Source organism: Pinus tabuliformis, chromosome 7 (assembly GCF_031772625.1).
Source record: "Pinus tabuliformis cultivar Carrire ecotype Pingquan chromosome 7, CPIR1, whole genome shotgun sequence".
Classification (NCBI taxonomy): Eukaryota; Viridiplantae; Streptophyta; class Pinopsida; order Pinales; family Pinaceae; genus Pinus; species Pinus tabuliformis.
The window spans coordinates 1,849,574,031-1,849,646,119 of record NC_142293.1 but is presented as its reverse complement, the minus strand read 5'-3'; positions in this window follow the sequence as shown (position 1 = coordinate 1,849,646,119).

Below are 72,089 nucleotides of genomic sequence, written 5' to 3'. Positions count from 1 at the left end.
AGCTATATTCTTATCACTTCAAGCCTATGCTTCATTTCACTGGAAAGCTATCTCTTGATTTTCCTTTCTATTTGTTTCGTAGCCTAGGCAAAATGTGTGACAAGGTTCAGTTGAAGAAGGAAGCCTGTGAGACCTCACTGTTTCATCATGGCTTAGTCAAATTGATCATTTTGCATGAGCTCTAGAAAATACATAGGGAATGGTCCATGTTCATGTTTTTTTCCAGCTTCAAGAATGAAACTGGTCTCAGTCCTCAGGCTACGAAGAGTTCTCCACCAGCAGTTAGTCATTGTGCAGAAACAAGATCCAGGAGATTCGTGAAATTGAAGGCTAGGAAATAGGTAAAGGAGCCCACCAGACCACTAGTAATCCAAGACACACCCCAACAGTCACAGAAAGAGAAAGCTCAAATCAAAGAGGGTGTACATGAGCAATCTACAGGTGAAGCAGTCTAGAGAGGAATAACCAGGAACCAGTTAGCTAAAGAAAAAGGCAAGACAGTGGTTACTGACGAAAGCCCGGTTTCAAAGGGAAGTTTGAATGACTTGCTTCAAGATATTGATATTGAAGAATCTCCTCTGGTTCGAGCAGACTTGATAGAATCAGGTAAAGACAAAACCAAAAGGGCCAAAGCCTCTAAAAAGCTCAAATTTGATGATCAGGTTTCTAAATTTGCCTTTAAGCCAAGAATACTTGTGACGAGCTGTTCAAAAGAGGTACAAGAGGCGCTACGAGAAGCCAATGAAATAGAGGAGGTAGCAAAAACTCACGAACGACCTGTGACTTCATCAGAAACATCATATTAGCTGCATAAAAATGATAGAGGTAAGGTAGTTATCTCTCAAGAGGAATGTAGTGTTGAAGAGTTGAAAAAGAAATTGAAGTTAGAAAATATTGAAATTGCCAAATTAAGAGAAACCTCAAGGAAACATGTAATAAAGGAAGCAAAATACATCAGGAAAGTCAATACAAAACTGAGAGCTGGGATCAGAATTATGAAGAGGCAAATCGAAGATCTGAAGATACAACTAAGCCAGCATTAAGGACATCCTTAGCTAAAGGAAATCCCATAGCAAGTAAGGCTAAGTCCTAAATTTTGATAGATTACCTTTTAAAAGCTTACATTGAAGAATGGTGGCTATCTATTTAGTTTTGAACAGCTTCATAACAGTTGGAAAAGTCATTTCAAGAAAAGGAAAGATTAAGAAAGTAAAGTTTTGGCCTTAAACTATGTTTTTGTAATTACACAGCAGTTTCGTAGCGCGCTATGAAACCACTGTACTCTGAAGAATATTGCCGAAAGCGCTAGTAGTACCGAAATTTGTTTGGCTAAATCACCTCTGAACCTGGGTCAGGCCCCAATAAGCCAACAAATGGTTCCATTGCCCTGACCAGGATCTGCATAAGAGATGTCTGATGTTGTGTCACCAGAATTCAACAAAGAAATAAATTGAAGCATTGTTGGACAAAAATATTCACGAGTTCACGGCGCAGGAAAACAGGAATCCACGAATATGAAAGGAATAGTGGTTAGAGCACTACTTGTATATGGAAATCCATGAGTTTTGCTTTGCATCCTTCCCCTCTAAGTTGTACGAGTGGATCATGAAGCTAGCAGATAGTCAAGGAAGGTGCAGGCTCGACAAATCTATTGTGTGGACCCTAGAATTGGTGCGTAGACTAGAAGCGTCAAGAGATAAGATCACACACGCGGTGGACCATTGGCTCGATTGAATTATAGGAGGGTTTACCACCGAATTCATGGTAGACACGTTCGTCAGCTATACTGAGGCGGAACAACACTTCCTCAAATGACTGCGACGTAAGTACATTAAATCTTTGAAAACATGGATTAAAATGCTATTGTGTGAAAAATGGGTTATGCGAATAAATTGATGTTTGGGGCTACGTGAAGTGGGAGGATCTACAAAAACAAAAGAGCGAAGAATTAAAGACTAGTCCCTTGATTTCACCTCTACGAGAAAGCGAGGAAGAGCTCGCGAATGTTTCACCAAGAAGTGTGATCAGTCTAATAAGGCAACGAATTCCATGCATACCACCCCCACCTACACCACCACTAGTTTCACCATCTTCACCCCCATCTCTGCCCACATCACCTCCGCCACCACCAAAATTCAATATGGCGAGCACAATAAAGTTGCTGGTGTTCAAAGGGGTAGGGAGTGAAGATCCAGACCAATTTTGGTTCATTGTAATGGCTGTATGGGAAGCACAAGGAGTCACGGATGATAATATCAAGAAGGAAACACCGGTCAGCGCCTTGCAGGATCGCACATTGATGTGGTACATGAAGCACTCCAATGAAATTCCAAACGTAGGGATCACAAATATCCAAGCTGCACTAAACAAGGAATTTAGCAGGCCAAAATCGAAGACATAGTTGATTATCAAGTTTAAGGGAATCATGATGCTTCCAGGAGAGACCATGTGGGAGCTAGATCAGAGACTGAAGTGTATGATTTGTGAAGCCAACATGACCTTGATGGATGGGTAGCACCGCACATGGTTTTTAGCATCACTAACGCCGCATCTGAGGACCACGCTATCACAGCAGAAGTTATCTACTCAAGTTGAAGCCTTGGAGATTGCAATGAGGTTGCATGAGACCCCAATATAAGATCCTAGCATGGGAGTGCAACAGATCCACACGCAGTTGAAAAATTTGTGTCTTTAGATGCAAAGTTCGAAACAAGATAGGACAACTCAGCCAGAAGCACGCGAGGAGGTATGGTTCATAAAATGCAAGGGCCAGGGGCATGATAAGGACCATTGTCCAGTCTTCACGAACTACCTAGTGGGAGGAGGGCCAATGCCATTGAAGCTAGAGGCACAATCTGGGCCAAGTGCGGCACCTATGTTATGGTGCATGATTTGTTAGATAGGAGGGAAGCATGCTATAGATAGTTGTCATTTGTTACAAAAGTATATGCAGACGTCCCAACACTTATTCTGTAATTTACACAGGTCAGTAGGCCATGATGAGCATACCTACAGAAGTTATGAACTGATGATAGATCGGACCCCTACCTACAGGGTTCAGACTGAAATGCGATCCCTCGATCAAAATGTAGGGATGGCATGCATTGGATTTCAGGGGCGTGGACGAGGTCGAGGTGGAATGGAACCAGGAAGGGGTCACAGACAGCTGATTACAATTGCGGAGGGCCAGCACATTATGCCTGCGATTGCACAAATCTGACAAGAGCATCATGATTATATTGTACCTAGTTTGATCATGAGACAAAGGACTACCCCACACTGATAGCAAGGTTTTACGCGATAAAGGAACACTCCAGCCTCCCCCGACTAAGAATCTGCAAATGATGAGGTCTGAGTTGTGCGAGGAGGACTCGAATGTAAACATCATGCTCCGAAGCAGTATCACAATAGGAGATGACAAAGGTAAGCAGCTGGAAGAGAGTGATTGGGTTCTCAATGCTCCAATAGAGGAACCATAGTTTGATATGGAGTGCACGAAGGAGACATTCATGGAAGCTGAGAAGAGCTTCACGGAGGCCTCCACTTCAGGTAGTAAAGACAAACTAGAACCGGAGATGGACCCATCAATGCTTACTACCTTTTTGGAGACATGCATGAGGCTACTGCGTGACAGCAAGCCTATGAAGGGACTATAAGAACTCATCACTATATGTGCTGGATCAGGGGAACTGCGCATAGTCTGGAAGCTCGAGAAGCACACAACACAAACAAGAAGGGAGATGAGATTGATTGCGCAAATCGGGGAATATGAAATGGATCAAGTGATTCTGTATTTAGGATTAGACACGAACGTAATACCAAGGTAGACATGGGAGTGCATGGGCAGGCCCGCATTGCAATGGTCTCCTATTCAATTGTGAATGGCAAACCAACAAAACATCCTACCGATGGGAAGATTACAGGGAATAACGGTAGATATCAAAGGTGGGATCACACATGCAGATTTCGAAGTGATAGAGATTCTTGATGACAATAATCCCTATCTCGTGCTACTGGGGATAAATTGGGCCACTGACAAGAATGGAGTAATAAACCTAAAAAATCGCAAGATGATTTTTGAGAAAAAGTTCCTACACGTAGTGGTACCTTTAGACCCTGCAGAAGGATCATGATACATAGAGCCAGTGCACAACGACAAGAGTGACGATGATCTAGACTTCATCTACAAGATAACTGATCAGGAATAGGATTAGGTGAATCCTACAACAAATGGCAGGATTTTGTGTGAGCGTGAAAGCTCCTGCACATCATATTCAGATGAGGAAATAGAATGATGGTAGAATCGGTTACACGAGGTAACCACACTCAATTGCAACATGATGATAAAGCCACTACGCTATGTAGCAACAGAGGCAAGGGCTCTACCTGCGTATGATGGGTTGACAGCGGTGGATGAATTCCTGAGAAAATTTGAAATCGAGGTGCCAGAGCAGCAGCAGTTTGACACTCTGAAATGGGCACTGCATGCTACGCCCGCAAGATGGTGAGGTACACATCAAAGAAGTTTTGAGAACTGGTGCGACTGCAGAAGAATGATGCTCATACAGTTTGGAAAGCCTTAGATGTGGATGAAAATTGGCTATGATGCACAAAACATCCTATGCGCCCACCTCTCCATATGGGTACAGGCATATGGTACGCAACCTGCACGAATGCACACCGTCCTCGTGATAAGAACTGGTAGAAATAAGTAGGAGCGAGTAAGATGAGGGCACGAATGACGAATTATGATAAGACCAAGTGTGCCAAATATTATCTTTGGGGAAGCCTTTGACAAGGTGTGTGAAGTGCTAAACACGGTCTAGCATGTGAGATGTATTGACTGGGACCTGTGCGTACCAACGGTTCTATAGGCTTATAGGACCATGTGCAAAACCCTAATCGCGCAAGCACTTCCGACGCTGAAGTATGAAGCAGGGGCTGTAATCCCTATGGAGCATGTGACGCCTAGTTCGCACATAGCGGCACCCATAGATACGACAGTTCGCAAATCCCTGAACGAAGGAATCATGCAGCCGCAAGAAATCAAACACATTGGAATTGAGGAAGAAATCGGACAGGGAAACTTTAGACTCCACGAACTTGAAAATGAAAGGTACGATTAAGGAAGAAAAGTGTGTTGATGGACTTGGAAGTCAAGAAGCTGGAGGATGAGATAAAAGAAGTGTTTCTCATCGAAGAAGCTAGGATGGTAAGGCAAGGTGCGTACGATCATACTGACAAGTTTGAGCACTATCACCGTGAATTGGTTAGTCTACTGCCTTGGATTGGACATCATATCACCAAACATAGTGACCAGGGTAGCGCATTGCAAGTGGTAAAGTGTGTGATACCAACCATAACAATAGATGGTGGGGATTCTCCATGAACCCTAATGAAGGATAGGATGGAGCCCCACATGGGTGATGCGACCACTTGACTAATCGTGGGAAGGACAATCTTACTGCTCCAGGCAGTTGAACGGAAGCGTGAGACTATAAACAATTCTAACCCGGAGCTGCGCGATATTTGGGATGCACAGAGAAGTAGAGAGTCACATGGTCCACGACCGTGCACGGAGGGCTGTGCTGCCACGCAGGTTGGCTGCGAAGTGACTGTTGAAGTCACTATTCATGATGGGATGCTCGACTTGAGGCTAAATGGAGCGGGCAGTGGGAATTTAGTACGTGATTTATGGGCAAGATTTGGGAAAAGTTGCTACCAAGAAAGCATTAATGCACCAGAATTTGGGGGAACAGTCGAATTCGAATTCAAAAGGTGCTATAAAACACACAAGGCTACCCAGCAAGCAACACTTGACCATTTTAGCATTGAAAGATTGAGCAGAGCCCTGGGCATCGAGAGCCGAGTGATAATTGAGACCCTGAATTCATGAGTGACAGATTACAGCAGAGACATAATGACAACAACTAAGGATGGTCTGGGAATTGAAGAGGTAACCACCGACAATGCCACGTAGGCCCTATATATGGAGGATGCTCTCAAAGGTTTTGGGGTTGTAGCAGAGATCCCCAAATCACCACGTACGCCAAGGCCCAAGAAAGATAAACAAGCAATGGACCCCATACGTGTGTCCCCAAGGAACCCACTGCGCAACAAACTATCGATGGCAGAGAAGGGGAAAGCTATCACGATAGAAACAGATGAGGAAGAAGAAGATTTTCAAGCCTTGATCATCGCAGAGGAAGAATACGAAGGCATGGAGGAGGATCTTCAACCTACACTCTCTGCAACAAAACTACCCGTATATGTCCCTCCGCGAAAAGGGAAGACGAAAGTGCTGAAGGAACTGGATGAAACCAAGAGTTCACTCCAGACCACGCTCCTCCTAGATGACATTGTATTTGAAGGCACGCACTTGGGCTGTGTGCCAACCACGAATTTTGAAGATTGGGACCTTGATGACCGCGAGAAGTTCCCTCACCTTAAGACTAGGAACCTCATGAAACATAACACTACAGGGGTGGTGACAACGTTAGAGCCACAGAAGTGGCTGCACGGTGTGGAAAAATTTGGGTTACTGAACTTATTATGGGTGCCACATTTCCACCGCGCGCCCATAACCATTTTCATCATCAGGCAGTTGCTTTTCCTGGTGCATGATGGGTATCTATGGCTGGAGGAGCCTATTCCCAACATGACAGACCTAATTCACCACATTTCTCAGCTCCCCTGCAAAGGAAAGGACACTGCGACCATAGCCGAAGGAAAGGGCAGCGATTTGGCCCTTGCAGAAGCCATGAAGATGAAATACAAGCTAGAGAAGAAGAAGAGGGGCTACACCATCTCCATCATTAAGGACAAAGGGGTATGTGTAGCAACCCAAATCTTGGCCAACAAAGTTATGAGGAAGTGTCGCACCGATGAGGTACTAGTGCCAGTGCTCGCACTGGCCGAGCAGTGCGTAGAGGGGGTCTAGTTCAATTGGTCCAAATTCCTCTATGAGGAATTTTTGAAAATTATCGCGAAGCCCGGGAAAAAGGTAAAACCTTCCAATATGCATGGTTGATGTTATCCATAGTGCTCGTAGCGGGGGAACTAACGGAGGATAGTCAATTCCCCAGCATTGACAGAGAATTACCGAAGGCCGCAAAGTACGCTTTGCTCTGGGCCACAAAGGACGTGAAACGGATACGCAACAAAAAAATCTTCTGGGTACTCATGGAGATGAACATCTGGATATGAATCAACCAAAAGCCACGTCTATCGCCCACGGTGTACAACAGTCTTCATAGTTTTGCAGACTTTAAAGCTGATATGCACAACATTTTTATTAGGGCACATAAGGATCCAGGGAAGTAGTGGATGAAGCTACCTTTTGTTGCCACTGACGATGCCATTTTTACTATCTTGGAGACATGGCCTCTAAAATGGCGTGCCCCAGATCTTGCAGAACTTAAGAGGGCGACAGTGCAGAAGAAGAAGGATGATGCCAAGTTGTGCGTCACATAATTGGCCGAGAAAAGGCAGAAGGACACAACAGCGCCTGAGGTAAGGGTAGTACGCGAAGAGGCACAGAAAGCCATCGAGCAGAAGAAGGCCACAGAAGTAGAAGCAGTAGCATAGGTGGTAGAGGCAGCAGCCACGAAGGCAGATGAGGGCCAACCAACATCCTCGTAGGGGCAGGAGGCAAAGGAAGTAAAAATAGCAAAAGGGAGTGTGGACCCAGGGGCCACTTCCACACAACTAAAGTGCCCACACATAGCAGAACAAGCAGGACCGTGGAAGAAGGTCAAGGCCTTGAAATTGGCCATTGACCCGATCACCTTAACCGAAGGTGATCTGCATGACATCAGTAAAACAGTTCATGATGTCAAAAATGAGGTTCTTCAGGATTTTATGTAGGAGCACCAAATTGTGTTGGGGACCCTTAGAGTGAAGCTGTAGGAGTTATAGCTGTGACCCCCTCAGGTGGGTACCCTTTCGACCCACCTCGCAGCCGGATCCTCGGCAGCAGAGCAGATGCTGCGCGCATGGATGGAAAACACAATAGTGTTGTCGGAAGGGGCCCTTGTCGGAGCAAATGAGATCGATAGATTTTTGGTTAACATGATGAAAGGCCTTGGCCTTAATTTGGTTTTCCTTCCGTGAGAGACACTATATCTGCTACAGGATGGGATAATAGCAGAGCTACGTGCTAGGGAGAGCCGCGCGATGCAAGTTCTCAACGAGAAGAAGATAAACATGTAACAACTCAGCTTGCAGCACTACGAATTAGTGTCGCAGAATCAACAGTTGGTGCAGGTGGTAGACGACGCTTGCTGACACGTCCTGGAGCTAGCCATCCCAGTAGATCTACCAGTAGACGTGCGGATCCACAGGTTGGCAATCGATGTCTGCGAGGCTAGAGAAGAAACGGGCAAGGTTTAGCTGGAGCTAAATCTTCAGATTGTCGAGCTGTGGTTAAAGGCACAACCTTCCACTCCCCCGGATGTCCAAGAATAATGCACTAGTGCTATCACAGTGGGATTGGAAGAAATTTGAGGTGCAGTGCAAGACTATACTGCTTTGTTGGAGTAAGAACTTGAGGTCCTCACAAGTCTGCAGGAGGACCCAAACATCCAGTGCCTAAAGAACCAGGAGCGCGGACTGAGGTCTCACTTGAATTAGTATGGGAGGGTGATAGAACCAGGTTTCTGCACCCTGGAGATGTCTGATGAGTTCAAGTGGCAACTGTTTCACTTGATTTGTTACTTGCGTGATAAGCACGCTTTCTATGGGACTTGAATGGCACACTCGCTTGATTTGTTGCTTATTGCACTTGCTGGGAACACTTGCTAGAGTTGTAGAAATTTCTTTCTTAAACTCTGGAATTGACGCTCGCTTGATGACGATAGCGTTTGAGTGAATGCTCACTTCCCTGATTAGTGTTAGAGTTGAACTTGTTTGGTTGCTTTGATGGTTGCTGCAATGAACTTTACTCTGGCTCGCTCGAAGGTTTGAACTTTGTATTGTTTTGACGCAAATTGCTTGAATGAATACTCACGCTCACTTGCAGGAGATGTGAACTTGGTGCTTGTTTGATTTAGAGTTAAAATTTGTGCATTCACTTGATTCTTCTTAAGGGAAGGGTGTCGAACACTGTCGACAATGCACCCAAAAAAGCTTACAATTATTTTAATGACTCACTACAATGAATTCAATTTGACTCAATTCAAGACTTGGGTGTTGGTTTCAACCAAGAATGCACCCTTACAATCCAATGTAATTTGAGTTTGATTACAAGTTCAATAATGTTGATGTAGACTATGCTCTGAAATGTTGGAGTCTGCAGATTCATGAACTTGATTGTATTGAGTGAATTTGTTTGTTGAGGTAGAATGCCGATGTTGAAAACTTTGATTATTTGTTGTAGTGACGCAAATGCATGTGTTGAGCTTAATTATCCTTCCTTGAAGCTATTTTGTTACAAGTGTTGTGCTTGCTTGCATTGAACTTTATGTGTGTTAAATGAGATCATTTATGTGTCAAAACTAGACACAAATAAAAAAGCAACAACATGAAGCATGCACCATCATCAACACACTCTTCATGTACCTAATATCCACTTATTCAATTTCGAGTGGATCTAGGACACAATCACCACAAAAAATGATATCTTTATTAAACTTTGGAGTACATAATCTTCAACTTCTCAAGCAATGAGAATGTCAAGCTCACAAATGCTTGAAGCAACTTGTCTTCAAAATTGTCTGCACTGACTCAATCTCTCAAAATCTCTCTCAAAATAAAATATTACTTTGGAGTATATGATTGACTTTTCTCTAAAAAAGAATTTACTTATCACTCCAAAAACAAAATATGCCCTTAATATTACATACCACTCTTATCAAGTTTCAACGGTCTTCTTGGCCGTTTTTCCACATAGGCTTTAAACACTTCAAAATGCTCAAAGACATCTATATATTTTTCAGAAAGTAGACAGAGACCTTGCTTGAAAAATCATATATAAGTTAGACAACACCTGCATCGACCCACAAATAGCTGAACTAGTCAAGTTTCACTCTGGTTGTTGGGGACCTTCAATCCCAAAGAGAGACCTTTTCATGCCTAATAAGGCTTCGAAACAATCAAATTGTGAGACTTCCATTCACTTCATCACTAGAAGCAGTCAAAGAGAGGAACTGCCCCGCGATAGTTACTACATTTCTTAGAAGCAACCCCAACCATCACGTTCTGGCATTGTCAGAACCTCATTCGTCCCACATAACAAACTCGTAAGCCTGAAGGTGGCTTCTTTAGTTCTGCTAAGGCAATCTATTTGGGTATCTCAAAATCTTAAAACCCAACAGATATCAAGGCAAGTTGCCTCAACACTAAGTTCATTAATTCAAAAGAAAATTGTTTTAGGAGTGAAAATCTCAAAACCCAGATTATTTGGCAGTGATTGTTTCAATGCCCAGTTCATTAATCCAAAATAACTATTTGGGTTTCCCAAAATGCCAACACTTAATTCAAATCAAGATTTACTGCTCCAAATATCCAAATTCCAAACAAATTATTACCTTAACATTGACTATTTCAAAACCTTCTGCAACTATTTCAAATACCTTTTGAACCAACCAATACAAAACGACCCTCAAATGTCCGAGCAGACCATTTCCATCAGCCACGGATTCAGGAAGAAAACTGCTGTCCCAACGTTAACATAAAAAGTAGTAACATACCAGGTGTAAATAACAACTATGCAACCATTGCATCTTATATTTATAGCTTGAAGGTATCCAACTACTTAATCACAATAATATTACAGGTCCATCTTTGTCGATATCTTGGTTTAATGCATATCAGAAAATAGTGAAAACTAGCTCATACCTCAAAGCAAGAAGAATAAACATCATGGTTTTACTCATGGCCGCTGGTGGACTTCCTTATGACAGGTTCACTGGAGGTAACGGATCGGTGGAGGTAATGGATTCTTCGCTCATGAATCTTTCAGCCACGGCCACGACTACCATATTCTTAAAATTATCAAATCTTGCAGAGATTGTTGCTCGGCATAACATAAAAGATTTGTTTGATAACAACTTCAGGGCTTTCTCGTTCTTTCACTGCGATTGAAACCTAGCAAATCTCAGAAGAGACTGCGTGCTCTCTAAAATACCAAGCAGTCACCACAGATAGTTCGTTACCTCAAACAGTGAAATTTAGCACAAAATCGTGCCACAAAATTCTGCAAGGAAATTCACTGTCTTTTTGTGCACAGAATTTGTCCAGTTTGGGAAATGACCCACGATCAGCAATGGGAACTGCTTTAGCTGATAATGAACTCGGCCAGCTTCAGGAATTAATAAATTCGGCTTTATACAATCTGTGATGGCTCATTCATTGGAGAAGAAATGCGGCCCACGTCCTATACTCTTCGGCTCTTGCACCAGTCTGCAGGGTCGTGTGATGCTGGTTCCCATTCAATGTTCACAGAAATGGGACCTTTGCTCCAGCGCTTTACCACAACGCTCCACAATACTGACAAGGGCTCACTCAACAAAATCGAGCACCCAACCTAATCTCACCGCAGCTCTGATACCACATATTGAAAAATGAAATTAACTCAGACAAATAGATAAAGCACACATAAAAACCAGACACAAAATATTGGCGGAAAAACGTTAAAGCCTCATGCTTCCTCAGGTATTCTCACTCTCATTTTCATTATTAAAATAATTGAATATAGTGTTACAAATTAATAGATGAGAGACATTGTTCTCAAGATAGTGTGTGCTATCTTAGACACCTTTGGTTGAGATAATTTCTCACCAAACACACACCAATATAGGAGTTACCTAAACTAACTCCTATCTTAGAGGAACAACCCAAGAGTTAGGCACAAATTCCTAACTTGTAATATTTAATTTATTTATTTATTTTTGGATTTATTATTGTTTTGTGAGAGAGGATAACATACTTTAACCCCAAAACTGACCCAAGTGACCCCATGCCAACACCCACCTTTATCAAAAGTTGGATTTCACTACCAGAGCTAAAAATTTTGGGATCTTCTTGCCTGAGAAAGCTCGGTTACCTAAGAAGAATCCTCCATATCCTTCCTCCATCTTCCCTGATCAAGCCAAACAAATTATATCCATGATTTCCTATATTTTGGGTTATTATTTTGATCAGTGGGTAGATGAGCCCATTTTAGGTTTCCTCTCCATATTTTCCACAAACAGTAAGCCATCCATTGTATTCAATTTCAGTCAATTCTTGGCTCATAGGATTCATGAGAAATTTATAAAGCTTCCCATAGGGTAGGTGTTTTATTACACATCTATTTTAATATATATGTTCCTTTACTATCAAGTAGATAAGTTCAATTTTGCAATGTAGAAGCTTGATGATGAAAGAAACTAGTAACCAATAATCTTTTGGACATCATTGCTCATGAAAGAACAACAAGAGTTCTCTTACAAGTAGTTCATTGGGGATTTTGTTCACCCATTCATGAACATCCTTAATAGTTCAATATAGCCCAGAATCAGTGAAGAAATCAAGAGAATTTTTCATATAATAGATCATGCCAAGACTGGGGATTAGTATTTATACCAAAACTACACAAAGATCAAGGTTTATGGGTGTGAATTGGCACCATACAGACTCCGTAAATACCTCCCCATGAAGATTTTTTCCCTGGATTATATTATATAGATGTTAAATTCTGATGACATTCATTTTGTAGTGGTCAAGAAGAAATTATAGTTCCGAATAAAGACACAGGTGGGCCCATTCGTATGTAATACCAGGACAACAAATGAAGAAATAGACAAGATGCTTAAAGAAATGAAGTTCAGTCTTCATTTTACATGGTCTTATGACCCTTGTGGCATTATTTAAAAGCTCAGGGTAGAAATTAAGAGCACTCCCTACATCCATACTTCAAGGTGTGAAATAGAGAAGTATGCAAATCAGTTGGAATGGATAGAAAACACCTTGTAGGAAGCTAAAGAATAACTCTTTTCTACTTCCTGTTTGCAGACTCCCAATCCTCAAGAAAAATCAAGTAAAATACAAAGAGACGGAGGATCATCATCGACAATAGGAAGTGAAGCTAAAGAGTTCAAGATCAACTACAGGAAGAGAAAAAAATTGACTCCTAGGACAAATGTGGACAAAGAGACACAAGAGGTGGCTGCCATCATAATCACAAATTCACCACCTACAACCAACATATTTGTAACATCCCCTACTGCACCTTCATCCTCACAGGGTTAGAAGGAAACAAAGCTGGATTCCGAAACTGTATAAGGGGAGAAAGAAAAGACACTTTTTGATAGGTACAAATAAATTAAGCTTAGGAATGAAATTATTAAAAACAATACTTATAATCAGTTTTGGAAGTAGACCTCCAGCTCACAAAGTAGATTGTTATCAGTGTTTGACAGAGAGCACGGAAAAATGCAGATGGCCTTCCTTGTGGCCCAAATTTCATAGCCAAAAACAACAACAGACTACAAGAGCACTACATTTGAGTTCAGGACCAAATACATTCATCCCATTGATCAAATGGAGATGCACAATAAAACTGGTGAAATTATATCTTCTACTTTAACTAACACTACTATGCCATTGTTAAAATTGTAGGTTTCATTTGCTAGAGTTCAATCTTAGTTGAAAATGGAGAAGGTGTCCTCCTTAGAAAAGGATAATATGATCAAGTCATTGGAGGATTTGGTGGTAAAGATAGGATATGATCCCAAATATGTCAATGCTTTAGAGGAGATCATCAAGAAGAAGAATATGGACATTGAAGCCTTGAGAAAGCATCTTAATCTGCCAACCACAGAGGACCCCTTGACCAAGGACACTGAAGAAAATGAGGCACAAAAGGCTGAAATGATGAAGCTAATTATAGAGCAAAACATACAAGTTAGAAAGTTGGTGGTAGAGATGGAGAAGATGCTAAAGGAGAAAGATGAGAGTCAGAATATGGCCATTGTCCCCCTGGATGACATACCCATTTCTTAGCTTCCAACTATAGGAACAACCACTATAGCTACTTCTTCCACTCATACTGCAAGTGTTGAACAGGTGACAAAGACACTGGAGAACATGTCCATCCACTCAAAATAGATCAAGACTTTGCAAGATCAGCTCAAAGATTTAGAAGCAAAAAAGGCCAAAGTTGAAGCCTCTCGTGTTACTAAAATGTAGAAATCATAGAGATTATTGGAGAAGTTGCGAAAGTTAGAAAGGGATACCTCAATTGGTCAGACCTTGGCCCAAGCCAAGGCAGCTATTTAGATGAATATTCTAGATTCTATGAATGAGATTTTTCCATCTATCCAAATCATCTTTGAGAAGAAGGAACTGATAGAAAAATCTACAAAAACCATTTTGCAGGGAAGGGAAAAGCTTGGAGAGATGCCCACAAAAGCCTCTAACATTATCAGATTCTTGAATTCTAAGTCAAAATAGGAGCTTGAAGAATTAGGAATCACTGACAGAACTGCCATTAATTTAGAAGTGAAGAAAGTCTTAACTAAGAGGAACCTTATTGATCAATTGGAATAAAGATGTGGAACATTAGAGCTGCAAGTAAATAGGTTTACTAACAGGATTGAAGTATTGATCCAAAAAGGAATGCCCAACATTTATGTAATAAATGATAAATTGATCACTCAGGAAGAATATGTCTTGAAGATGAAGGAAATGGCCAAAAGAAGTATCAAGTTCAGTGGGATAAAGGGCAGTATGACAACAAGGGCATTTTTAGAAACCATGTCAAATGATTTCTATGTATAGAATGAGGTAAAATGCTTTTTTACAGTGAAGCCAACTTTTTCCAAATACACAAAGGTAGATGAAATTTACCAGAGGGTGATTAAATTGACCTTACCAGATGAAAAGAAATGGGAATAACTGATCGATTTACTAGATTAAAAAGGTAATTCGGGAGCAGTAAGACAACGGTGAGCACATTAGCCAACACAATAGCTATCACATCAATGCAACACAGTTTCAGGTTGACTCAAGAGTCGAATCCACCAAAAGAAAGCCACCTTTCTTTCTATACGTGGCCTAGTTTTCTGCGAGAGATAAATCTTATTGTTTGTAATTAGGCTAATAATACACTATCGGTTTGACAAAGTTTTTTGTAATTATTTTTGTATATATACTTCACAGTTTGAAGTATTAAGGGTTGATTTCTGAATGTAATTTTTTCTACACATTGTAATTTTTCAAAGTACTGGAGCATCAATAATACAAGGACCTTTCACAGGATTCATCTGGTGTACCAAATGGTGATGTTTTCATTCTATTTATTTGTTTGAACACTGTTTTTCTTTCTTTCTTATTCTGAATATCTGAATTACTTAACATAAGCTATGATAAATAGGATTTGTTACTCAGAGCACCTTATTTTGGTTGTTGGTAATTTTCATGTTTTCCACTAAATTCAAATTAAGGAATTCTTAATTTCTCCTTAATTTCTACTGAACCTTACAATTCTACTATTTTACAGTCCATTTAATTTCTGGAAAGATTGAAATAGTGCAACCTAGCTTTTCCTATGAGAACTCCTCTAAAATATGATGCCAAATCCAATTTAATTTGTAGCATCCATTGCCTAATCGAATTATAACACTTAAATCAATCAAATCTTTTAAATCAAAACAACAGTATATTCATAACTATCCTAGAATTCACATAAAACAAAGCTAAATTAAACAGAGAGATCCCTCTATGAAGCTGCCAGGGCTAGATCCCAGCTTCCAAAGTGGTTTTGATGTTGTCCTATGTGTTTACTCCCTCAACCTAAAAAATACAGAATGACAATAGTAGATATGACCTACAATTATATTAAATTTACAAATATGCCAAATAACTGTAAATAATCCAAAGAGGAATATGAGAACAAAATATAGAAGCTTTAAATATTTATTAATATCAAAACCCTTGAGGTAGGGTAACACCATACAACTATTCCTTAATGAAGGAGATCACTCGACGAGCCATGTGATTTTTAATACAATAATACTTGACATATCTCAATGGAGAGTCTTTATCCTCTATTTAGGATTCATACAAACAATACCATGGATAATTACCATGGGTCTCTCAATACCATACAACTAATACAAGGGAATTATCACATTTTTCCCTAACTACTTGTGGTCCCTTGCATAATGTGGGTTAACCACTTTATTTATTAACTATGTTGAAAAATGTAGCAATAAATTCTCGATTTGATTTGCTTTCATTAAATTGAGAAAATTTGAATTTCCACATCAACAGACAACTTGGATGATGCTAACTTGTGTGACATGGCTTGTGTCACCCAATTTATGTAGTAAATTCAAGTTGGAGGAGTTATATTTCAGTTCTACATGTGTGATTTGTCATTTGTAGTAATCAAGGTCAATTATCTCAAGCTGTTTTCAGTTAAACTAATTTCAACATTTGGAGGAACTAGTAGAAGGTCAAATAAGCAGTGGGAATTCAGTTAAGCTCAATGATCATCTAGTTAACTAATCAATCAACCCAAAATAACTATTGCATGGAGAGAATTTGGAGTTACCCAATAGAGGTGGATATTCCAAGGTAGTGTAACATCAGTTATAGACTAGTCTTGTGTGTACAGGTGTTGCATTCAGTTAGATGATCAACCTAAAGGAATCGCAAAATCTAATTGAGGGAATTTCCTAAATAATAGGGGATAATTACTCAAGGGACAATACAATGTAATAGGAGCTCAAGTCGAGGGATAATTTGACTAAGTATTGGTTAGAGGCCTTTAGTGAGTAGAGAGATAAGTTATGCACTTACAGGGTGAGCTCAGTTGAAAAAGAAATTGTAATACACCTCTATTTCATTCGATTAATGCAAGAGGCATTGGGTTTTTTAACAAATTTTGTTCCCCGGACAAAAATACTTGTTGCATGTGTGTTATTTCTTGTTACATGTTTGAAATTTTTGTTCTAAATTGTGAAATATGTCTGTAAAGAAGTAGTGTAGATCTTTGTCTTGTGATTTTGATTAAAACTTGATGAGCAGTTGCAAATCTACAACCTAATTTCTACATGGTATCAAAGATGGATTCACATTAGAGAAAGAAATTCGATGTTGTTTATCATAGGTTTGAATTTGAAGATCAATGTAGCGGGATTTATTTAGAGCTGAGAATATGGCCTTCAATGGACTAATGCTAGAGTATCCCTTGGAAGGATCCTCTAATTTTGTTGCATGAAAGGACTGAATGGAGGCAATATTGGATGACAATGGGTTTTTAGAATACATAAAGACATATGCTGTAAAAAATCAAGCATATGATGCCCAAAACATTTCTCGGTGGAAGAAGGATGTAGCCAAGGAGAGGATAATCATATTGGAGGGAATACAGAATAATATTGTCTCTAATCTCCATGGAAAATAAACTTCATGCACGATGTAGAAAGAACTAACTGAATTTTTCAAGAATAGTAGCAACCATAGAAAGTTGATCCTCAAGGATAAATTTCTAAGTATCAAGATGCAAAAGAATGACACAATTCTATAGTATCTGAGCAATTTTACATAGTGTCATGATGAACTTATAAGGGTCAATGTTAATGTCCCTAAAGAATAATTGGTAACCTTATCCGTTCTAGGCCTTCCTAAGAGCTAGCATAGCTATAAATATTTGGTGAATGGGAGGGAGAAACTACTGAGTTAGGAGTGATTATGGCCTGACTTGGTACAGGACAAAATAAGGAGGAATACCAAAGATGAGACTTCATCCAAGGGTGAGGATGAACAAAAAATTGCATTGGATGGAAAGGAAAAGAAGGGAAAAGGGAAGAAATCCCAATCCGAACTGAAATCCAGTAAAGGGGGCAAGAAGAAATACTTGTCAAAAATTAAATTCTTCCAGTGTCATGAATTCCGAAACTATGCCACAAATTGTCCTCATAAGGAAAGCAATAATACCTGAGGAGGAGCAGTAGGTGAGGCTTTGGCTTCATAGTTGGAGCTTGAATTTATCCTCATTGCATGCATGTACAACACAATGATGGGTAGTGTGTGGTACTTAGAGTCAGGTGCATCTTTCCACACAACGAGAAATAGATATTTTTTTAATGACTTGGAAGAAAAATATTTTCAGATGCACATCTAGATGGGGGATGATGGAAGGTATAGCATGGTAGGGATTGGTATAGTCACATTTCATAGGGATTTTGGCTCGCCCCTCATGCTCAAGGATGTGATGTTCATTCTAGTCCTAAAGAAAAATATCGTCTCTATTGCAGTTTTGGAAAACCGTGGTTATGATGTGATCTTTAGCAAAGGAAAGGAATTTTTCATACACATAGACATGGGGCAAGTGAAGTAGATCAAGGTTTGTGTGAAGAACATGTACAAGCTAGATGTGGATGATTATGCTACATTGAGGACAAAGGAAAAGAAACTACATAGCCACAATGTCGATGAACTTTGGCATAAAATACTTGGCCATTGCATCATCGCACTTTCAAGATCATGAAAAAGATAACCACAGGCCTCCCTCAAGGAGCACCTGATTAGTAGGATGTATGCAAAGGATGTGCTTCGTGGAAGTACACAAATTTGACATTCCATGATCGGGGAGAAAAATCACATGCAGTTGTGGAAAGGATCCACTCTTGTGTCTTGTTATAGACATTTTTGTGCCTTACAGCTCTAAGCATGAAATGTCCATAAACCAAGGGATCCTATGTCCCTAAAAGTGTTGTTCCGACCCCAAGAGGAACAAGGTCAACCAATTACAGCTTCTCCCAGAAGTTCTCCACCAGAAACTGCTCAGAATCAGTCAAATCAGGATCATTTCAGCTGCTCCACTAGCTAGCTGCGTTGCATAGCACCCAAGTACACTAGCTAGGTGCGTTGCAACACACCTAAATGCACTACCAGGGTGTGCTGAGCGGGAAATGACAAATGGCAGTATCATTCCGTGAGGTGGACAGACAATGGAATCTTCCAGAATCTTCCCCAATGACACTTGCCTCACTGAGTTCGACCAAGGATGAGTAAGAGGCTCTCAGTCTCCAAGTGGAAGCAAGAACTGACAGAGAGAAGCCACTAGTCAAATCATAAGCTGACTCATCCACTTTGCATACATCTATATATGGATCCCTCATCCCAGAGATCCAGAGGCTGGAATTTTGTACATTGCAGAGAATTGTTGTTGGTTTTGAGATAGAGATTAGAGTATTTGGTGATTTATGCTTTGTTGGAGGTGAAGAGGGGATTCCTTTGCTGGGGGGTTGATGCTGGATCAGGAATCATCAGTTGTAACTCCTCCTGGATCTTCTTGTTATATCAATAAAACTATTTGAGTTTCTCCTACATGCTTGTGTATCAATGATGTTTTGTTATATTTGCATGTTTAACTTAAATCTGATCCTAAGCTATTTATGAATATAAATCCATGTCTTTGTGTAGTTTTCCTCTTCTGTGATCTTGCAGGAACTTGGTGAAGCTGGGCAAGTAAGGGAGTAGGTAGCTGGAAGCTGTCAAAGAGGAGAGAGATTGGATCAAAGGACTAGCGCAAGACACAGGTTAGTTCATCCTATTCCTCTTCGTTTATAGTTCATAAAGAAGAATACGAAAGTAGTTTTCTCTGTTTGTTTCTAAGGTACTGTCACACCTTAGTAGGATAGGGGCGTTCTGAGTAGACACTTTTCCCGTTAACATGTCTGTGGACCTTTTTTGATAGCCTCCACTACTAGGAACAAATATTTTGTCATTTTTACTAATGAATTCTCACGAAAGTGTTGGATCTTCTTCATGCGGAAGAAGGATGATACATTCTACAAGTTCATAGAATTCAAGGCACTAGTTGAGAAAGAAATGGGCAAGAAGGTGAATTTTTTGAGGAGTTATAATGGAGGTGAGTACATGTTGAATGAATTTAACAAATTTAGTACAAAAGAAGGCATTCGATGAGAGTTGACAGCACCCCACAACCCACACCAGAATGAATAGGATGAGAGAAAGAACCATAGCATTGTGGGAGTAGCGAGGGCGATCTTGCATGATCAATGCCTACCTCTGCATTTGTGGGTCAAGGCATGCAACACAATAGTCTATTTTCAAAACTGGAGTCCTCATCGAATTCTTGGCATGATTACACTGGAGGAGGATTTCTCAGGGAGAAAGCCGGATGTGTCACACTTCAGAATTTTTGGAGCCTCTATTTACTACCATGTCTCCAAATAATCAAGGAAGAAGCTAGAGCTGACAATAAAATTAGGATTATTTATGGTTATATATAACTCCTGACAAATTCCTTGTGTACTTTCCATCCCTCACAATGAAATTTGTGCAAAGGGATCCAAAATATGATGAAGAAAAATCCATGTGATGCTCTCTTGAGAGAGATCTTCATATCCCACTAGAAGAGGAGATTTTATATCCAAAGGAGGAACCTCAAGAAGTTGTGGAGAAGCCACAAGTTGAGGAGCATAGAGTGGAGACAGTCGCTCAAGAAAAATTGTCCAGAGAAAGCAGGAAAAGGACTGGGGAAGGTGAGAAACTTGTGCAGGATGCGAGGGAGAATGTGGGTGCTACTCCAAATCAACACAGCTAGAGAAGGTCACCAGATCACTACACTGGCTACATGGACCTAATGACTAAGCTTGTAGAGACTAATCCATCCTCTTTGGAGGAAGTCATATAGAAACCTATATGGGTTGATGAAATGGTGGAGGAATACGAATCCATTATAAAGAAAAGTGTTTGGGAAGTGATCCCAAGAGTAGTAGATAAAACACTTGTGGGATAAAGATGGATATTAAAGGTAAAGCATGCAATTTATGGAAGCATAGAAAATTACAAGGCCAGATTTGTGGCCAAGAGGTACTATCAAGTTGAGGGGATTGAATATGAGGAGAAATTTTCCCCTGTAGCAAGGTACTCATCCATTAGATCAATTATTTCTCTGGCTACACAAATGGGGTGGAAGATCCACCAGGTGGATGTGAAAACATCATTCCTCAATGGAGTTGTTGAGGAGGACATTTATATCAAGTAACCATAAGGTTTCAAGACTTTTTCTCAAGAGTCTCATGTGTGTAGACTCAAGAGAGCATTGTATAGTCTCATGAAAGAACCCCATGCTTGGTACACTAGGATCGATAATTATCTCACCAGTTCGGGCTTCACCAAAAGTGAAGTGGATGCAAACCTATATCATATCTTGGTAGAAGGTAAATTGTTGATTATTGTCTTATATGTTGATGAATTTATTTTGACTAGCGAGGAGTATCTGATCAGAAATTTCAGGGAGGATATTGGAAAATAGTTTGGAAAGAAGTACATGGGTCTTTGCACTACTTCCTTGTATTGAAAGTATGTCAAGGTGATGGGGAACTATTTGTCTATCAAGGAAAGTATGCCAACAAGTTACTTTAGAGGTTCCACGTGGACAGTTGCAAACCCATAGAGAGACATCTAGTGCCCAAATGGAGGAAAGAGGATACCACTTTCGGTGAGGAAGTGGATGCTACTATTTACCGGCAGTTCGTGGGTTCACTAATGTACCTGAGATGCACTACCTAATTTTTACTATGGTATAGATAGACAGAGGGAGTAAAGCTATGTGGCTTCACATACGCATATTGGGCAAGGAGTCTATCAGACCGAAAGAGTACATCACGTGGAATTTTCAGTGTTGGTTCTGCCAATTTCTTAGCTTAGCAGAAGCATAATACATGTGACACTTAGCTTAGCAGAAGCATAATACATGCCTTCTAGTGAAGAAGCATGTGAGGTGATCTAGATGAGAAAGATACTTGTTGGACTCTTTGTTTAGATGATGGATCCAACTATTATCTATTGTGATAATCAGAGTTGTGTCAAGCTCTACGAAAATATTATTTTTCATGATCGATCCAAGAATATAGATGTCTTGTACCACCATTTATGGGATTGTGTGCAGAGGAAGATAATTTTGTTGCAGTACATTCTGACAGAGGAACAAGATGTGGATATTTTGAAAAAGGCCTTGTCAGTAGGGAAGTTCAAATTCCATAGTGTAACATCCCTGTTGAAAATTCCATGTAATAAAAGTTAAAAACAATAACTACGGTTGATGGGAAACTTATTCCAAGATGAATGTTGGGCAAGACATCCTACGAGGTGTTAATTTGGTTCTTTATGGCTAAGGAAAGTGGCAAAGGAAATGGTTAAGGATTTGGAAAGCAAAAAAGGCATTTTTGGCACATTTATTTATGAAAATAATGGAAATTCAGAGAAAAGGGAGGTGAAAGGTCACAGGCTACATGTGAGGAGGAAAATGAAGGAAAATAATGGAAAATGAAGAAAATAGAGGCGTTATTCATAAAAGTCTTATGAGGATCAGTTGGTAACCTTTTTTCAGTTGAGTTTTTGAGCTCTCTCATTATTATCTCTCTCTCTCCCATTCTCTTGGACACTTAGAGCTTCTTGGAGCACTTTGGAATTGGATCAAGAAAGGAAATGATGGAAAGAGAAAGCAAATATCAAGTAGAGAAAGGAAGGATCAAGAAGCTACAACAAGCTTGATTGCAGGTATCAACTTGCATGTGTATTTTCCTTACTAGATTTTTCATACATGGGATTGCATGTGTTTCTATTTTACCATGGAATGGGTTTTTCTAGGTGTGACAGTATTTTTAGCCTAGCCTTGCCATTTCCGATAGCTTTGATGAGATGGGTTCTCACATACAGTTTATGTGGGATGGATGGATTGGTTTCGAAGCTAAGTGGGGTGGATCCCTAAATTGACAAACATATGGTTTGACTGGTCCCTGAACCAAACTGAGGATAATGAAGCCACTGGCATAGAAACCTCTGAACTGGACTATGGGTTGCAGTAAAGCTAGATTGTGTGCCTTAGTGGGCCTAGAAATCCTTGTCGGTGAATAGATGGAAATACGGTAAAGCCAAGTGGTGGATTTTTTCTCTATTGGGCCTAGTGTTCCCAGGATGGGATGCATGGTAAATCTGGGAGAGTATTTCTCGTTGTAGGTCCTAGTGATCCCTGGATTGGACTGCGGATGCATGGTAAAGCCTAAGAGACTAGGAGGCACTCAAATTCCTCATGGTGTAGGCAGAGAACTCAGGTGGCATCCATGTTGATTGGTGTTTTTGGTGTGTTCTATGAGTCCAACATTCATCCTTGGAATATGGCACAAGGGTGATTGGCTAAACAGAGACTGCGATCAACCAATCTATGGTGGGGTGGAGTGTGGTAGTCCCATCGTCGGTTGGTTCATTGCATTCATTAATGAGAAATTCATTCCCTTGATTTCATGTGTAAATGTATTGACGTATATGTATATTTTGATGGATGATATGTTTATGGTGCTTTTTTTCCTATTATGTTGGTTATATGTATATTTCATGACAACAACTATGTATGGCTCTCAACATGTTTTTACTCGTATATGAATGGATAATGTGTCTATGACCTAATATAGGATAATGCGACAATTGACAAGAGGGAACAATGGTTCATATATATTCTCAAGTAAGTATGAGATCCCTAAAATTAATTTTGTTGTTTACACTTGTAGGTTACATGTTGATGATGTGTTTGATGAAATGCATGTCATGGCTATTAGGGGTTTGGTTATGATCTTATTCAGTTCATTTCCTTTTCATCATAGTTTCCATGTATTTTTATTGATTCTAAACTATCACTCCATTATAGGCAGTCGACTGGGCTCTGCGCCTGGAAAAGTGGCATAAATCCTAGGTTCGCTAGCACAAAACTGGCAATTTTTGTCTCTGGTCACTAGAAGGCAAGCCTGTGAGAGCGACTTTAGGTTTTGGGTCACTCCCTTTACCATAGCATGAGAGCACATATGGCCTAAGAGATATAGAATAGTAGTGGGACCCAGGTATAGGCTATCTGAGTTTCTCAGTTCTCTCCTGATGGTTCTGTTGATGATGTTGGATGACTGTGTGTGATGTTGCCTCGATTCCACTTCCTTAAGGTCAGATAGGAGGTTGAACATGATCACAGTAGCCTCTCGTCTCTTGTTTATCCCGATTGGCATGGTTACTTCGATGGATGTTGGAGGAGTGTATTACAGAGTGGTATCAGAGCATGGTTCAACTCTTGGACCGATGGGTGGTGTGTGTTGGTGATGCATGCATGTCTGTTACATATGTGTCTTTTAGACTTGCATTTCATGTGCTTGTTTCATTGGCCTGATGATTGATTATGGTTATAGTATCGTTATTATGGAGAATTTGATATTCATTTCATGAAATCTATTCATCATGAGTATGTGACTGGTTACATATGGATTATATGTCACTTACATGTTGATTTATGTCACCTACTTACATTCTTGTATGCTAGGTTACATTCTTGAATATTTTTCTTACATGTATTAGTATTGTAGGTTGATTACAAGAATTGATCACTTATGTTCGACTACATGCATTTATGTGTATGTGTATTTGACTAGGAATTGCTTATGCATCTTGTTGATTTCATGTGGAAATGCGTACAATGGAGTAATGGTTGTTGTCATGCATGAGGTCATAACATGCATTGTTGATATGTCCTTTCATTGATGATTGGACCCTAGCTAGAGTGATGCTTGTGTATTCATAAATTTAATTGTGTATGTATATAATGCTATTATGATTATGTTATACATGTATCATGTTGATTTGGTGATCTTGCAAACAAGGTATCCTCCCCAAGCTATACTAATATACATTGGTTTATTCTGATTTAGTTTATCTATCATATTATGCACTGCAGGAAGAAATATAAAATGGCTATCTAGATGGTTGACTACAAAGACTTTCCCTATGAATATGAAGAGTAGTATGGTGTTGGAAATCCTCTTGTTATGGCAGTTACAATGAGAAGCTTAAAGGAAGAGATAAAGAGTTGTAAGGAAGATACTAAAAGGATCATACAAGCACAAGAGTAGCAAGAAGAGGTTAATTCTACACTTCATCCGAGTTTGTTATAATTGCAGGGACAAGGGCCGCTTTGGATCAGCCATGGACATGAGGATGGAACTAATGGGGCATATGGTAGCAGGTGTCCTAGTAGGCACATGTCAGATAGATCTGATACAGTGAGAGATGATAGGTTATTGGGAAATATAGATAGGAGGGGCAATGAATAAAGGTACTATTCTAGTTCTGGTTCTAATAGGCATCATGATCGTCATTGCTGTCATTCTTATAGGAGGAATTATAGGGCATAATTTTTGGATGAATTCAAGAAATAAAAACCACCTACTTTTGATGGAGATGTGAAGAAGCTGGAAGAGGCAAAGGCTTGGATACTTGGGATGAACAAATTATTTGAGTTGCATGAGCACATAGATAATGTGAAGGCCATAATAACTATCTTCAGCTTGGAAGGTAAAGCAGACATCTTTTGGGAAGATGTTAAGTAGGTTAGAGACATCAAGGCAGATGACTTGAGTTGGTGAGAGTTCAAGACACTTTTCAGGAAGAAGTATTTGTCATAGAGGTACTATGACAATAAGGCTAAATAATTATATGATCTAAAGATTGGATCAATGATGGATGAAGAGTATATGACCAATTTTCTGGAGCTATTGAGGTATTTATTGGATATTACCAATGAGAAGGATATAGTTGAGACATTTTTTAGTGGTTTTTCCATTACCATTTAGAGATCAGATTGAGTATGATGAGCCTCGGTCACTTGAGAAATTCATTGAGAAATTGAAGCATTGTTATGAGCAGTCAAATCGTAAGAATGAATCTCAACATGGATGCAAGGGAAAATGAAAAGGTAGAGGTAAATTGCATCCTAAGGGGGCAAGGCCTCAGAATGCATATGGGAAAGAAAATATTGCACTGCAAAAGAAGCTTAATGCAGCTAGACAGGGACATGGGTCACAACAACAACAACAACAACATAGAGGTGAAGGCACTGGTCAATTAGAGTGTTGGACATGTGGTGAGGAACACCTTAGGAGAGATTGTCCACAATATCAAGGTGGAAGGCCTAACATATACAGTGCACAGGAGGCGCAAAATTTTGGGGATGTTGGGTAGAGTATTCCATGTATCTATGCAGCAGTGGACAACAGGCAGGCAAAATACTAGGCATCTATCATTGAGATGTTGTTGGCTTGTTGGGGCCTGACCCACGTTCAAAGATGATTTAGCCAAACAAATCCTGATACTACTAGCCCTTTCGGCAACAGTCCCAGGAGTGCAAACTGAGGTCTCACCTGAAGTAGTATGGGAGGGTGCTAGGACCAGGTTTTCACACCCTAGAGATTTCTGATGATTTCAAGTGGTCCTTGTGTTATAGACATTTTTGGGCACTGCAACCCCAATCATAAATGTCCATAAACCAAGGGATGTTAAGTCACTAAAAGTGTTGTTCCAACCTCTAAAAGAACAAGGTAAACTGATTACATCTTCTCCCAGAAGTTCTCCATGAAAAACTACTCAGAACTAGTCAAAACTGGACTATCTCACCTGCTCCATGGTTAAAGTGTGCTGCATCCCACCTAAATACACACAAGATGTGCGATGCATCTTGAAAAGCCCTTCTATAGGGTGCGATGGGCGAGAGTGGACAAATGGCAGGGTCAATCTGCAAGGTGGAGGATCATGGAATCTTCTAGAAACTTCTCCTGTGACACTTGCCTCTCTGCATTCGCCCAGGGATGAGTAAGAGATCATCAATCTCCAAGTTGAATCAAGAACTATCAAAGAGAGGACACTAATCAAAACTCAAAAGCTGACTCACCCCCCTTGCAAACATCTATATATGGATCCCTCATCCCAGAGATCTAGAGGCTGGAATTTTGTATCTTGTAAGGAAGTGCTACTAGTTTCTTGGTGCAATATCATAGTGTTGGGTGATCTAAGATTTTCATGAGGTGAAGAAGGGCTTTCTTGCTGAGAGGATGATGCTGGGTCAGAACAATTGGTTGTAATCCTCTCTGCTATTTCTTGATTATCAATAAAGCTATTCAATTTTTCCTCCACAGTCTTGTATGATTGATGTTATATGCATTTGTGTGGTCAATGTATATCTGGTCCTATATTATTTATGATAATAGATCAATGTTTTTGGATAGTGTTATGTTACTTTGATTCTACAGGTGCTCTTTGAAGCTGGGTAGATGAGGAAGCGAGTGGCAAAGATCTATCAGAAGGGAGAGGAATCAAGCAAGGAACCAAGCGCAAGATAGAGGTTGGTCTCCTTTATTCCCCTCTTATCTATTTCTCATAAAGGAAAACGAAAGTACTTTTAACTTGTTTGTTTCTAAGTGTTATCACTCAGAACTATAAACATATGTATATAATTCTTTGTCCAAGTTAAATGTCAAAAAGTTGGTGTCAAATGGTTTTTGTCCTATGTTTCTTACTTAGGGTTGAAGTTTGAAAGGTGTTTGATGTAATCATTCTCTAATCCTATTGGTCATCCTCCATCATGATTGCTAAAGCCATGTCTTGTCTTATCCATGTCATCGATCCTTTCCGTAATTTCGCAGCGCAGTCTCATTGGTTACTTTTGCAGCGTAATCATTGTTTAGCCATTTCGTAGCGCATCAGCATCAAGCCGTTTCGCAGCGCATTATGCCAATTCATAACTAACTGCGCTACGAAATCGCAGATTCGTACGTTTTGCAGCGTATATTCCTCAAAGGGTCAAGTCTGTTGATGAGTCACCACTTCCGTCCGTTCATGTCAGTGGGCGTACCTCCCAAACACTCATTAACCATCACTTCACCAATAGATTTGTAGGCATGCACATAAATATTATTCAAATGGTTTTTACCGTGCAAGGATTTTTATGATGATCGTAGATGATGCATAAATGACCAACCTGTGTGATGAGATATTTGAGTTTGCAAGCGAGCCCGAGTTTTTCAAGTGAGCCTGATTACAAGCGAGCCCGTGTTAAAAAGAATTGAATTACCATTTGAGTTGAAGCTGTTGGCCATTCTCTGTGTGAAAATTTCAAAAGCGAAATGGAGAGGAAAGAGCATAGGTCTGGAAAATGTCAGAGAACAGAGCCTGAAGGTTTGGACCTTGCATTAAGAGATGAAGGCGTGAAGAAAGCCTTCAAGGATGTCGGCTGTTGGAATTTCTGTAAGAAGCTGCAGGGTGGCCATGCTCAGGTAACAAAGGATTTTGCTTTAAACTTCACGGGTTTGAATTCTAAAATAGCTATGTTAGAAGTTCAAGTGTCTCCGGAGGTAATTGCTACTGTAACTGAGATTCCAAGAGGGGGGCAAGAATGGTTTAAGAACTTTAAATTTGATATGAACCCCTGCAAAGAGTTTTTAAAAGAGGCATATGTGAATGAAGACCTAACAAAAGCAGTGCCTAGAAACTATGTTAAGGAGCACTATGCCCTTCTTCTCACCTGTATTTAGAAGTACTTAACCTGTGAGGGAAGATACAATAAGGTCTACTCCTATCACTTCAAGTTGCTGTTACATTTTACTGGTAAAGCATCCATAGATATTCCCTTTTACTTGTTTCGCAGTCTAAGCAAAATGTGTGACAAAGTGCAATTAAGGAAGGATGACTGTGAAACATCGTTATTTCACCATGGTTTGGTTAAATTGTTGGTTTTGGATGGTCTTCAAAAAATAGATAAGGATTGGAACTCTTTCATCTTCATGGCTGGTTTCCAGAGTAAAACAGGTCTTACTCCACAGCCGGTTAGAGAAAAAGAAAAATCAGTTGAAGAACCCACAATAGCTGAGCTTCGAAAGGAGGCAAAAGATAAAAAGAAAGCCAAGTCACAGTTGAGAAAATTAGTGAAGCCACTGATCATTAAAGAGCAACCTCAGCCATCATCAAAAGAAGAAGCTAAGCACAAGAAAGTTGTACCTGGACCAAGTGGATCTGAAACAGTGTCAAGAGTTAGGACAAGGAGTCAAATAAGCAAAGAAAAAGGCAAAGCATTGGCTGTTGAGGAAAGCCCGATATCTAAGGCCATCTTGAGTGATTTGCTTGAGGCCATTGAGTTTGAGCAGGTTGAATCGGTGCATATTGAACCAATGCACATTGATTTGACTCAATCATCACCAGAAAGCACTAAGAAATCTAAAGCTTCAAAAATACTGAGGTTTGATGAACCAGGTGATGAATTTATCTTCAAACCAAGAAGACCTGTTACAAGAAAACAAGTAAGGGAAGCTGAGAAACTGCCTAGAGCAGAGGAAGTTGAAAAATTGCCCAGAACAGAGGTAGCAGAGGAATTGTCCAGAACAAAGGAGCCAGAGAAAATTAAGCAAAAAGACAAGAATAGAACAGTCATTATTTCCCAAGGAGGTAAGATTATAGCTATAAAGAACCAGTTGGAGGCAGCAAAAAATGTAATTGCCAAGGTGAAGAGTGCCACTAGGGAGTCTGCAGTCAGGTATGCAAATTATCGAAAAGCTGTTTTGAGAGGAAGTAAAAACCTAGTAAGCCAGGTGGATTCAGTAGCTGATGTTTACACATGGACTGTTCCAGCTCTCAAACAGGCCAAATGCATTAAAAAAATAAACATGCATTTAAGAGCTGAAAACAAAGCCTTGAGGAAGGAGGTTGCAGACTTAAAGGCACAGCTAGGTCAAATAGCTGCTAACTGATGTTGAGAAAGGTGTTGTTCTAAGTTTTGTAAAATTTTGCTTAGTTTCATTATTTTGAGGACATATAGATCTCTGCCGCATTTAAAGAAGGTTTAAAAATTTAAGGGTCCGAGCAGTGAAAATCTCAAGGAATAGATAAACTGTTTAAACAGTTTCGCAGTTTCGTAGCGCGCTACGAAACTGCGAAACTACTGTAGGTGCTGTTTTTAATACAGGCAAACAGTTCGATGGGATAATCAGAAATTTTCAAAGGGAACACCTAAAGTGACATGTAAGAGATCAAAGGAAGCTACCAGGCCATTCAAATGATGACAGGTGTACCTTTGTAAAAGTGTAATGTTTTGGCTCAAGTTAAAGTTTTGATTATAAAGGCACTTTATTACCGGTCATTAGGGTTTGGAAGTAGTTGCATACGAGGAGACTTGGCTGGCACACCTGTCCATCAACGAAGCCTCCAACACATCTGGAAACATGGTGGTGCTCTATATTTTTGGGATATTAAAGAGTTGGAGACACGCTGCTGCATTTTCGAATAAGTGGTGGAAGACTGGAACCGGAAAAACGGGGGTTTTCTCCTAACATCTCTGAACCATCAAAGCATTCAGCATCCAAAGCTAGTATGGGACATTGAATCCTTTTCTCAGCCATCTCGGCCAAACTAAAAGGAGACAGGTGTTAAAGAACAAGAAAGAATCATTCTACGAGGAGGATAGAATTAGAGTTATAGTTAAATTAGGACTCTTTAAAATTCCAGTTTAGCGCTTATTGTATTTAATGAGTTAGTTCAATAGTGGATAGGGGTAATTAGTGGCAGTCATCGAGCTCCCCTCATGCTGGAGGAGGAAGCTCAAAGTAGTTAAAGTTATGTTTCTATATATAGATGAAACTTTTATGTAATGAGGGTTGGATATTTGAGAAAAGAGAGTGTTATTTTGGCTTGTGTACAAACTCATTTTCAGTAATACAAGTGACTACTTTTCTTCTCAGGATTCATACAGTGTTTCAAATGCTCAATTTATGTGGTTTTGTTTTATCCTTTATGTTTTTACAGTTGTATAGATACACAATCACTCAGAATTCACTTTGCTGCTCTGATTTCCTGTGTGTATTTGTAAGCTGAAGTTTCCATGAGATGTGTTTTGAGTATTTAAACATTACATGCCCTGACTTCTATGAATGAGTAGTGTTATAGTTTACTGAAGGATGATTAACTCCATAAGCCCAATGGAAGTCTTTGTAATGTCTGTCCAGCCAACATATTTGTTAAATTTACTTTGCAAGAGTTAGCCATCTCATCAATAGTCAAAATCAATAACCTTTTGAGAGAGCCCTCTCAGGCTAAGGAGGCTAAGCCTTAGTCAAAAGTTTGGTTTGAAATAGTTTCACAGAGTCTTCCTGGTTAGCAGCCTTCCAGTGCTTGATTTTGTGATAACACTAAGGTAGCTACCAGCCTTAGTGGGACTAGCAGCTCTGCATAGACACTAGATTTCTCGATAAAAAAATGGCGACTCCACTGGGAAGCGAATATATTATTTGTTTATCTACATTTGTTTACTTTATAAACTTACAGATGGAGCCTGAAGTTAAGCCAACTAGCCTTAGAACTGCATTTGCTATGCAAGTACAAAGTAGATAAATGTTGCTTCAGTCTATCTCTGGGTTTTGTTTATGAACTGAACAATTGATTTACAAGCTTTCTAATCGCCCTTGTGGTGGCTCTAGTAACCTCTTTAGATCTACCCCTATGATTGATTTACTGATTACCACTTGCTCGGCCTAAATCCCTGAACTGAGCTGCAAACTGTGACCCGGAACCCAGTTAAAGTCTTGTCCCTGGTCTAGCGCACTGTCTCGTCTTTGGATTCTGGATGCATTGCACTTCCTAAGTGTAGTAGGTGTGATACATCTCTTTTTCATTGTGTTACAGGTGCGCTGATCAGACAATGCCTTTCCTACTCCTAGATTTTGGTTTCTGTGGTCACTCTTTTCAGCTCTATTCAAGAGTTTTGCTACCTGTAGTCAGTACACCTCTATTGAAACCCCCTTCCTTGCCATTATTCCGCCTCCATCATGCAAAGAACTGTAAATGTTTTTATGTATTTTGAGCCATTTTCAGTTATCTTTTACAAACAAGTAGCGTAATTGTACTGTCGTTTCTTGATTTGAAAGTGTTGCAAGTGTTGTTTTTAGTCATAAAAGAGAATCTCATTGTTCTTGATAGTCGATTACACTGTTACTCTTGTATTTTATTTGAATTATTAGTTTTTCAAGTGTCGAAAGCAATTTTTAAATTCCAAATCGCAAAGTGTCATCATTGTCCTCATTTTGTCTTGAAAAGAAACTTGCTAGTAATGTCTCTTTGAAAAAGAATTTAGATTTGCACTTAGCTTTCTTTTTATCATTCACACATTAAGGAGGCTGAAAACAAACACATGCACGTGAATTTGCATTTAGACTGTTGTTGGTTTGAATTAGGATAGTGCATATAGTGTGTGCTCTCTGCTTTATGTTGAAAGAATATCATCTCTATTTCCTTAGTAGCTAGGATTTTCATTGCAAAAAGAAGATTAAATGACTGTTTATCATCTTATATTTCATTTTAGGAATTGTACCTCTACATCACGCGGTGAACCTAAAAGGAAAATTTCTTAAGCAAGATCAACTGCAAAATTATTTTAATGAATCTAAAACCGCTTTAGAACCTAACGCAAAAGATCTAGAAGTCTAGGCTAGAGACGTATTCCGACGTCGTAAAGCCTGGTAACTGTTGTTTTCATTGTTGGTTGGGTGATTCCTCCACTTTGAGACGATAAGTGCCAGTACGAACTTGTGCTCCCATGTACCGTCAAGTATATATTGGGAGACCACAATAGGCTTTATCCTTTATCCATAGGAAGTCGTGTCTGCCACCTTATCGATCGCAATGCATTGAACACAACATTCGGGAAGATTGACTGTCGTACCGTAAAAAGTATTCTGCAGTTTTGCGATTGGTTTGGTAATCCCTCTGTCTAGATTTCCAGAGCAGTCTCTTTCGTTCCTTTTCAAACTCCTTAAAGGAAAAGGTCCATCTGAGAACTTGTCACTTCAGGCTCATTAAAAATCGAAGGCGACTAGAGTCATCTTTTGTTTTTTCTTGATTCCTAAAAATTGTAAAAAAAAGTTGTTTCTAAGTGTCTAAAATTTATTTTAATCGGAATAAATATCACCTTTCCTACGTTGGTCTTAGGTTGAGAAAAATGGAGCCCACCAACCAAGGATTTCCCCTTGGAGGAAATCCTAGTCCTTTCTCCTCTTGGGGAGATGTTGGTGCACCCCATATGGCCACATTGTCGCTTCTAGGATTGACAATTGGCTTGCTCATATGGCTCTTCTCAACTTGTGTCATTTAGAACACCATGATTCCTGAACAATCAAGTCAGCAACTAAATGATACCAAAGTTACCCCCCAACCCTATACTTCGTCCAATTCTTCCTCTCCTCCTTCCTCTTCGCTTGATGAAGCTGGTAAATCCAAAAATCAAGTAACTAAGAAGAAAAAGGAGAAGAAGAAGAAAGAGAAAAAGAAGAAGGAGCCAAAGGCGAAAAGGGGCGACCAGGCATCGTCTAGTGGTGGGCTCCAGTATTGTAGCAATAATGCTATAACTCCTAGAGCTTCCTATCTCTAATTTTATTAACCCGGTAGTTCGTACAAACTTGGAAGCGACGGTGCTGTATGCACAAGTACTAGCTCTTGTCACAGCTGTCACTTGGTCAGCTGGCACAAGTCCGCTAGGGCTCAAGCCAACTTCTATAGGCTCACAGAAGAAGCTTTATGAATGATGGACGAAAGCTAACTAAAAGGAGACTAATCTAGTTGCAGAAGGTAACTGAAAACCAATAAAGCATGAAAACCCTAGGAAACCCTAATTTAACTAGCTAGACCCTAACTATGCAAAACTGTGAATGAAACAACTACCACTAATGCCATTACTTGCAGTGAACTGAAATACATGTATCTAAGCTATTTGCATCTGAAAAGACATGTTTTTGTACTTTTTCATTAAGTGGTTGGATTTATTGTGATGATGCTTTTGATTAGGGTTTGGTTGTGCAGGAGCGGTTGGAATGGAAGGAAAGCATGGGCAAGGTTAGGATAGCTAAGGGAGGTCCCAGAGGGTCTCCAGCATCAGTCCACGGAAGCCTACCACGTTCGGATGCTCAGCAACCGAGTTTGCAGGTTTCTACAGGAAGTCTGCAGGGGATCCTACAGGAAACTCAGGGGTTTCTACAGGAAGTCTGTGCAATTCTACAGGATGTTTGGCCGTGGAGGTTTTGGGAGATGGTGAAGTGTTGGAGTGGTGTGGGAGGATAGGTGAGATGGAGATGGAGCTGGTGATGGCTCAGGAGCAGAGAAATCAGATGGAGGAAGAGTGTATGCAGTGGGTTGATGGTTGGAAGGATGGGATCAACGAAAGTTGAAGTAGATAGAGCTATGTGAGAAATGGGAGAGTTGGAGGGTAAATGAGTAAGACAGAGGTTGAATAGGACTTGAGGATAGATCAAGAAGAAGAAGAAGGAAGTGGATTGATAAGGAGCAGCGTAAATGAAACAAATGACTTATGCATCAAAACGAGAAATTCATTAACCTATGATAACTGTGCCATGAAACCTATGAACAGCAATGGAAAACCAAGAAATGAAACTTATGCATGGAAGTGAAATGTAGCAGTATGGTTCAATGTCAAAAGTGCATGGATGGATCTTCAACGAGAATGTCTATGTTGCAGCTTGCATGGAAGTGAGAAGAACTGCTTTTCTTTTTGGTGGTTGGTTATGGACTGCACCCCAATCCCTAACAGAGATGGCAGTGAGCCTTAACAACCTTTTGCTGGAGCTCCAATAATTTATAACTATCCTCCTATCGAATCTAAGCAACTGAAACAAATTCACCATAAACTAATCCTAACTAAGCTCATGAAAAAGACTAAACTAACAAACTGTAAATTCGAATTGCATGTGAAAGCAAAAACTCAAAGTGCTGGAACGAAATGCAAACACATTACAACACTGAGGAGATCTATTGCTCTCAGGTTGGGCCCTAACCTGAGAGCTATAGCTCCCTTAGAAACTCAGAATGAGATCAAAATCTGACTGCCTTTATTCATAAACGAAAGTCTGATGACATGCCAAGATTGGCTTACAAAACCGAGCTGTAGCTTGTACTTCCAAATTACAAGAATAATACCAAGGTTCAAAAAAGCCTCTATCCAAGGCTACGGCCTCAGTATTTATGCAAAACATTCATCCAACAGGTGTCCTCGATTTTAGGAGCTTGGCTGTCCAACTGAAGTTTAAACTGCTGATCCTGTAGGATAGTCATAATTGCTGTTCCTGTAGAACAGTTATAACTGTTGTTCCTGTAGAACAGCTGGCTGCTTCTAAGCTCGGTGGGGAGATGGATTGGAGCTCGGAGCTATGGTGGGAATCACGAGGAAGGTCCCCAAGACCGTGGCCATCCTCTCCTAAAAACCAACAGTGCCACCTCATTGTCTCCTTGTCTCCTTTCTCGTTGTCTTTTCTCACTTTTAATGCCAAAAACCTTAAAGCATCATGCATTAGTCACGTAGATAGAATGTCTACCCTTCTTCCTACAAACACACGAATAAACCAAGAAATGAATGCATAAGCAATAAAAAATGAATGGTTTGAGCAGAGCAAGTAGGCCAAATGAGCCCAAAGTTTACCAAAAATTGGGGCTCATAATCACCCCCCAGCTAAACTATTTGCTCATCCTTGAGCAACTTTGCCCTGGCTCCTCGTCTTTGGTCGAGAACTAGAGCCCGGAGCATGGTTTTCCTTCCCTGTTTTTGGTGGTTCTGCCTTTGCTGCCTCTGGTGGCGACGAAGGTGATGCTTCTTCCCCCTTTCCTATTTCCTTGAGCCGGGCTTCAGAAGGCGTCTGGCCTATTTTTCGTGTCCAGGAAGTTATTTTTGGGCTCCCCTTTTCGAGGGTGGCTGATGTTTTAGAGGGGGTTCTTGCACTGGGTGAAGTAGGGACATCCCCTGAAATGGTTTGGCTGCTGGGTGGAGGCTGTGGCTTGCCCGTGGTCATCCTCTTGCTTCTCCTGGCTTCAGATGGTAGAGGGGTCTCCCTCTCCTTTTCTCCTTCGGTTTTGGAGGTGTACTGAGGGCGGCCAGTGCCACTGCTGCCTCCTTTTCGAGAATGCCAGCCTTCTCTTTCTTGCGTTTTGCTCTCTCAGAGCTCCTTGTAGAGGGCCCCTCCTTTTCAGATTTCGGACTTCCTTTAGAAGACCCTGCTTTGCCCACTTCCGGGCCTCCTGTAGAAGATTCTTTCTTTCCCGCTTTTGGGCTTCCTGTAGAAGGCCCTCTCTCTGTCTTCAGACCTCCTGTAGGAGGCTGTGTCTCAATGACTTTCGGGCTTCTTGTAGAAGCCCCTTTTTCCAATTTCGGGCTTCCTGTAGAAGCCCTTGTCTCTGTCTTCGGGCTTCCTGTAGAAGCCTGTTTTTGCAATTTCGGGCTTCCTGTAGAAGCCTTTGTCTCCGTTTTTGGGCTTCCTGTAGAAGCCTGTTCTCCAACGATTTTCGGGCTTCCTATAGAAGCCTTGGTCTTTGCTTTTGGGCTTCCTGTAGAAGCCTGCTTCTCACTGATCTTCGGGCTTCCTGTAGAAGCCTTTGTTTTTGTTTTTGGGCTTCCTGTAGAAGCCTGTTTTTCAATGATTTTCGGGCTTCCTGTAGAAGCCTGTGTTTGTGTTTTCGGGCTTCCTGTAGAAGCCTGTTTTTGCTTTCCTGTAGACACAGGTGTCTCCACCTCTGCTTGCTTGCCTGCTTGAGTTTTGCTTTTTACTTTGGTTGCAGGTGTTGTTGAGGTGCTTGGGCTGACGTGGGCCACCTCTGCTTTGTCCACTCTGCTCTTCATCCTCTTTTCCCTTGCTGACAGGATAGGTGTGCCACCCTTTTCTTTGTCCTCCTTTTCCTCATGCTTCTTCCTCTGTTCTCCCTTCTGTACTATTGTCGGGGTCTCTTGGCCTTCTTCTCTCTGTTCCTCGGCCACTGTTTCGTGTTCCTCACTGCTGGAGGAACTCGTTTCTTCGATCAACATTTTAATGTCCCCATCTTTTGTTAAATTTCGGAAGGATTCCCATGAGAGGGGGACCTTATATGAGTGCAATGCATCTTCCACAAGAAGCTTGGTCAACCCATGGTGGGCTATCTGATCTGGTATACCCTCTTTCAGCTTTGTAGCACACTCCATTAGAGACTGCAGGAGGTAATAAGGGATGCTCAGTTTTTGTTCTACAGGAAGGTCAATTCGGTGCCGTAATTCAGTGAGCAGCCGAAAGTGATATGCATACACGATGCTGAAACGACCTTCACAAGTAATATATTTCATGATTTGCAAGCTGACTTCGTTCCAAGGTGGTGACAGGCTCGTTCTTCGCACCCCGTTTTTGTCCTCCGAGAATTCTTCCTCAGGTGGGAAGAATTCCTTCTTTGCCTGCTGACTCAGCTTTCTCTCCTCTTTATCCCACGGCAGACCCATAGGAAGTTCTATGATCCGACTGATATGTTCTGGGGTGAGCTTGAGGCTTAGACCTCTGAAGTTCACTGTGGCCAGTGTCTGAGATTTAGGCTTCAGAGCCTGCAAGAATTCTTCGGCCACTTCATCATCGTAGCCCTGCAGCTTATCACAAAAAGGCATCCATTGTGCTCTGGTGAAGAGCTCTACCACTGCCGGGTTTCTCCTTAGTTTAGTTGAATTAGTAGGTTCCCGTCTTATAAACCCGCCCGGTATGATGAACACGGTCGGTTTAATTAAAGGTGGAAAATGCAACAGAGATTTGGTCTATTAAGGCAGAGCATGCATATAATCCACAAAATTTCAACACAGTCTACCTAAATTGACATCCTGTAGAACGACAGCATAGGGACAGCAAACAACAATTCCACCAATATCTTGATGACCCGACTGTGGACGATGGTCTTGCCACTTCTACTAACCAGTTGCATGAAGAGTTCACGGTTACCTCTTTAATTGGCCACCTTTTTCGTGAGGCACCCGCTTTCCTGTAGATGACTGTGTTCCTGTAGACTGCGTTCCTGTAGACTGCGCTCCTGTAGAACTGCGTTCCTGTAGAACTGCGTTCCTGTAGAACTGCGTTCCTGTAGAAACAGTGCGCAATTCTCGGGGAGGACTGTAGTTGGCCCGCGCTCGAGGTGTGTTTTACCGGTGTTCTGGTAGCCAACAGCTCGGCGTATCAACGTGCAGAGGAGATCAGAATAGCCACCCGAGTTTGAAGTGTTGGATGATAAATGCATGCGCATGATCTAGCCGATTAGATTTTGAATCGGCGCAATCCGTGGCGCGGGGGATGAGCTGTCCCCGCCGGACCGTTGGGCGACGTCATCCATCATCCGCCTGCGTATTCGCTTGCTGCCGCATCCATTCCCACAGATTTACCGCCGCCTCTTCCTGTTAACTCATGTTCTGACGAGAGTGTTCTCACGTGCGTGCCGTTCATTCTCCTTGTCGTGGCCGCCACCCAAACATCCAATTACACTTTAACTAGCCGACGTGGCCAGTCGACTGGCCATACGGCCGCTCAACCATTCAATTTTATGCTTGCAAACAATTTCAAAGTAAGATTCATGCGATTTGATGGAAGGAAGGGTTGAGACACTTACCTGCGTGGCTGCACACGATTTTTCCAGTTCTTGGACGATGGTGAGTGGATCTACCTGCTGCATGCGACTTACACAGACCCGGAGGCTCGTGGTTACAGGCTGCCAACGATGGAGTGGATGTTTTGCTTGCATGCGCCCGCGTTTCATTTCAGATGGCGGTACTCTGAATGGTATCCACTCGAGCAGGTTGAACTGTTACAGGATTCCCACGAGGGGTCTCATAACAGTCCTTTCTCCTTAGGTGCATGCTGCACGACGGAGGTTCTGGCGTTTCAATCACGTTCCCGGAGCTCTTGATGCCTACGGTATGAGATCCCAGCATTTGTTTGACTTTGAAAATGGCTTTTCTCGCGAGAACTCATCGATCTTCTTTGTTGGTGCAGGGACTTGGTTGCATGACGACAAGGATGGTGGAGCAAGGTGACAGCGATGTGCAAGGATGCTAGCAGAGGCTTGCATGCATCCAAACCAATCCATAGTCGCGAAATCTCTTTTTAAGATGAATTCTGGCCGTCCAAAACTTCTACAGGAAGTTTCCTGTAGAACACAGAGCTTCCTGTAGAAAGTTCAGCCTTCCTGTAGAAAGTCTGCACTTTCCTGTAGAAAATCCGCGCCTTCCTGTAGAAAGACTGCGCCTTCCTGTAGAAAGACAGCATCTTCCTGTAGAAAGACAACATCTTCCTGTAGAAGATTCAAACCATGATAAAATTGCACATACCTTGAAAAAACATGGGTACTCTTGGAGGAGGTGCTTGTGAGCACGATAAGGACCCTTGGCTTTGAGTTGAAGGGCTCCCTCTTCTCCATAGAGCATCTGCAACCTGCATGCAATTTTTACCATATTTTGCTTATTGTGTTTTTTTTTTTTTTTTTTGAAAGATAACAGGGGCACCTCAAAGAGGTTTTCACCCGTGCCATCTACCCTGAGCGCCTCAGAGAGGTTTTCACTCAAGGATCTTTTCCAACCTTTCCCTTTTTTTTTTTTTTTTTTTTTTTTTGAAAGACAATAGGGGCGCCTCAATGAGGTTTTCACCCCTACTACCTGCCTTGGGCTCCTCAGAGAGGTTTTCACCCAAGGATCTTTATTTACTTTTCCTTTTTTTTCTTTCTTTCTTTTTTTTTTTTTTTTTTTTTTTTTTCATTTTTTCTTCAGGGTATGCCAAAAGCAGAGGCAGAACCCTTCTCTATGACCAATACAGATTTCTCCATAGTTTTGATGAACTCTTGTCTTGAGAGAGGTCTCCTGTAGATCTTCAAACGATGCCCATTGACAAGCATGGGAATGGCTTCCTCATGAATGGTTCGAATGAGGACAGATCCATTGTCATGGCATTTCTCCACTGCATATGGTCCTAGCCATCTGGTTCTCAGCTTCCCCTTGAAATCTTTGTATCTTGAGTCATACAACAAAGCCCAATCTCCTGGCTGAAATTGCTTGTCATGGAGATGTTGGTCATGCCACACCTTTCTCTGAAGTTGAACCACTTCTGAGTGAAGGAGGGCCTGCACTCGGTGCTCATCCAGGCCATTCAGCTGCAGCAGCCTTTCTTGTTGTGCATGGCTGAGATCTAGATCCAGCTGAGCTGCCATCCTCAAAGTGTTGTATTCAAACTCAATGGACAGCAAAGCTCTCTTCCCATAGACCAGCTCATACGGTGTGAAGCCAGTGGTGGTCTTCCAAGTGGTGTTGTAAGCCCATGTGGCTTCAACCAGGCGATCTGCCCAGTCCTTTCTGCTACTACTCACCACTTTAGTCAAGATCCCTTCTAATGCTCTATTGGTGACTTCCACCTGCCCATTTGCTTGAGGGTGATAAGGGGTGGAAGTCCTATGCTTGATCTTGTGATGAGCTAGGAGATCTTCAACCAGGTTGGAGGTGAACTGGCTCCCTTGATCGGTAACCAGCTCTCTTGGATAGCCAAACTTATAGAAGATGTTCTCTCTTAGGAACTCGGCCACCTTTTCTTTTGTTGCTGCTTTGATTGCTTTGGTCTCTGCCCACTTTGTCAAATAGTCAGTACACACAATGATGTAAGTCCTTTGCCTTGAAGAGGGGTTGATTGGGCCCACAAAGTCCATGCCCCACTTCTCAAATGGCTCAAGAGTCACTTGAGGTTGGAGAGACATCTCATCCCTCTAGGTCGGTTTCCCCATTCTTTGGCATTGGTCACACTGACTGACATATCTTCTGACATCTTGATGAAGTGTGGGCCAATAGTAGCCTGCCTGCAGGATCTTGAAGGCAGTTCTCTTTGCTGCAAAATGTCCTCCACAAGGCCCATCATGACAAGTGAGGAGGATATCAAAGACTTCCTCCTCCCTTACACAACACCTTAAGATCTTATCGGGGCCAAGCTTGAACAGATTGCCCCCGATCCAAGTGAATGAGGCACTTTTTCTCATGATTCTGCTCTTCTCTCTGGAAGATAGGTGTGGAGGGAACTGTGCTGAAACAAGATAGTTTGCTATATCAGCAAACCATGGAGAGAGTACTGAAATAGCAAACAGATGTTCATCAGGCATCTGGTCGTCCACTGTTCCATCCTCATCTGCAGACAAATCCAATCTAGATAAAAAGTCAGCAACAACATTTTCTCTACCTGGTTTGTCAACAATGGTCAAATCAAACTACTGCAATAAAAGTAACCATCTAATAATACGAGCATTCACATCTGGTTTATTCATTAAATATCTAATAGCAGCATGGTCAGTATGTACAAAGGTCTGGTAACCAGTAATATAATGTCGGAACTTGTTCAATGCATGGACCACAGCCAAGAATTCTTTCTCGGTTACCGTGTAATTCAGCTCATCTTTGGACAAGTTTTTGCTAACAAAGTAAATGGCATATGGAAGTTTCTGCTCAACTTGTCCTAAAGCTACACCTATGGCTTTGTTCGAGGCATCAGTGTGGATGTGGAAAGGTATGGCCCAGTTTGGACCTGTCAGGATTGGGGCTGACACCAACTTGTCCTTTAATTCATTTAAAGCCCTCTAACAATCGTCAGTCCAATTAAACTCCACATCTTTTGCCAACAGGCCAAACAATGGCGAGGCTAGCTTGCTGAAATCTTTAATGAATCTCCGGTAGTATCCTGCTAATCCCAAGAAACTCCGGACATCCCTGACCTTTTGAGGAGGTGGAACCCTCTTGATGAGAGCAATTTTGTTAGGATCCACCTGCAATCCTTGGCAAGAAATGGTATGGCCTAGCACGGTCCCTTCATTCATTAGGAATTCACATTTTTCCGGACTAAGGGACAAGTTCATCTCGGTGCATTTGGTTAGGACTTTTCCCAGGTTGGACAATGCTTCCTGGAAGTTGGCCCCATAAGGAGTAAAGTCATCCATATAGATTTCTACTGCATCATGGACCAGCTCCGAGAAGATGCTCAAGACAGCTCTCTGAAAGGTAGCAGGAGCATTGCATAGCCCAAAGGGAAGGACTCGATAGGCAAAGGTACCCCGAGGACAAGTGAAGGTGGTCTTATCTTGGTCTTCTGGGCTGATTTGGATTTGGTTGTACCCGCTAAACCCATCCAGGAAAGAGAAGAAATTCTTTCCTGCCAGTCCATCCAACACTTGATCTATGAAAGGTAGAGGGAAATGGTCCTTCTTGGTAGCTTTGTTTAGTTCTCGGCAGTCCACACAGATTCTCCACTTCACATTTTTCTTGGGAACCAACACTAGAGGGGACACCCATTCACTATCTGAGATGGGGTAAATGAATCCGGCATCCAACAGTTTTTGCAATTCCTCCTTAACAATGTCCTTAAGGGCTGGATTCATTCTCCTCTGAGGTTGCCTAACAGGTTTACAATCCTCTTTGATGTATATATGATGGGTACAGACCGAATAATGGACTCCTTTCATTTCCTTATAGCTCCAAGCGAAAGCATCAAGGTGGTTGGCCAACAGACTGCACAGCTCCTTTTCCTGGGAAGGAGATAGGGAGGAGCTGATCTTCAATGCTTTCTCAGGGCCGAACTCCACATTCTTGACTCTGGGAGTAACAGGGTTGGTTGTAGAAAGATCCACTAAGGTGCTAGCCTGGGCATCCTCCACCAATTTCTCTAAGGGTAGTGCACTGGAAGGTGGATTCTGGATCAAGGTCTCGATCAAGTCATCATCGGTTGGGGGGTCTCTTCTAGTGGTATCTAAGGTGCACAGAGGTGCTGAGTACACCTCGTCTTCCTCTCCTTCTTCCAACCAGAGTGGTAAGTCATGCTCTAAGGAGGGTTGGGCAGGAGGGTATAGGACTAGCTGCTTGGACATGGGACCATTTTTGATGGTCATGTTTCCTGCACGACAACTTATGTAAGCATCTGCAGTAGCTAACCAAGGCCTTCCCAAAAGGAGAGGATATCCAGTAAGCTTGGCCTTTGGTTGCAGAACCGGGAAGTCTGCAGGGTATTCCCAAGAGTCAATAGAGACCAAGACATCCTCCACAATCCCTTCGGGAGTCACGGTGGAGCGATCTGCTAATTGCAGTACTGTCGAGGTCTTCCTCAAGGAACCCTGAAGATTAAGCTTAAGCATGGTATCCCTGGTCATCACATTAATGGCAGCCCCCAGATCAATCAAGGTGTGAGGTATAATAGTGCCATTGATGTGAACATCTACTACAGGACTTCCAGGATCTAGGTACTTTGGGCAGATGACTTGTCCTAACATAAGGTCAGACAGTTGTCCTATGACATTGATAGTTGAGGCATCTTTCTTCCGTCTACCTGAGTGTTTGAAACACTTCTCCTTAACCAGCCTGTTGTAGATCGGCACATCCTTGATGGCTTGGAGAAGTGGCATTTTTACACACAACTGCTTGAGCTCACCCAGAAGCTCATCCTCCTCTGGGTTGGGTTGTGTGGTGGCTGTTAGTCTCTCAGGAAAGGGTGGAATAGCCTTTGGTTCACTTTCCTGTTTATCTTCCTCATCCTCTGGGTGAGGAGGTTGGCGATCTGGTAGAGTCTTTCCAGATCGAAGATTGATCTCTTGGATCTCCACAGCATAGGTAGGGCATGAGGTTTCCCCAGTGTATACCTGCTGGGGCTGTCTATTGTTGGGGTTCGGGTTCGGTTGAGCAGGCATTTGAGGCTGCCTTGGAGGAGCAGGAGGTAATGGCTAAGGTTGAAGTGGTGGTGGAGGCAAGATGGCAGGAGGAGTGTTGTATTGGGGCCTCCACCCCGACTGAGGTGCATTCCATTGAGGTTGTGGCTGGGTATGTGAGTGATATGAATGAGAAGTAGGTTGAGAGGGGTACTGAGGTGGATAAGACCATGGAGGAGGCATGGACCATGAAGGATGAGCAGGGGGACCCCAGGAAGGCATAGGAGTCGATTGGTTGGGGCTATAGTAAGCTTGAGATGCCCCTTGCATCCCCTGTTGATAAGGTCTAGATCCCTGTGGCCTCCTTTGGTTGAGGTAATAGAGAGGCTCTGTGGGAGCTTCTGTCCCTTGGTACATGGCTTTAAACCCAGGTAAGGTTGGACACTGATTGGTGGGATGGTCCTCCTCACAAACGAAACACACTTCAACCGAATGCAATGGACATTCGTTCTTAGGGTGCCTCCTTGTGCACCTAGGGCAGAAGACAGCCACGGCTCTTTCAGCCTCTTCTTTCTTTTGCTGAATCCTGAATGTGTCAAGCTGCATGGCAATGGTTTGTCTCACCTCACTCTTAAGATCTTCTAATTGATTTGCAAGCTCATGTTTAGAGAAAGGGACACTAGTTGAGAGGTGGTTTCCTCTACCTCGTTTCCAAGCTGCCCTGGAGTGGTTTCTAAACACATTCTTGATGTCCTCATAAGGCAGTTGGTAAATGTCCCCCCCAGCTAACATGTGCAGGGTATCTAAGAGGTCTTCAGGGACTCCTCGGAGCAGGACCAACTTGAGGGATTCAGGGTCAAGTGTGCACCTGGCCCGCTTATAGCTTATTTGGAACCTCTCCTCATAATCCTCTAAGGACTCATCATTTCCCATGGACATCCGAAAGATTTCCCCCTTTGTTTCCTTGGACCTACAGTAATCCCGGTACTTGGTGTTGAAAGCTTGCTGCATCTGAGCCCAAGTGGTGATACTATTCCCAGGTAAGCCCATGAACCAGCGTAGTGCTGCATCCTTGAGAGTGGAAGGGAAAAGTTTCAACTTTTGCTCATCTTCAGTATAGTCATAGGTTCTACAAAGGACAGCAAACTCGAACAGGAAGGTGTCTGGATCTTCAGTGGTCAGCCCATGGAAGTGAGGTAAGGCAGAGGGGCTAATGTTCTTCATTTTCATCTCTCCATTGGTCTCTCGGATGGGGTAGGCACCTTCTATTCTCTCATCTTCTCTTCTATTGTCAGCCATAGCTTCAGATGGATTGGTTTCTAACTCTTCTTCTACTATAGGGTCTTTGGATATCTCAGGTTGTTCACCTATAGGTTCTTCTGGGTCACTGTCACCAAAGAAGAGAGAAGGGTGACTCAGTGATGTGGTGGGGGTGTTTGGTAGGAATTTGCCTGATCTATCTCGGTTCCTACGAGGCATGAAATGGAAAAGAATTTCTTTTTCTTTTTGATTGCTTTTGCTTTGCTTTTATTTTGGTACCTGCAAAACTGAGACAGATTGATCTACAACTAATTATGAAAGATGCAAAATTAACTGAAAGCAGGAAAGAACTATTCTACTTTGCTTAAATGAAATTGCAGAAAGGAAATGCTAGTCTACGCTTGCAGAAAGGAAATGCTAATCTATGAAAGCAGGAAATGCTAATATATGAAAGCAGGAAATACTAATCTATGAAAGCAGGAAATGCTAATCTATGAAAGCAGGAAATGTCTATGCTACTTTTGCAGAATGGAAATGAAGTAAACTACTCAGCAGAAGGCAAGAGTAAGGAAATAGAAGAAAAGCAACAATTACTAATACTCTGACGCTTCCCCGGCAATGGCGCCAAAAAGATGGTGGGCTCCAGTATTGTAGCAATAATGCTACAACTCCTGGAGCTTCCTATCTCTAATTTTATCAACCCGGTAGTTCGTACAAACTTGGAAGCGACGGTGTTGTATGCACAAGTACTAGCTCTTGTCGCAGCTGTCACTTGGTCAGCTGGCACAAGTCCGCTAGGGCTCAAGCCAACTTCTATAGGCTCACAGAAGAAGCTTTATGAATGATGGACGAAAGCTAACTGAAAGAAGACTAATCTAGTTGCAGAAGGTAACTGAAAACCAATAAAGCATGAAAACCCTAGGAAACCCTAATTTAACTAGCTAGACCCTAACTATGCAAAACTGTGAATGAAACAACTACCACTAATGCCATTACTTGCAGTGAACTGAAATACATGTATCTAAGCTACTTGCATCTGAAAAGACATGTTTTTGTACTTTTTCATTAAGTGGTTGGATTTATTGTGATGATGCTTTTGATTAGGGTTTGGTTGTGCAGGAGCGGTTGGAATGGAAGGAAAGCATGGGCAAGGTTAGGATAGCTAAGGGAGGTCCCAGAGGGTCTCCAGCATCAGTCCACGGAAGCCTACCACGTTCAGATGCTCAGCAACCGAGTTTGCAGGTTTCTACAGGAAGTCTGCAGCGGATCGTACAGGAAACTCAGGGGTTTCTACAGGAAGTCTGTGCAATTCTACAGGATGTTTGGCTGTGGAGGTTTTGGGAGATGGTGAAGTGTTGAAGTGGTGTGGGAGGATAGGTGAGATGGAGATGGAGCTGGTGATGGCTCAGGAGCAGAGAAATCAGATGGAGGAAGAGTGTATGCAGTGGGTTGATGGTTGGAAGGATGGGATCAACGAAAGTTGAAGTAGATAGAGCTATGTGAGAAATGGGAGAGTTGGAGGGTAAATGAGTAAGACAGAGGTTGAATAGGACTTGAGGATAGATCAAGAAGAAGAAGAAGGAAGTGGATTGATAAGGAGCAGCGTAAATGAAACAAATGACTTATGCATCAAAACGAGAAATTCATTAACCTATGATAACTGTGCCATGAAACCTATGAACAGCAATGGAAAACCAAGAAATGAAACTTATGCATGGAAGTGAAATGTAGCAGTATGGTTCAATGTCAAAAGTGCATGGATGGATCTTCAACGAGAATGTCTATGTTGCAGCTTGCATGGAAATGAGAAGAACTGCTTTTCTTTTTGGTGGTTGGTTATGGACTGCACCCCAATCCCTAACAGAGATGGCAGTGAGCCTTAACAACCTTTTGTTGGAGCTCCAATAATTTATAATTATCCTCCTATCGAATCTAAGCAACTGAAACAAATTCACCATAAACTAATCCTAACTAAGCTCATGAAAAAGACTAAACTAACAAACTGTAAATTCGAATTGCATGTGAAAGCAAAAACTCAAAGTGCTGGAACGAAATGCAAACACATTACAACACCGAGGAGATCCATTGCTCTCAGGTTGGGCCCTAACCTGAGAGCTATAGCTCCCTTAGAAACTCAGAATGAGATCAAAATCTGACTGCCTTTATTCATAAACGAAAGTCTGATGACATGCCAAGATTGGCTTACAAAACCGAGCTGTAGCTCGTACTTCCAAATTACAAGAATAATACCAAGGTTCAAAAAAGCCTCTATCCAAGGCTACGGCCTCAGTATTTATCCAAATGTTCATCCAACAGGTGTCCTTGATTTTAGGAGCTCGGCTGTCCAACTGAAGTTTAAACTGCTGATCCTGTAGGACAGTCATAATTGTTGTTCCTGTAGAACAGTTATAACTGTTGTTCTTGTAGAACAGCTGGCTGCTTCTAAGCTCAGTGGGGAGATGGATTGGAGCTTGGAGCTATGGTGGGAATCACGAGGAAGGTCCCCAAGACCGTGGACATCCTCTCCTAAAAACCAACAGTGCCACCTCATTGTCTCCTTGTCTCCTTTCTCATTGTCTTTTCTCCCTTTTAATGCCAAAAACCTGAAAGCATCATGCATTAGTCACGTAGATAAAATATCTACCCTTCTTCCTACAAACACATGAATAAACCAAGAAATGAATGCATAAGCAATAATAAATGAATGGTTTCAGCAGAGCAAGTAGGCCAAATGAGCCCAAATTTTACCAAAAATTGGGGCTCATCATCTAGCGAAAATCCACACACTGCGCCATCCAGGCCTAAATCGCCATGTGTTATCTGCAAAGGAGACCACTATCATCGAGATTGTGCTTGCATCCCTCAGATCTTAAGGGACTGGTCTCCTCGTTTGCACAATCCGGTGTCATCAACCTCTGATGATCATGTTGAAATTACACCGTCAACTAGTGAAAGCGAAGCCACTGGACAAAAAGGAAGATGTAGATTTCCTTGTAAACTGTGTGAAGGTGATCACGTCTTCCACCGTTGTCCCTTATTAGATGAGGCTAAAAGAGTTTTGGACGACCGTCCAGTTTCACCGTTACGGCTTCGTCCCGGATATAGGAAGCTCTTGCCGAGTCTGTCACTAGTTGAAAATCCAGCTGACACACGCTTGTGGTCAGCTGAAGCATCTATCATTGAAGATAAACCATCTAAATCCACACCAGACGAAATTCAAAAGGTCGAGGCCGCAGTTGACCCGGTCTTGCCTTCAGAGGATCCATCTTTTGATGATACAGTTGTTATAGACATTTTTGTGCCTTACAGCATGAAGCATGAAATGTCAATAATCTAAGGGATCCAAAGTCCCTAAACATGTTGTTCCTACCCCTAGAGGAACAAGGTCAGCAAACCACAGCACTAAATATCAGTTCTCCACCTGAAAACACTCAAAAACAAGCTAATTCTGGATCATGTCAACTGCTACACTGGCTACCTGCACTGAATGTCAACTGCTACAATGGCTACCTGCACTGAATGTCAACTCCAACACTAGCTACCTGTGCTGAACGAGTTTGGACATGTGGCAGACTCATTCCTCAAGGTGTCATAGCCCAGGAAGCTTCCAAAATGACACTTGGGTCAAGGAATTCGACTGGTGATGAGTAAGAGGGTCTAGATCTCCAAGTGGAAGCAAGAACCTCCAAGTGGATTCAAGAACTGAAGAATAACTGAAGTGGGAGAGGACACTAGTCAGCTTCATGCCAGCTACAAGCTGACTCATCCTTTCTCCAAATCTCCTATATATAGAGCTCTCTCATGAGGTCTAGGGGGGCTGGAATCTTGTGAATGTAAGGAAGTGCTGTTGGTTTGTGCATAGAACTATTGGGTGATTTGCTTGAAGGAGGTGAAGAGGAGATTTCTTTCTGCTGGGAGGTGTTGCTGGATTGGGCCTCTTATGGTTGTAACACTCTCAAAACTTTACTTCTTCCATTAATAAAGCATTTGAGGTTCTTCTATATGCATGTGTCTCTGTGGCGTATTGATGCTTGTATATTTGATTTATTCTAATCCTTGAATCAATTATGGATGTATGCTTCTTGTAGTTTCCTTTTCTTGTGCTTTTGCAGGATCTTTGTGTAGCTGGGCCAGTGAAAGAGCAAGGAGCTGGGAGCAAGTAGCAAAGAGGGAAGATTGGATCAATCATTAGCAGAAGATAACGGTTAGTGGATCTCTTCCTCCTCTCTCTTACATCTCATAAAGAAGTAATCTTGAATAGCTTTGCATTCGGTTGTTGCTGAGGTACTATCACCCTTAGAGTGGGATAGGGTCATTCCGTATTGGATACTTTTCCCAACAACAAATTGGTGACTCCACTGGGGATCGTATCTTGTTGGTTGTTTGTGTTTTTGCTATTCATTTCATAAACACAGGGAGTACCGAATCGAACTGCATTTGGAGCTTTCAAATGCAAAGTAGAGGGCAGCTACTCTAGCTCAGTTGCTGGGCATGTTTATGATTTGAAGAGCTGATCCACAAGGACTCTAAATAGCTCTTAGTGATACCTTTTCATCCTCCTTTTCATCCCTTAGTGTGTACTTGATTGATAGCTTCTGATTTGGCCAAAAACTGTGAATTTTTGAGCAATCTGTGAACCGGAAACTGAGAAAAACGAAAGTTTATCTCTTCAGTGTAGGCATTGTGAAGGCAGTCTACATTTCAGCGCAGTTCCCGAATGGGCTACCTGCGCTGAATGTCGAACTGACAGTGTTCCACCTGCGCTGAACTAGTTTTGCCTTGTGCTACTGGGGTTCCCTGCTGTTTATTGCCCTGTTTTCATCTCTGTTTTTGCAGTCTGTTATCAGTCAATGTACCTATCTGAAACCAACTTTCCTTGCCACTATTCCGCCTCGGTTGTATAAAGAAACTGTGTTTGTTCTTTGTGTATTTCTTATATCATTTACAGTTTGCCATAACGAAAGTGAACTAGTCTTGCTGTGGCCTCTTAGATCTAGACCTGTTATAAGTGTCGTTTTGATCTTAAGAGTTAGTTTATTTGTTGTTCATAGCTGATTGAGCTTTTTCTTTCATCATATGGTTTGAATTCATACATTTCTAGTGTCGAAACAAGTAAATCTTAAGGTGTATTTTGATTTTGGACAAACTTGTTGGCTTTCGCTTGAAATTGAATTCGAAATTATACAACAGCTTTCTTTTTTTTTTGTATTGCACCAACATTAAGAAAGAGAAAAGAAATACCTGCATTGTGCATGTGCATTTTGACAACTTGTATGTTGATTTAGGGAAAAGTGCATTAGTGTGTTCTCTATGATCTGTGTGAAAAGATGATGTCTTTCTTTTCCCTCAGTAGTTAAGATTTTCAAAGTTGAAAGATTGAAAAGCTTGCTTATCATCTTAGACTGCATTTAGGAAGTTGCATTATACATCTCGTGGTGATCCATAAAGGAAAACTGCTAAACAAGATCAACCTTAAAATAAATTGAATTTACATAACAACGCTTTGAAACATAACGCAAACACATAGAGGTCTAAGCTAGAGATGTGTTCCGGCGTCGTTAAACGTAGTGACTGTCGATCTCGAAGAAGGTGGGTGATTTCTCCTGAGAGTCGGTGGCACTAATACGGACTTGTGCTCCCACGTACCATCGCGTATATATTGGGAGACCCCTATAGGCATATATCTTTTATCCATAGGAAGCCGTGTCGGCCGCCCTACTGATCGCAATGCAGTGAACACAGCATTCACGAAGATCGACCACCCGTACCGTAAAACGTATTCTGTGGTTTTGCGAAAGGTTTGACACACCCTCTGCCTAGATCTCCAGAGCAGTTTCTTTTGGCCTTTTTCAAACTCTATAACTGAAAAAGTCCATCCGAGCATTTGTCACTTCGGGCTCGTTAAAACATCGAAGGAGACTAGAGTCATCTTTAGCTTTTTCTCGACTCTTAAAAAGTGAAAAAGCAAGTTGTGTCTAAAGCGTCGTTATAAAATTTATTTTAAGCGGAATAATCATCACCTTTCCCTCGTTGATCTTCGAAGTTAGTCTGTCACCAGTGAAGTTCTTGTAGAATCGCTAAGAAATCTTTTGGATAGACTAGATATGTCTGAGCAACCGTCGACATCTAAGACTGTGTCATCCGACATAACAGCGGCAGAGCCTCCTGCCGCTACTCCAACGATGTTCGCTGGTATACCATCTGTCCCGGCAAATTGTCCTCAGCAACAAGCCGGAGTCCCATCAGGGACGACGACATGGTTAGTTCCTATTTCTTCATCCAGATTATCATCTGGTATTTCTTATGTTGAAACTCAACAAATTGATCCAATGTGTCTTCAAAGGCCAATTTACCCTTTAAGTACTGGATTTCCACCGTATGGAGGGTAGTATGCTCTTTCATTGTTCCCTCCTAGAGAACAACCATATGGGAGTTTACAACAAAGTTCAGGTCAAACTGGAATTACATCCAGCGGTTGGGTACCAATACTGCCTCGACAACCAGGGGTTGTATATTCAATGCAACCAGTACACCCTGTGTCGGATATTCCCACCACACCTACTATGGTGAATGCGTCGCTAGTACAAGTGCTACCTGTTGTATGTCAACCCCAAGTTTCTCAGGTTGCAATACAACAGCCTCTTGTCTCAACGACTCAATCACAATCTCAGGGTAATGCCTCCTTATCTGGAGCGACTCAGGCTCAAACAAGTACTGTGACTCCTCATCCTGGTCAATCATCCAGTATTGGTCAACAGCAAATGGTCCAACAACCAGAGCTGGTTCAATCTCAACAACCGCCATTCCAGCAATCATATCAAGGACCTGAGCAACAAGTCTTTGTAAGTAATGGGCAACCATACTATAATGGTTATGCCCATCAACCTTGTCAAAGTTGCCAGCATTATGCTGGTTTGCAAAGACCCATTGCTCAGGTGATCCCATCTTATCCTGGGTATGCTTCGCCTAACCTCAATCAACAGTTGCCCTTTGTAGCAACTCTAGAATTACCAGATCTAAACCGGCTGACGAATGATCCAATTGCTTATGCCCCTTGGTGGCCAGCGATTCCGCATAAACTTCTGTAAGATATTCCTAAATTTAATGGAAATCTGGGTGAAGATCCGTCGAATCATGTGATGACATTCCATCTATGGTGTTCATCGAACACCCTGAATGGTGATTCGATAAGACTTCGCCTCTTTCAGAGGACATTAACGGGTCCAGCGGCAAAATGGTACATTGAATTGCCTAGAGCTTCGTTCGACAACTTCAGTACCTTAGCCACAACCTTTTTAACCCATTTTCAATTACCAATAAGGTACAAAACGGGAACAGAACTCCTTAACAACTTAAAACAGACGACTGCCACCCACATATCTGATCATATACATGAGTGGCGACGTCGTCGTAGGATGGTAAAAACGTACGTTCCCGATGAGCTATTAGCTGAATGGTTTATCAAGTCATTACTTCTTGCCATCACGGAAGATGTGGCAAAGGGGGGAGTCGTAATGGAAGAGCAGGTTATCGCTCGTGCGCAATATCTGGACTTGGTCTATACTCAGTCCGGCACGCTCTACGACAAAATACCTGACGCCCCTAGACCGGAATTCTCAATTCCTCCTCCTCCTAAATCAAACAATGACTCTCACGCCGGCGATGGCGTGATTAGAAAACACAAAATTTCTAGTCAAAATGCAAATGAAGAACTTCTTGCCTCAGAAGTAAATGCCATGTCGACCGACAAAGGCAAACAACTGAAGCAACCAGGGGGCAAGAAGAAAAAGAAAGGGAGAAAAAGGAAACCCCCAACAGGGTGTCATATATGCGATGAGGATCATTGGACGAAAGATTGTCCACATATAGCTGAAGTTAAGAAACTCTTTAAGAGTTCAAAAACCCCAGCAGTATTGACTGATCCGTTTCCTAATCCAGGTCAAAATCTGGTTGATAATCAAAATGCTTCCCGATCCCAAGTGCTTATGTTGTCTACCTCAAAGCAGCAAAATAATGCTTTGACGAGGAATAAGGATTACAGGAATCCAAAGCTGTCGAACAACAAGGCTAATGAACAACCTAGTAGTTCGACAACAACTTTGACCGAAGTTGTGCCACCCATCGTCCCTGAGCCAATAATAAAGTCGCAAAAGGGAGCAGTACACAAATCGACATTTAATCCTTGTGCGAAAATAGCACAGATAGAGGACCTGGCCCAATCGCCGTTCGTTATGTCGACACTTGAGGTACCGCAAAATTGCTTCTCCCAAGAACAAGCTTTATTATCAGCAATAGGTGGAATTGACCCAATGGATTCCAATCTTGTCGCCTTTGATCATAAAGGATATGACCCTCAGTTACCAGCTCAACTAGCTTTCCTTATTCAAGTGAAAGCCCTCAACAAAACTGTTCATCGAACAATTATTGATGAGGGGGCATCTACATGTCTTATGTCGATGAGTTGCTGGAAAGATTTAGGCTCACCACCCTTGTCGAAATCGTCAACGACGTTAAAAGCATTTGATGGACGATCATACACTCCATACGGGATTTTAAGTAACTTGCAAGTTGAACTGGGGGGCAAAACAGTAGGAATTGATGTTGAAGTAATTGATGGAAACCTCAATTACAACATCCTACTGGGAAGGCCCTGGATCTATGCCATGGCCGCAGTTGTGTCAACATACTTCAAGAAGATTGCATTTCCCTTCCAAGGAGGAATTACAATCGTCGACCAACAAACTTTTCTCTCCAACAGTTCACAAGTTACGGGAAGCATTCCAAAGATCCATGGAAGCAATTATTCGCTCCAAAATATCGGAGTAGGTCTCCTAAAAGACCCTGCCTTAATGGGTACTTTTGCCCTACCGCCTCCGAGTAATCTGGCGGAAATGGCCACAGTGGAATACGAAACCTTCTATATCTAATGGATTTGGACTCCGAGGACGGTTCTTATCTCGTGTCAACCTCGTTAAAAAATGAAACAAGGAGTCATGAGGATAGTTCTTTTACTGTGTCAACCTCATTAAAAAATGAAACAAACCCCCTTTCCAAATCTCAAAGGTAAACCTTCATTTCAACCACCGAGTTGAATGCAATGAAGCTTGGGGGGCATGCACCTCGATTTGCGTTATTATGCTGGGGGCATGCAAACTTATCATCGAGCAGTTTTAGCATAAAGTTCATGCTCGTTAAAAAATAAACGCAAGATCCGAGCAGTTTTAGCACATAGTTCATGCTCGTTAAAAAATAAACATAAGATTGAGCATTCAAGCTCATTAAAAAATGAACATACCCCGGTAAATAATCTCTGTGATCGTAAATTTATTAGCCATAAAAAGCCTTGGTCGTGTTTTGCGCCTGCCACCTCCATTCCATTTGGCCGATCGTTCACCTCCATATGATTGTTTACCTATTTTGAGGAACAGTTGCGAAGAGTGATTTCGCTTAGCCATCCTTGTGACACTGCCGCGATTGGAAAATTCCAACCTGTACCTGGAATCTGCTGCTATCCCTGTTTATCACTCGTTCCTCAAAAGATGAGTCTTCTTTGAGCTCTTTCCATCTGACTCGTAAAATATGAAAAATTTGCCGAGTTTTGGCCTTCCAGCTCGTTAAAGTGACCGGAAGAGCTATCCCTCCTCTAGATTTTAATCTTTTTGGACCTAAGGGATTATTACACAAAAAGGTCGAGCGCTTGTTTTATTCGGCTCGTTAAAGTTATCGAAAACACATCCCTTCTGTATTGTTTTATACTTTTTCGGACTTAAGGGATTAGATGACGAAAAAGGAATTTTGGAGTTAACTTTCTGTACCTTTTCAGACTCTCTAAAAATGAAAAGGATCGAGTTTTATTTGTCGTTAGACTCGTTAAAATAATTAAATAGCGACAAACTTGTCTTTAGACGAGAACGAGTTTCCCTATCGCTAGGCTCGTTAAAACATAGCGATGGGCTTGCCCGAAGGGCAGGTTATAGAACAAGCATATGTTATCCTCCTCAAGCTTGACAAAAATAAAGAGGTATTGGTCAGAAATGATTGGGGAAAAATTGGGAGAATCTCAAAGCTTTAATGGTAGCAAGTCACTCTTGAACATGACACTTTTCCTCCGTATCACATCGGGTTGGGTTGTTTCATTCACCGGTCTCATCACCATGGTCTTCGCCAAACCATCCACATTTGGGGTAATGCTACCGATCCATCGCATCAGTGTCGTTATATGTTCAAGAGATGTTGTTCAGAAAGAGTCAACCGTGTCCCATCCACTGCCATACATTACCCTTCATCCACCCATGATCGCCGCCCTGAATCATATTTCACAGATTGTTTTCACCTCCACTAAAATCATTAGCTCCGTTCCGTGTCACTGATGTGGGATTCATTAAGGCCCTCCTTTGACAGATCGCTTCTTGTCGACTTCAGCTCATTATCCAAGAAGTTGATCTAGGAACACCCCCCTCAGTACTTTGAAGCTTGCATGCCTCAATGGCAAGTTTCTCACTTCCGGCGACAGGTATACATCAATAACCTTCGACCAGAAGATTTTGCGTGGTGTTCGACGCCAAGTCCTCTATTCACACCACGTGAATTGTACTGCAGTACCTTGAGGGTCATTATCATTATCGGTGATTCCTCTCGCGCTTGTTAACGGTTTACATCATTGACCGGTAATCAAGCGATGTCTTTCCATGTTAGACTTCAGCGCAATTCTCACATGGATCGACTTGTACTTAGAGTGAAGATCGAACGAGTTTGAAGACCCCGGATCTAGTTTCATCCATCCGGGCTGCGATATATATTCAGGAAATATAAAGACATTTGACATGTACATCATTGCAACAGATGATCATCCTACTCAAAGGATGATAATTTCAGCAGAGAATTATCAGTCTACCATCAGACGATCGTCTGTTCTATGTACCAAAATGAATTTATAAAGCTGAGCATGGGAATGCCCGCCTCAGCTAGATCATGAAAGCAGAATGAAAAATAATGTATTGCATTGTATTTTATTACAGGTCACCTCTCAGCGATTGAATGAACTTCGGATCCTCCTGATAAAGCATTTCACCCGATAAACGACCTCATACTTTAGGGGGCAACTGTTATAGACATTTTTGTGCCTTACAGCATGAAGCATGAAATGTCAATAATCTAAGGGATCCAAAGTCCCTAAACATGTTGTTCCTACCCCTAGAGGAACAAGGTCTGCAAACCACAGCACTAAATATCAGTTCTCCACCTGAAAACACTCAAAAGCAAGCTAATTCTGGATCATGTCAACTGCTACACTGGCTACCTGCACTGAATGTCAACTGCTACACTGGCTACCTGCACTGAATGTCAACTCCAACACTAGCTACCTGCGCTGAATGAGTTTGGACATGTGGCAGACTCATTCCTCAAGGTGTCAGAGCCCAGGAAGCTTCCAAAATGACACTTGGGTCAAGGAATTCGACTGGTGATGAGTAAGAGGGTCTAGATCTCCAAGTGGAAGCAAGAACCTCCAAGTGGACTCAAGAACTGAAGAATAACTGAAGTGGGAGAGGACACTAGTCAGCTTCATGCCAGCTACAAGCTGACTCATCCTTTCTCCAAATCTCCTATATATAGAGCTCTCTCATGAGGTCTAGGGGGGCTGGAATCTTGTGAATGTAAGGAAGTGCTGTTGGTTTGTGCATAGAACTATTGGGTGATTTGCTTGAAGGAGGTGAAGAGGATATTTCTTTCTGATGGGAGGTGTTGCTGGATTGGGCCTCTTATGGTTGTAACACTCTCAAAACTTTACTTCTTCCATTAATAAAGCATTTGAGGTTCTTCTATATGCATGTGTCTCTGTGGCGTATTGATGCTTGTATATTTGATTTATTCTAATCCTTGAATCAATTATGGATGTATGCTTCTTGTAGTTTCCTTTTCTTGTGCTTTTGCAGGATCTTTGTGTAGCTGGGTCAGTGAAAGAGCAAGGAGCTGGGAGCAAGCAGCAAAGAGGGAAGATTGGATCAATCATTAGCGGAAGATAACGGTTAGTGGATCTCTTCCTCCTCTCTCTTACATCTCATAAAGAAGTAATCTTGAATAGCTTTGCATTCGGTTGTTGCTGAGGCACTATCACCCTTAGAGTGGGATAGGGTCATTCCGTATTGGATACTTTTCCCAACAACAACAGTCACCGAAGAGAATAAGAATGACACAGTCCAAATTCTGTTCGTAGGCACAGACTCCGATGAACATTGGGGTAGTCTACCCGTTCCTTTATCGGAGAAAGGAAGTTCGTCAGAATCATATCCGGCCATCTATTCGGTCCCAACTCCAAGCAACCTAGTTGTTTCCTTCGATTGGAATCTACTAGGCAGACCCCGCTTATCGGCTAATGTACCATTTCAAATCATTGCTCAAATATACAGAATGCTCATGGCCAGTACCATCATAGATGAAGGGGCTTCTGTGAGTATCCTTTCCTCAACTGCTTGGAAAGTGCTTGGTTCACCATCGATTTTTCCTAAGATGAGAAATCTAACAGGTTTTCACAAAGGAACCAGTCGACCATTAGGGATCCTTCCCAATGTGCCGATAACATTGAGAAGGAAAACCATTCACATGAACGTAATGGTAGTCCAAGGACCCCTGGATTATAATCTACTCCTTGGACGAGACTATATTTATTGCATGGGAGCCATTGTCTCCTCACTCTTTAGAGTAATGTGTTTCTTGCATGAAGGGAGAGTGGTCAAGCTCGTAGACCAGCTTTCATTCCCCGATTCACACATAGGAAATAGTCATACACCAACCCTGAATGGTCTTTTCACGCAAGGAATGTCTCATCAATCCCCATTCCATCTTCCTGATGAGCGCGAGTGATTCGGAGGATATGACTGAAACCTAGGGGGCATGCACCCTGCCCTGTTTCGACAGGAAAACCTTGGGTATATGGTAGGTTTCTGCGAAGGATATATGACTGGCTGACACACCCATCCATTTTGGAAAATGGGATTAGACCGGAATAAGATACCTCCGTTAGAAGGTAGGCCTTTCCCAATAGAACAAATGTTTTGTCTACAAATTGAAGGGTAACCTAAAAAGGTAGGCCTTTCTTGATAAAACAAATGTTTTATCTGCAAATTGAGGGGTCACCTCGAAACTCTGCTTCACTATACTTGGGGGCATGTAAACCTTTTGGCATGCAAGCAAAGAGCGACCATTTATTTTTTTAAATTTATAGGTCCTCTAACCCTTTAAACTCATAGGATTGGTCGTTTCCTAACTTGCATAAAGAAAGGATGTGGGGCAAAGCTTTGAAAAAATGTCGTTTTTATATGAGACATCCTTACTATACGACTGGACTGAGCAGTTTTAACGCGAAATTCAAACTCGTTAAAAAATATACATAAGCAATGAGCAAATGTTCCCCCAGAGTTTAAGCTCATTAAAAAATGAACCAATTTTTGGTAAATAACCATTGTGAATGTATTATCATCAGCCTTTGAAGCCTTGGTCATGTTCTCATCATCACCTCCACTTTGTTTTGGCCAATCATTCACCTCCATTTGATTGCTTACCCTTTTTGAGAAATAGCTGTGAAGAGTGATCCTGTTAGCCATCCTTGTGACACTGTTGTGATTGGAAAATTCCAAACCTTACCTAGAATTAGCTGATACCCGAATTTGTCACTCGTTCCTAAAAAAAAAATGAGTCTCCTTTAAGCTCTTTTTAACTGACTCGTAAAATATGAAAAGATTGCCGAGCAATTGGCCTCTCTAGCTCATTAAAGGGACTAGATGTGATATCCCTCCTTTATATTTTAATCTTTTTGGACTTGAGGGATTATTACACAAAACGATCGAGCACTTGTTTTGTTCGGCTCATTAAAAGTACCGAACTTCATCCCTTTTGTATTGTTTTATACTTTTTCAGACTCAAGGGATTATATGACGAAAAAGGATTATTGGAGTTTTCTTTACATCCCTTTTTCAGACTCTCTAAAATTGAAAAGGACTGAGTTATCCTTGTCATTAAACTTGTTAAAACCAAATAGCGACAAACTTGTCCATACAGACAAGAACAAGTTTCACTATCGCTAGGTTTGTTAAAACATAGCGATGGGTTTGCCCGAAGGGCAAATTATAGAAAAATAATATGTTATCCTCCTCAAGCTTGACAAAAATAAAGAGGTATTGGTCAGCAATGACTGGGGAAAAATTAGGAAGAAAACTTGAAGAAACTTTATCAATAGCAAGTCGCTCTTGAACATGACACTTTCACTCCGCATCCGAGTCGAGTTGGGCTATTCCATTCACTAGTCACATCACCATGGTTCCGTCACACCATCCATATTTGGGGTTAATGATACTGATCCATCATGTCAGTGTCGCCGATATGTTCAAGAGAGGTCACTAAGAGAATTCACCTATGTCTCACCCACTACAATACATTTACGCTCCATTCTTTCATGACCGCCACCCTGAACCTTATATCACCAGATAGTTTTCACCTCCATTAAAATCATTTGCTCCATTCCGTGTCATTGATCTGGGATTCACTAAGGCCCTCCTATGACAGATCACTTCTTGTCGACATTAGCTCATTATCCAAGAAGTCGATCTAGGAACAACCCTTTCAGTACTTTGAAACTTGCTTGCCTCAATGGCAAGTTTCTCACTTCTGGCGACAGGTTTACATCAATGGCCTTCGACCGAAAGATTTTGCGTGGTGTTCGACGCCAAGTCCCTTATTCACACCACGTGAATTTTACTATAGTACCTTGAGGGTCATCATCATTATCGGTGATTCCTCTCGTGCCTGTTAATAGCTTACATCATTGGCTGGTAATCAGGCGATGTCTTTCCATGTTCAACTCCAGAACATCTCTCACATGGATCGACTTGTACTTTGAGTGAAGATCAAACAAGATTGAAGACCCTAGATCTAGTTTCATCCATCCGGGCTGCAATATATATTCAGGAAAATAAATACATCAAATGTACATCATTACAGCATAGATAATAATCCAACCTAGGGGATGATGGCTCTACCAGAATCATCAGTCTACACTTAGATGATTGTCTATCTTATGTACATGAAAATGAATTTATAAAGATGAGCACGGGAATGCCCGCCTCAGCTAGATCATGAAAATATTATGAAGATAATGTATTGTATTGTATCTTATTACAGGTCGCCTTCCAGCTTGAAAGAACTTCAGACCCTCATGATAAAGCATTTCACTCGGCATCAACATATTAACGACCTCATGCTTTAGGGGGCAACTGTTATAGACATTTTTGGGCACTGCAACCCCAATTATAAATGTCCATAAACCAAGGGCTCTTAATTCCCTAAAAGTGTTGTTCCAACCTCTAAAAGAACCAGGCCAACTGATTACATCTTCTCCCAGAAGTTCTCCATGAAAAATTGTTCAGAACTGGTCAAAACTGGACCATCTCACCTGCTCCATGGTCAAAGTGCGTTGCATCCCACCTAAATACACACAAGAGGTGCGATGCATCTTGAAAATCCCTTCTATGGGGTGCAATGGACGAGAGTGGACAAATGGCAGGGTCAATCTGCAAGGTGGAGGATCATGGAATCTTCTACAAACTTCTCCTGTGACACTTGCCTCTCTGCATTCGCCCAGGGATAAGTAAGAGATCATCAATCTCCAAGTGGAATCAAGAACTATCAAAGAGAGGACACTAATCAAATATCAAAAGCTAACTCACCCCCCCTTGCAAACATCTATATATGGATCTCTCATCCCGGAGATCCAGAGGCTGGAATTTTGTATCTTGTAAGGAAGTGTTGCTGGTTTCTTGGTGCAATATCATAGTGTTGGGTGATCTAAGCTTTTCATGAGGTGAAGAAGGGTTTTCTTGCTGAGAGGATGATGCTGGGTTAGAACAATGGTTGTAATCCTCTCTGCTATTTCTTGATTATCAATAAAGCTATTCAAGTTTTCCTCCACATTCTTGTATGATTGATGTTACATGCATTTGTGTGGTCAATGTACATCTGGTCCTATATTGTTTATGATAATAGATCTATGTTCTTGGATAGTGTTATGCTGCTTTGATTCTACAGATTCTCTTTGAATCTGGGTAGACGAGGAAGCAAGTGGCAAAGATCTATCACAAGGGAGAGAAATCAAGCAAGGAACCGAGTGCAAGACAGAGTTTGGTCTCCTTTATTCCCCTCTTATCTATTTCTCATAAAGGAAAACAAAAGTAGTTTTAGTTTGTTTGTTTCTAAGGTAGCTACCAGCCTTAGTGGGACTAGAAGCTCTGCATAGACACTAAATTTCCTGATAACATCGCGGTTCGACCTTGCACGTAGGTCACTATGCGCACTTACCCTTATCTTGCAATCTGAGATATTGCCTTCACACAACCTTACTTGGGGCTCGAACAATGTTATTACCCAAGTCCTTCCTCGCAACTGATATTAGGTGATTAACTGAACTTATTTATATACACTTAGTTATTCTTAACAATATTCACAATTCAAGGAAGTGCACACAGTAAATAGATAGTATATTTGCAAGTAACATGAAAACATGTAATAATCAGAACAGATACACAATATTCAGATAAAGCTTCTCTTTATTATTTTCTTCCTTCTATTATAGACTCAACACTACCCTACGCACTCAGCTGTAGGGGTCCGCGCACCCAGCTGCGGACTCTACTAGGCCTATGTGCACTCAGCTGTAGAGCCTCTTCCTACTGCTACGACCCAAGACACTTAGACTCTTGCTTCGCTATTTTCTAGACTTCATCCATTAGTTCTATTTTTTTAGTTAGCTACTTTACAAATTAGACCCTCACTCTGTTTATACAATCCCATGGCCCGTGAACTATGGGTAGGCCAACACTACATTCAAAACTTAGGGCGGACAACCCTATGACTCTAACATACAATTCGCGCACCGTGCCTGCAATTTGTGAAGTTTTTACAATAACAACTCAAAACTTCAGCTTTAAGCCCCAAAAAATGTTGTTGGGGCATTCCATGCCCAACATGCCCCTAGCACAAACATCGTGACTCACCCTCGAGTCACTCTGTCAGCACAGCGATCTTGGTGTGAAGTCCGTCCAGTTGGTCCTGAATGGTCATGATGTCTACAACGCATTGAGCTGTTGCTTGCTGAACCTACTGCATTCTCCCTTCTGAACCCTCTGTTTCTGGCATGCTGCACTGCATCTGTTCATGCATCCCCTGAATTTTCATGAGCTTTCCTTCAATATCTGTCATGATTGTGAAGGCTTCGTCAATCCATGGCTAGACGCGTGCTTTAAGAACTGCTTCCTTATGGTGTGCCGCATCCACATGCTCCTTTAATCCCTTGGCTTGCTACATCCGTGGAAGCCGTTGAGTAAGGACTACTGTATGCGCAGTCCCTTTGATGTTGTCATATTGTTGGTGGTGCTCGCGTGCCTCAGTCTCCAGCTGCTAGATGTTGGGTTTCTCCTGCAATGTCGTGAGGACCTCAAGTGCTTGTTCCAACATGTTGGTACAGTCGTGCACTGCACCTGCAATCTCTTCCAAACCTGCTGTAATAGCGCTGGCATACTGTTCTCTGATCTCTGGGGGAGTGGAAGACTACACCTTCAACCACAATTCAGCAATTTGAAGGATCAGCTCCAGTGGAACCTTTGTTGTCTCTTCTCTCGCATTGCAGACTCCACTTGCCAAACTATGAATCTGCACTTCTACTGGTAGATCTGCTACGATAGCTAGCTCTGGGAAGCATCGAAAAGAATCATCTACCATATACACCAACTTGTCGCGTTGCAAGTTGAGCTGCTCGATATTGATCTTCTGTTCACTGAGAACTTGGATCATATGGTTCTCCCTAGCATGCAGATCTGCTATTATTCCATCCTGTAGCTGATAGTGCATTTACGGGGAAGGGTAGTTAGATTAAGGCCAAGGCCTTTCATCATGCTAACTATCATTTGGTCCATCACATCTACTGATACTAATGCTCCTTCTGGCAACACTATTGTGTTGGCTATCCTCACGCGCAACATCTATTCTACTGTTGAAGTGACACTGCAAAGTGGGTAGACAAGATACCTTCTTGAGGGGGCCGCAACTTTAACTCCTGTAGTTGCGCCCTCAATGCCCCCAATACACTCTGGTGCTCCGTCATAAACTCTTGGAGCACTTCACTGGTGTTATCATGGATCGTCTCGTCAATGTCATGGAGATCACCTTCAGTTAAGGTGATCATGTCGATGTCCAACTCTGAGGCCTTGACCTTCTTTCTTGGACCTAATATCTTTGTGATGCGCAGCCATTTGAGCTGTGTGGACGTGGTCCCTGGGTCCGCGCTCTCTTCTTATATTTCTGTGTCCTCTGCCTCCCGTCCTGAGGACACTACTTGGCCCTCCTCTACCTGTACTATTGCAGCCTCCATTTTTTTCACTGGTGCTGCTGCTTTTGGGACCTTCTTCTGCTTCGCGGCTTCCTGTGCCGCTTCACGGACTGCCCTTACCTCAGTTGCCACTTTTCGTTGTACCTTCTTTCGGCTAGTTGGGTGATGTACAACTTGGCATCATCCTTCTTTTTCTATGTTGCCGCCTTCTCGAGTTCTGCCAAATCTGGGGCACCCCACTCGGGAGGCCATGTCCCTAACACAGTAAAGATCACGTCGCCAGTGGCTATAAATGGTAGATTTTTCCATTGCTGCACCGAATCCTTTCACGCCCTGATGTATATGTTGTGCATATCCACCTTGAATTTTGCAAAACGTTGCAGACTATTGTGTACCATAGGTGACAGGCGCGACCTCCTGTTGATCCACATTCGGATGTTCACCTCCATGAGCACCCATAAAATTTTCATATCGCCAATCCATTTTGCAGCCTTGGTGGCCCAGAGCGAAGCATACTTCACGGCCTCTGGTAAGTCTTGGTCAATGTTCAGGAATTGCCTATCCTCTAACAGTTTTCCCACTACCAGCAAGATGGATAAGAGCAACCACGCATAGTGGAAGGTCTTACCCTCGTCTTAGACCTTGTGACAGTTTAACAAAAACTCCTCATAGAGGAACTCGGCCCAGTTGAACTGGACCCCCTCCGCGCACTGTTCAGCCAACTCGAACACCAGCCCTGGTACCTCATCGGTACGGCATTTTCTCATCACTTTACCGGCTAGGAGTTGGGTGGCTACACACAACCCCTTTGTTCTTGATACTAGTGATAGCGTAACCCCTTTTTTTCTTCTCCAGCTTATACTTTGCCCTCATGGCCTCTGTGAGAGCCAAATTGCTACTTTTCCTGGTTATCATTGCGGGGTCCTTTCCCTTACACGGAAGCTGAGAAATTCGGTGGATGAGGTCTGCCGTGATGGGAATAGGCTCCTCCAGTCATAGATACCCATCATGCACCAGGAAGAGCAATTGCTTGACGGCGAAAATGGTGATGGGCGCATGGTGGAAATGTGGTATCCATAACAAATGTAGCAATCTAGCCTTTTCCACACCGTGCAGCCATTTTCGTGGCTCCAACATTATCACCGCCCCATCCATCTTCTGCTTCATCAGATTTGTCATCTCTAAGTGCGGGAATGTCTCGCTGTCCGCAAGGTCCTAGGCTTAAAATTTCATGGTGGGCATGTAGCCTAGGTGCACACCCTCAAATACAATGCCATCAGGGAGGAGCAAGGTTTGGAGTGAACCCTTTGTTGCATCCAAATCCTTTGGTACCTTGGATTTCCCTTTCTGCGGAGGGACATACGTGAGTAGTTTCACTGTAGAGCGTAGCGGTTGGATGTCCTCCTCCATGTCTTCTTCTTCTTCTGCGGCAGCAATCAGGGCCTACAAATCTTCTTCCTCCTCATCTGTTTCAATCATGACTGGCTTCCCTTTTTCTTCCATTGATAGCTTGCTCTACCACGGATTCCTCAGGGACATGTGTACTAGTCCCATTGCCTACTTATCCTTCTTCAGCCTCGGCGTCCGCAGTGATTTGGGGATTTCTGTCACCACCCCAACACCTTTGGGAACATCTTATACCATGGGGGACTATGCGGCCTCACCGGCGGTTCCTTCTTCAATTCACAACCCATCCTTAGTGGCCGTCATCATCTCTAAACAGTATTTTGTCTCTCACGTACATAGGGGATTAATGATCGCTTGGCTCTGAACACTCTATGCTCTGCTCAAGGGCTCAATTCTCAAATGACAAAGTGTTGTCTGCTGGCTCGCCTTTTGAGTTTTATAGTGCCTTTTGAATTCAAATTTGACCGTTTCCCCCAATTCCAGGCCATCAATGCTTCCTTGGAGACATATTTTCCCAAATCTTGCCCATAACTCTCGTCTTAAATTCCCGTTGTTGGCTCCATTTGGCCTCAACTCAGACATATTGTCATGAACATTGACACCAACGGTCACTTCCCAGCCATCCCGTGTAGCAGCACAACCCTCCATGCGCGGTCGTGGACCTTGTGACATTCTGCTCCTACGCGCACCTCTTAGAGCGTGCAACTTCCAGGCATAATAATTTAGAGTCCCGCGCTCCCTTACAACTATCTGGATGGATAAGACTGTCCTTTCTACAGCTAGTCAGGTGGTCGCACCGCCTGTGCGGGGCCCCATTCCATCCTTTTTCATGGTTCGTAGAGAGTCCTCATCTACCATTGTGGTGATCGACACCACGCACTCTATTATTTGCAATGTGCTTCCCTAGTTACTATGTTTGGCAATATGCAGTCCTAGCCATGACAATAGACTAATCACTTCTCGGCAATAGTCTTCTAATTCGTTAGTATGATTGTCTGCACCTTGCCTTGCCATCCTTGGTTTATCGACAAGAAATTCTCCCTTTATTGCATTTTCTAGCCTCTTGACTTTTGTATCCATTAAAGTACCTTTCTTTTTTAGCCATACCCGATTCTTTTCAAGTTCACGAAGTTTAAAGTTTCCCTGTCGAATTGCTTCCTGAAGTCTTATATGTTCTACTTCACGTAGCTGTGTGATATCTTCATCCTCGGCTTCACGCACTGTCAAATCTATAGGTGTTGTAACATGCAAATTCATCTTTGCATGCTCCTCAGAGATTATGGTCCCTGCTTCATTCCATAGCCCTAGAATTTCTCTTGCGGTCAGGGTTTTGCACATGGTCTAATAGGCCCATCGAACCGCTGGTACACGCAGGTCCCAGTCAGTGTGTCTCACCTGGTGGACCTTGTTCAGCACTTTTCACACCCTATCAAATGCTTCTCCATGGATAATATTTGGCATGCTTCATCTTTCCTGCCGCTATGTTTTGTTCCTGTTTTCTATTCTGGGAGTGGTGTGTGTTTGTGCGGCCTGCGTGCCATACATCTGTACCCATCGGGAAAGGTGGGCACGCAAACTATTTTTCCCCTCATAACTAGCTCTCATTCGTAGCTGGGGTTTTCCAAATCATATAAGAATGCCCCTTTTGCATTCGTGCCGATCCCCAGAACTCTGTTGGTGCGTGCCCCACCATCTTGCGGGCATAGCACACAGTGCCAATTCCAGAGCATAAAAACATTGTTGTTCTGGTACTTCGTTCTCAAATTTGTTCAGAAATTCATCCACCACTGTCAACCCATCGTACATAGGCAAATCCCCTGTCTCCGTTGTCACGTAGCGCAGTGATCTTACCATCATGTTGCAATTGAGAATTGTTACTTTGTGCAGCCGATTCTGCCATCGTTCTATTTCTTCGTCTAAACCCAAAGTGTAGGAGCTTTCACTCTCCCATGAAATCCTACCATCTGTTGTTGGATTCACCCAATCTTGTTCTCGCGTAGTTATCTTATAGATATAATCAAGATCGTCATCACTATCATCATCGTGCACCAGTTTAGTGTATCATGCTCCTTCGGCAGGATCTAGCGGTACTACTACGCGTAGTGACGTTTTCTAAGAAATAATTTTGCGCTTCTTCAGATTTATGACTCTGTTCATATCGGTGGCCCAGTCTATGCCCAGTAGGTTGGGATAGGGATTGCTATTGTCGACAATCTCTATTACTTTGAAATCCGCTAGCGCGCTCGCACCTTCAATATCCATCGTTACTCCTTGCAATCTTCCCATGGGTAATATCTTCTGCTAGTCTGGCATTCACAATTAAATTGGACACCATTGTAGCACGGGTCTGCCCATGCATTCCCATGTTTTTTCGGTAGTACATTCATGTCTGATCCAAGATCCAGAATTACCTTATCCATTTCATACTCTCTGATTTGTGCATTCAATCTCATTTCCCTTCCTATTCGTAACACATGCTTGCCAAGTTTCCGGACAATGCATGGTTCTTTTGACCCTGCACACCTAATGATAAGTTCTGGCAATCCTTTTACAGCCTTGCTGTCATGCAGTAATTTCATCCATGCCTCAAGAAAGGTAGTGAGAATTGAGGGATCCATCACTAGTTCTAGTTGATCCTTGCTACATAAAGTGGAGGCCTCCATGAAGCTCTTCTTAGCTTCCATGAATGTCGCCTTCGCGTGGTCCAAATCAAATTTAGATTCCTTTGTAGGAGCCTTGCGAACGCATGCACTTTCTTCTGGCTACTTACCTTTGTCATCTCCAATTTTGATACCACTTGAAAGCACTATGTTTACATTTGGGTCCTCTTCATGCGGCTCAGACCTCATCATTTGTAGGTTTTGAGTCGAGGGAGGCTGGAGTACTCCCTTATCGCGCAACCTCGCTATCAATGTAGGGTAGTCCTTCAACTCATCATCAAATTCAGTATACTATAAACATGATGCTCTCATCGGATTCGTACAATCGTGGGCATAGTGCCCTAGCCCTCCACAATTGTAACAAATTAGTTGTCTGTGACCCCTTCCTGGTCCCATTCCACCTCGACCTCATCTGTGCCCCTGAAATGCAGCACGCGCCATCCCTGCATTTGGATTGAGGGCTCGCATTTCAGTCTAGACTCTATAGGCAAGGGTTTGATCCATCATCAACTTGTAACTTCTGTGGGTGCACTCATCATGGCCTATCGACCTGCAGAAATTACAAAACAATTGATGGGATGTCTACGTATACTTTTGCAATAGGTGGCAATTATCTGTAGTGTGTTTTCCTCCTACCTGACAAATCATGCACCATAATTCAGGTGCCGCACTCAGTCCTACTTGTTCCTTTGGTCTTAACGACATCGGTCCTCCTCCCACCAAGTAATTCATTAAAACTAGACAGTGGTCCTTGTCATGCCACTGGCCTTTACATTTTATGCACCATACTTCCTCGCGTGCCTTTGGCTAAGGTGTCCTGTCCTGTTTCAAACTCTACATTTCCAGACATAAATTTTGCAGTTGCGCATGGATTTTTTTGAATCCTAGACCAGGATCTTGTATAGGGGTCTGGTGCAATCTCTAAAGCTTTGGCTGGATGGATAGCTTTTGTTGTGACAGTGTCGTCCTTAAATGCGGTGTTAGTGAAACTACAATGAATGCACGGTCTTGTCCATCTGTCAAGGTCATGTTCACTTCGCGAATCATACTTTTTAGTCTCTGGTCCAGATCCCATGGGGTCTCACCCAAAAACATTGCAATTTCCTTAAACCCAATAATCGACAATGTCTCTGATTTTGGCCTGCTAAATTCCCTGTTTAGTGAGGCCTAGATATCTGCAATCCCTACGTTTGGATGGTCATTATAATTCTTAATGTACCACATTAGTGTGTGATCCTGCAACACGCTTACCAATGTAGCCTTCTTTATATTTTCATCCACGACTCCTTGTGCTTCCCATACCACCCTTACTATTAACCAAAATTGGACCGGATCTATGTTCCCTAGTGCTCTGAATACCGACAGTTTGATCGCGCTTACCATATTGAACTGTGGTGGTGGAGAACGTGGTGTGGGTGGAGATGGGGGTGACGATTTTGAAACTGGTGGTGGTGTAGGTGGGGGTGGTATTTTTTGAAAATGCAACAAGATGAAGGAGCTTAGTGAAAAGGAGTCGTCTTCACTAAGTGGGCCCGCAGGCTATTTTTGGCGCAAAGTCTATTTTAAGACATATGGATCATGGTCTATGAGTTGCAAGATGCTATTTATGGATGATTGGTCATGTTGGTAAAAATAGATGGACTTATATTTTTAGACATATGGGCAGAGTCTATTTTTAGACTGATAGTCTAAAAATAGAACAATCGAATATTATTAGCTCTTAATAATATTTGGACTATAAATATTATCTTATCCTCTTGCAGCACTACAGTTCAAGCTAAGGATGTGGCACATGCAACTGCCAAAAGGAAATATGGTTTTCTTATGGGTTAATTGAGCTATTGCATGATGGACTTCAGTTAGAACTCAAGTGATTGAGTTTGGTGGAGTTGATTGAGGAGTTGATGGAGTTGTGTTCAGTTTGACTTAGTTGAACTAGTTGTATTTAGTATAACTGCCAAATACACAAGTGATGAGTGATGTGAATTAATTATTAATTAATTCACTAATTATTAACTCATAAAGCAACTAAAGAATACATCAGTTAACACAGTGCATGGACAGTTCAGTGGAGACAAGTGTTAGAGGTTGGTGAAAGGGTGAGACTACTATCAGTTGTGACTATAGCTGTGCATGATATTTGCACAATCATTGATGGAGATTTCCAATGAGGATTGCGTAGTACAAGCCAAGGAAAACGAGCTTGGATCAGATCTATTCTCACATTCGATTGCGCAGTGGAGGCAGGCAAACAGTGGAGGAGATTTGAACCTGTGACTTGATTCAGATATGAGCTAGTTTGTGTGTATCAGGTGGAGATGGTACTGAGTACTTGTGAGGAGTATTGTACTATGTATTGTTACATGTTCTCTATCATTATAATATACATAAATTTTAGGGTTTTCAGCTGTATGCTTTCCCCATTACATATTGTGTTAATGTGCACATGCGATTGATGTTTCATTGTTTTCAATTCCGCAAATAGTGCATAATGAGGATGATCTCTGTGAATAAGTGTTATATTATTCAAAATTTCTACATGGTATCAGAGTAGAGTTGATCATCAGATCTATTATTCAGAAAGTGATTACATTTTATTTCTTCAGGCAGAGTCTATAATCGGGCCAGGTAGCTTTTGGATTCGTCCTTCTTTTGGAAGGTAAGATATCTGGTAAATGCCCATACAGTAAATCTCTATACGAGAAATACTTTGTTCTCACGAATTTTAGATTAGAAGTAGTTGAGTTTTGAGTTGGTAGAATTCGAATTTGCAGCAGTGTTTTCTTGGTGTTGAAGTTGAAATGTCTTTCAATGGATTGCGATTGGAGTATGCCCTTGAAGGCATCTTGAATTATATTGCATGGAAAGATAGGATGGAGGTAGTGTTATATGACAATGGGTTGAAGGGGTTCATAGATGTTGAGGTCCCAAAGCTTACTGATGCTACTCACTTTGAGGCTTGGCAAAAGAAGACAGCAAAGTGTCGAAGGATTCTGTTGGAGAGCGTGAAGGATCACATTGTATCCAGCCTGCATGGAAAGGCTTCTCCATACTTGATGTGGAAAGCGTTGACATATTTATTCCAAAGCAAGAGTGACCAGAGGAAGTTGGTGCTCAAGGATAAACTCAGAAACATTAAGTGTGAGAATGGAGACAGTATGCCCAAGTATCTCACGAAGTTCACCTAATGCCGGGATGAGCTGGGAAGTGTGGGGGTGACTGTCGATGATGAGGACTTCGTGACATTGGCTCTCCTTGGTCTTCTGAAGAGTTGGCATTCCTATCAGGACTCTATCAATGGTCGGGAGAAATTCCCAGGATGGGAGAGACTTGGGTTGGATCTTGTTCAAGAGGAGATCAGGCAGAATACCAGGGATGGATCTTCATCAAAGGCATCTGATGAAGAAAATTGCACTTTGGCTGCCAAAGCAAAGAAGGGGAAGGAGAAGGTTTCTCTTTCCAAATCCAATTCTTCCAATGATGGGAAGAAGGTTGAAAAATTGAAAGTGCAATGCTTTCATTGTCATGAGGTGGGCCATTATGCTGCAAATTATCCACGGAGGAAATCCAAGAAGGGATCCAGGGAAGGATTTGAAGGTGAGGCACTTGCTTCACAGTTTGAGTTGGATTTCACACTCTTTTAATGCATGGTTTCATCCATGGTGGGAAGTGGTTGGTTTCTTGACAGTGGAGCTTCTTTCCACATGACCAGTGACAAGAGTTTGTTTAGTACTTTGGAGGAGAAATATCTCCAGATACTCATAGCGATGGGTAATGATGAGAAGTATAGTGTCTCAGGTGTAGGCATAGTTATTTTTCAGAGGGAGTATGGAGCTCGCCTTACCTTGACCAATGTCAAGTATGTACCAGGACTGAAGAGAAACTTGGTGTTGATCGCGATGTTGGAAGATAGAGGCTATGATGTAGTCTTCAGTAATGGAAAGGTTTTCCTTGGCCACATCATCACTAGACAGGTGAAGCAGATTGGTTCACGGGTCAAGAACCTGTATGCTCTTAAGGTTCAAGATGCAAGCAAAGCCTTGAGCAGCGAGGCAACTGATGGAGACTTGGTGGTTGAGAGGGAGCGTATATTACCTCTCAACATGCAGAGCCAGAAGAAGTCTCAGACGATTATGAAGGAGCCACGATTGGTGCAGCAGCTTCAGGAGGTTGTGGAGCAGCTACAACAAGGGAAGCTAAGAGGAGATTGAGTAGAGACATCTACTCATGCAGAGACCTCCAGTAGGGGGAAACGTTGAGCTAGGAGGGCTGAGGGATCACATGCAGCCATACCTCTAGGTAGGAGGTGGGGCGATATAGAGTGATCGCCCCAAGGAGGAGGGGCAGGATCCTTGAGGTGGCCAACCTCTTGGATGAGACCTTGCTATGAGAGCCCCGATGTGGAGTAGCAGGAACTGACTAATTGGGTAGAGACAGATGCAGATGGAGCAGCAGAGAGAGCGACAATGTAGGGAATCCTAGGATAGCGCACAGCTATCAGGCTGTAGCAATGCGAGACGCACAAGTGTTTTGCACAGTGCTAGGTGGCACAGAGAGGTGTGCAATGGTGTGAGATGCATGGAGATGTTGCAGTAGCGCAGATGTCAGAGAGGGAGCACTTGTCAGTAGCAGGTAGAGCTTCAGCATCAGAGTATGTTCCTAGCACAACAGAGTGGTCAGTTGGGAGTGTTTTTGTTCCAAGTGTTGTTGGAGCAAGTGGACCGGGCAAATGTGTTGCATGCAAAACATACCAGATTTGCAGGATAGGGGTTGCAGATAATCCATATCTTGTTGAGAGGGAGTGTTGAAAATGAAACAAGATGATGGAGCTTAGTGAAAAGGAGTCGCCTTTACTAAGTGGGCCCACAGGTTATTTTTGGCGCAAAGTCTATTTTTAGACTATGCCTATTTTTAGAAATATGGATCATGGTCTATGAGTTGCAGGATGCTATTTATGGATGATTGGTCATGTTGGTAATAATAGATGGACTTCTATTTTTAGACATATGGGTAGAGTATATTTTTAGATTGACTGTCTAAAAATAGAACCATCAAATATTATTAGCTCTTAATAATATTTGGACTAT